Source organism: Vicia villosa, linkage group LG1 (genome assembly GCF_029867415.1).
Source record: "Vicia villosa cultivar HV-30 ecotype Madison, WI linkage group LG1, Vvil1.0, whole genome shotgun sequence".
NCBI classification, from domain to species: Eukaryota; Viridiplantae; Streptophyta; class Magnoliopsida; order Fabales; family Fabaceae; genus Vicia; species Vicia villosa.
In genome coordinates, this window is record NC_081180.1 from 74,821,405 (window position 1) to 74,893,493 (window position 72,089).

The 72,089-nt window shown below is 34.2% G+C and overlaps 4 protein-coding genes across 4 annotated transcripts; all 4 read left to right on the forward strand.

Annotated features, from left to right (window-relative positions):
- Positions 1-18,756: 18,756 nt before the first annotated feature.
- Positions 18,757-19,814, forward strand: LOC131646083 (uncharacterized). The gene is made up of 2 exons (XM_058916242.1): positions 18,757-19,104; positions 19,380-19,814. Exons 1-2 carry the CDS (start codon positions 18,757-18,759, stop codon positions 19,812-19,814), a joined length of 783 nt encoding a protein of 260 aa, XP_058772225.1.
- Positions 19,815-23,572: 3,758 nt separating this feature from the next.
- Positions 23,573-27,461, forward strand: LOC131609779 (cationic amino acid transporter 7, chloroplastic-like). Its single transcript, XM_058881576.1, has 5 exons — positions 23,573-24,090; positions 24,192-24,411; positions 24,514-24,862; positions 25,114-25,342; positions 26,618-27,461. The coding sequence occupies exons 1-5, from the start codon at positions 23,709-23,711 to the stop codon at positions 27,184-27,186; spliced, it is 1,749 nt and encodes a 582-aa protein (XP_058737559.1). The 5' UTR covers positions 23,573-23,708; the 3' UTR covers positions 27,187-27,461.
- Positions 27,462-58,345: 30,884 nt separating this feature from the next.
- Positions 58,346-60,015, forward strand: LOC131609786 (GDSL esterase/lipase At5g45910-like). Its single transcript, XM_058881584.1, has 5 exons — positions 58,346-58,583; positions 58,870-59,088; positions 59,181-59,329; positions 59,437-59,710; positions 59,798-60,015. Exons 1-5 carry the CDS (start codon positions 58,346-58,348, stop codon positions 60,013-60,015), a joined length of 1,098 nt encoding a protein of 365 aa, XP_058737567.1.
- Positions 60,016-62,172: 2,157 nt separating this feature from the next.
- Positions 62,173-64,470, forward strand: LOC131609796 (pentatricopeptide repeat-containing protein At5g04780, mitochondrial-like). Its single transcript, XM_058881593.1, has one exon. The coding sequence runs from the start codon at positions 62,195-62,197 to the stop codon at positions 64,046-64,048; it is 1,854 nt and encodes a 617-aa protein (XP_058737576.1). The 5' UTR covers positions 62,173-62,194; the 3' UTR covers positions 64,049-64,470.
- The last annotated feature ends 7,619 nt before the right edge of the window (positions 64,471-72,089 follow it).

Below are 72,089 nucleotides of genomic sequence, written 5' to 3' on the forward strand. Positions count from 1 at the left end.
ACCATAAATAATCTAAGCCCATTCATGCAATTGATTTTCACAAAAATTGAAGGATTTAACATGTCTCCCCCAATTTTATATGGCACCCCTTCAAATATATGAAGAAAAGATCAAAATATTTAAACTAAAAAATTCATTTTTTCACAAAATTTACAAGAAACTATCAAAAATTTAAAATTTATGGGACGATACCGGAAATTTCACCAAATAGTAAGTATTTTTGGTGTTTTTGTAAAATTTCCGGTAAAAATTCACGGAAATTTCAATAATCTCGGTAATTAGTACCGAAAATTCAAAATTTTCGGTAATTTTTAAAGGATTTTGTACTGGAAATTTTAAAATTTCTGGTAGTTCATATTTTTTTGTAAAAATACCAGAAATTTCAAAATTTTTGATAGTTCATATTTTTTTGAAAATATCGGAAATTTCAAAATGTTCAGTAATTCATTTTTTTACTAACTTTTTGTGCCTTATTTATTTGTTTCAGTGAGGCTAGTGGTAAAGATGGTTCCGTTGTGGGCATACTGATTGATAGGGCAGAGATGGGATGACAACGGGGCGGGTCGGGGACGGTTATTAACTTCCCCAAACCTAAACCCGAATCCCATTCCCCTCCCCAAACCCAAACGGGGATGGAGAATTAAAACCCAAACCCGACCCAAACAGATTCGAATTGGGTTCGGGTATCCCCGCAGTGACACCATTCATTTAGTGAAATCAAATTTTTTAATAGAAATACTTATTTTTTTCAAAATTAAATTACTTTATAAATAATAAAATAAAACAATTTCAAAAAAATTCATATATACATTTCAAATATTTTAAATAATAAATACAAATCAAAATATCAAAACTTTAGCCACGTATTTAATATTCTAAATTATCAAAAATATATAATAATAATATACAATAAAATAAATGGGGCGGGTTCGGGGTGGATACTAGTGTCCCCATTACTCGACCTGTCCCCATATTTTGTAATTGGGGAAAATCCAAACCTACTCAAAGCGAGTTTTCCCCGTCAATTTCGGGGCGGATTCGGGTGGGTACCCGCGGGTACAGGTTTTGTTGCCATGTCTAGGGCAGAGGCTCAGGACCGGAGGGATGAGGCAGAGGCTTCCCAACTACAGGCTAAAAGACATCCTCTGACCAATTCTCTACGAAAATGGTTGGCTGAGCAAACGCAGTACTACATACCCAAATGCCAGACTGCTAGAGTAGTTACCGCTATAGTTGCTACTACAGAGGAGGCACCTGTGGAGGAGCCAGATGTGACTGTGCCTGTGGAGGAGCCAGTTGTGGTTGTACCGATTATGAAAAGAGGTGGCAAAACGGGGCCCCTGCCTTGCCTTAAGCCCATAAAAAAAGAGCGAGACGGGCAAGCCCGCCAAGTGGAAATGGTTATAAAATAAAGCCCGCCCCGCCAAGGTGGCAGATTGGCGGGCGGCGAACTTGCCCGCCTATTTTTTTAATTTTTTTAATAGATTAATAGGCTTTTGTACCTTTCAATTAAATTTTTCACTTATATTTTAGAACATTTTTTTAAAGCATCTTTTTAACAAATTGCACTTACAAAAATGTTGCATATATTCACAAATAAATGTATAAATTAAACCATCAAGAATTGCAATTACTAGAATTAACTAAAAAAGTGTGGGCTTAAGGCGGGATGAACTGAACAAATAGGAGGGGCGGGATTTGGCGGGCGACAGGTTTTGGCGGGGCGAGTATTGGCAGGCGGAAGATTTTTGCGGGGCGGGCTTTACTTGGCGGCGAGCCCAAAATCCCAACCCAACCCGCCATTTTATGGCGGATGTGTGTGCTGCCCGACGGTCCACGGTCTGTTTTGCCACCCATAGTTGTGGAGGATTCAGTTATGGAGGTACCGGTTTTGGAGGAGCTAGTTGTGGTAGTACCAAGGATGGAGGAGCCAGTTGTTGTGGTACGGACTGTGGAGGAGCAGATACCCGCTGTAGAGGTAGTTATTGAGGAGGCTCCTGCAGTGGTTGATGAGGTGTCCATGTCGATACAGACGCCACGACACATGCGCTTATATAGCCATCAATTGATACTGATAGAGCCTATCCAGGAGGACCTACTGACAGATCCGTGCTCACAGGATATGGTGACCATGTCGCATTCCGTATATGGTAGAGTGAGGTATACATGTTATATTTTTGGCATTATTACACCACGCGTCCTTTACGTTATTTTATTGTAACATGTTGGCCCTTTAAGTTTCTTTGTAATAAATTGGTCCTTAAATTTTTTTTTGTTGAATTAGGATCTGAATTTATATTTTTTAGATGCTATTTTATGTATTTAGGATGCTAATATATGCATTTTGTTGCAACTTTATGTATTTTGGGTGATTGGTTTAATGAAAGATTGAAAAAAGGTAAAAAGGGTAATTGTGCACACATTTGTTAACTTAAAGGATCAAGTTGCTATAAAAAAACTTAAGGGACTAACTTGTTACAGTAAAATAACTTAAAGGACCCCTGATATAATTATGTCTATATTTTTTATTGCAAATTATTCATTATTGATTATTTTGGCTGGATTGTCTATTTGAAATATTATTGATTATTTTTTTAGTTTTGTTTCTTACATGAGCGTCCGACACTGAAGGTCGCATCCTATGGCTCGAAGTTGAAGAACTTCCTAGAGGGGGAGATGCTTGGGCAAGTCAGGCGTATTGTTACCGACTTCAGCCTGCTGGATTTCTTCGAGTGCTTACTTACCATGCTCGATGCCTTCCTTCTGTTAGCTTTTATTGGGCGGTGGCACCCTAACACACCAACCTTTCATCTTCCATTTGGGGAGATGACTACCACATTGGGTGATGTCTTATCTTTGTTTGATATTCCCATTGTTGGTACATTCTTTACTGCTCCCCATATTAACTAGGAGATGACGCCGGCACAGGTTGTACATGATTTGGAGGTAGCTGAGGGTGTAGTGCTCGAGGAGTTTTCTGCTAATAGAGGATTGCACCTTAGGATGTCTTATCTGAGGGACAAGTACGAGGAGTGTGTGGCGGCAGAGAGTATGACGTTGTTGCTAGGGCGTACATGCTACATCTTATGGCATGTACTCTCTTTGCGGACAAGTATGGAGTTTATATAGATGTTCGCTACCTTTTGTTGTTCAGTAGCCTAAACACTCTAAATTGGGCTTGTGAGTGGCGGCGTTGACTATGCTATATGTTAAGAAATGTGGTTGAGCCTAACTCAACCTTGCAAAACCAGCTTGTAGGGTGAGGATTGCCCCCACTTATAAAGACATGTTCAGGCCATATATTGTCCGATGTGGGACTCTTAACACACCCCCTCATGCCCAGGACTAGACAACTGGAGAGTGGAAATAAATGGTGGGTGGCCCGATAACGGAAACCATAGAAGGTGGTCCACCGGATTTTAAACGAGGCTCTGATACCATGTTAAGAAATGTGGTTGAGCCTAACTCAACCCCACAAAACTGGCTTGTAGGGTGAGGATTGCCACCACTTATAAAGACATGTTCAGGCCATATATTGTCCGATGTGGGACTCTTAACACTATACACGACACTTGGAGTTGCTTCCCAGCCTAATACTAAACAGCTAGCTGGTTACTTGAGCCTTGTTGAAAGTATTTTGGGTAAATATTTTTTAATATATCATATCCACAGAGACTGAGTAATATTGCTGCCATTCTATAGTCGAATTATAATGAGTTAGTGAAAAGTATTGGTTTTGATTGTTTGTTCTTGAATTGCATATAACAGAATAATAATTGAATAAAAGCTTTAAGATTGAATAACAATGGTGAATGAATATGTTGAGTTCTAGGGTTCATCAACCTATTCATATACAATAATCAATTAATCCATATGTGAACATTATCTAAGTTATTATCTTCATTCATCCTCAAAACTGATATTATGTCTAATGATCAATCTGGAACCACCTCTACCGGTATGATATTCGATCTCTCAGAATAACTATAAAGATAAAGGGAATGAATAACGATGATTTATGAAAACTTCTTCAAAACCTCATCTCTGAGTATTAATCAACAAGTCAATGTAAAAACCTAGGGCGAAAGTATAAACCATATCTCTCGATTGGTAGTTCAACAATGATATAAATTAAAAGCAAGGTTTTTCATTGATAATAAACTTAAACAATTGTTCACAGGAATTAATCAAAGTAATTGTATCTTCATAGGTTAACTACTACCTTAAACTCAACACAATGGGGTTTAGCTCTCCATAGCCATGAAGAACACACAAGATTTCATGGAAGGATTCATCTTCATCAAGGGAATGTCTTCAATTGATGTTAAATTCTCCGTCGGAAGTTGTTGTTGGCTCTGGAATAGGATTGCTCTCTCAATTTCGTTCACCAAAAAATCTCTCCCTTATGAGGATTAGGGCTTCTATTTATAATAATTTGTCCTTGTAATGCAGTCATTGCGGCGCGGCACGGATTGGCGCGGCGCGAACCCAAGTCAGAGGGTTTGGCGCGTCTCGCCCATGATTGGCGCGGCTCGGCCTTTGCTTTATCCCACTTCTTTGTGATTTCTCTTCTTCAGAGCCTCTACGCCTGCGTGTTTCCTTGTCTTTGCTTCTTAACATCAATATCTGCACAAATAACACCCAAAGTGACGCAAGTTGTTCTACAATTAGCATCGAACCACTAAAGTTCAATTCTAACTATAAAATCCTTAAAAAGCACAAAATATGTTCACTTTTAGCTCAAAAGGTAGTAACTTTGACAAATGAAAACACTACTAATTCACTCCTAACAAGCCTATTATAGGTATACTAACATTTCTTTTTTGATTTTTACGCTGCTACTTGAGCCTATTTGTTGGATATCATATCAATCATTTTTTATCTGTTTAGTGCTAGGTATACGAGCATTTCCCCCATATCTGTGATAAGAGATTGCAATGTATCCTAGCGAGTGCTCCATTGGCAAGGAGATGGAAGCCCAGGAAGGCGGTTCATGGTGGTGTTATAGAGTACAGAAGGAGGCTTGATGCGTTGATATTAGATGATATCGCCTGGACACCATACACTGCACACCGTCCCCATCGCCCATTTGACGACTCGACATTATATTCAGGGCATATGAGGTGGGAGAACCACATGGCTAGACACCTGCTTGGGAGGTGTCTGCGACATTTTAGTTTTGTTCTGGGCATCCCTCTTCCAGTACTTGAGGCTCAATCTGGTGGGATTGGCAGATGGTTTCAGATTCACATCATCAACTATGCCCGTGAGATTAGAGCCAACGTAGTTTCGGTATAACATCTTTCAAAGTGTAAGGATGGATACTTAAAATGTTATCGCAATATATCACATCCTCACCTCATACCACAGACTACAGGGTCTCCTAATGTTTCAGGGACTTCTCGTTCTAGGGTTTCTGATGCTGAGATATGGGCTGACGATGTATGGCCACCACCACCTCCACATCCCACGGGGGACTAGGATATCTCCCTCTAGTTGATTTTTGTTCTTGCAAATAACCTCATGGGTTTGGTAAACCCGAACGATGAGGTTTTTACAGGTTTATCTAGGATAGATGACATAGCCCGTGGGGGTCTATGTAGGTGTACTATATTTTGTTTATATTATATGTATATTTTGTGACACCGACTTATTATTACCGTACTTATTCATTGCATAATATTTTTGGGGATTACATGATTCAAAGATGAACACATCATAAAATAGTACAACAAACATAAATTAAAAAATACTAAACATGAAAACCTATGTACTACCAGATGATTCTGGATGTTTCAACATCTTCATTATGTCGTTGACGAATCTTGTTATCTGCGCATCCAACTCGATCAGACCTTTAGTTATCCTACGGAAATATGATTTCCACATGGCCTTGATATCTTCGTCGGCCTTCAACTCAATCAAGTTATATTTCACCCTTCCATTATTATCAATCCAATCTTCATAAAACTCGATCTTTCTCACAGTTCTGTTATCGGTATCCGGCGCCAACTCATTCAACTTGTCTGTCAAGTTGGCGAGGGATGCGGCGCCATCTAGAAGCTTGAAACACGAGGGTTATTTCCAATGAAATACACTTCCGCATTAATAAAAAATTCAAGAAGAGGCATTTTTTGAGATGTATTTCTCTTTAACATATGCCCCTATTTATACAAATGAAGATTGATTATAGATCACACAAATTTGTCGGTGTAATCAAAACCTCCATATATGTCGACAAGATCCTGATCGTTGAAAAAATCCAAATGAGAAAACTACCGGAGATTTTAGTATAACTGAAATTTCTAGTATTCTAAGGTAAATTTGAAATTTCTGGTAGTTTACAAATACCGGAAATTTCAAAAACACTACCAGAAATTTCAACTACCGGAACTTTCAACTACTCTATCAGAATTTTCATCTATTGGAAATTTCAATTACTCTACCAGAAATTTCATTCGGAAATATTGTTCATCCACCCAAAGGCATTTATGAAATAATTAAATATAGGGGGTGCGAGGTATAATTTGGAGGTGGCAGGTTAAATCCTCCTAAAATTTGCTTCTATACTAAAATAACTTAATTTAAAAATAATTAGTGAATTTCTTAATGCACTCCGTAATTTTTCATCGCACCATGCAAAAATATATTTATGTCCCTGGGTTTTGGAGATACATGTCTAGACGCACCAAAATTTAACACATTGCTGGACAAGGCCCTGAATCAAAAAATAATTTACCAGAGATACATCTACGTAAAACTTACTCACTTGCTCATACTCTTTCAAAAACCCATTTCTACAAACACTCACCAACCTCCATTATCTCAAACTCACTCATAACATATTCAATCCTCATCAAGCAACATCAAACTTCATCAAACATCAATATTCAAACATCATTAAGCAACAATAATCAAATTGAAGAGAGAAATTGTAAGTTCTTTTTTGAAGTTTATTGAGTTTATGTAAAATTGTGTAAAAGTTAAGTTTTAGGTTATGAAATAGAAAAAGAAAATTAGTGTTTGAAAGCTTCCAACTACTGAGGAACAATTTAGTTAGGAAATTTAGTGTAAAAGTTTGATGTTTCATGGGTCTCATTCCATCATTGGAGGTGCTTGAAGTTGTTTGATCATTTGGATGTTCCCCCCACTATGAAACATGGAGATATGGATGTCATGTTTGAGGATTATGTTAATCATCTGGTACCAGATGAGACACGAAGTACCATAGCCCCGAACGACTAGAGCTACATGGACGATTACATCCAGTGGTTCTTAACAATGTCACATCCTTATATGGTACAAGATGCTCCTAGAAATCCACTTAGACCAGCTCATCAAGAGATACTAGAGGAGGAGCAGGTTAGGAAAGATCATGCTCGTGATGTCTTGCCTGGGTGTCATCGTATCATGGAGATTGGACAGGCGGGTATTGATGGAGGACTCTTTCTGGATGGCTCTGAGGCGATGGCTCTAAGACGAGGAAGAGGTTGGATCGTAGTCCGTCACACGCAGTAGATTATTGAATTTGTACTTTTGATACATTTTTTATTGTATTGTGTTTATCGACTTCGGTGTAACTTGTGAATTAAATTTGTGTAATATTGACCTATAACTTTATATATGTCATATTATGTATATCATTATTATAGTCGAATATTAGAATATGTTCTAACGTTACTTGATATGAGAATCATTCACAAATTAATTTGTGTTACTATCTGCATAAATTTCAGAGAAAAATCTCCGACTATGTTACAAATATGTATCTCTGAAACAAACTGATGTTAAAACAAAAAAGATGTGTCCGGAGATACATCTTCGAAAATTGAGGGGCTTTTTGAGAATTACATTGGGTGTGTTTTTAGGTATATATAGTGCTTTAAAAAAATTCTGAAACAATTATGCACATCATGTAAACATGTTATGTTAGTTCATAAGAATGTAACCTTTCTAAGTTAAATTTATATATTTTCATCAAATTCTAACTAACTGTGGGTTTTAAGTTCAATATTGAGGAATGATGTATAACCTAATAATATAATTTGTTATTAAGATTTCCATCTCACACCTAAGGATGGCAAATTGGTGTGGTCGTTTCATTTAGGTCAATTTCACAAAAGTCTGCAAAATAAAAGCCGGTAAAATAACAAAAAAAGTGGATGTTATTAAGATTTCAAGCCTAAAATTTTAACCCTCTCTAAAAAATAATAAGGGTGCGGCAAGAAAGGTCTTGAACTCCTAAAGACTAAAAATTATCAAAATTATTATTAATACCCACGCCTACAAAAGTCTGAAAAAATAGAGGCGGTGTAAGTCTAAAACTATGATCCATCTAATTGAAAACTGCGGACAAACAACATGTTGGATTAATTGTAACCCTTTTGCTACCCCTGCCTACACCACATTTCTAAATTTTCTCTAAGACATGGCTAAAATCATTCAACCATCATCTATGACCATCCCTATCCCTAGTATAAATAATGAAAATTATGATTTTTAGAGCCTTAAAATGAAGATTGTTTCTCCTTCTCAAGATTTATGAGACAATGTAGACGATGAATGTACTATTCCTGCATATACTTCAACTCTGAATGAGCTTATTAAAAAAGAGTAGAAGGAAAAACAGAAAAATTAAAAGATATTTAATATTATTATTTTTTTATAACAAGCATTAGAAGACAGTATATATCTATGAACTAATTGCAAGCTTATGAGCAATTGTTGAGTAAATCAATAATTTTTCTAGCATGTTTGTGACAGAATAAATTGAATCTCTTAAGCGTATGAGCAACTGTGGAGTGGTCATAATGAAAAATTAGTTGAAAATTCCTTTCAATAAAAGTACAAACAAATCTCATGGGAAACAACACGGAGGAAAGAAAACTGACGGATAAAATTATGGGAACAGAGACATTTCAAGAAACTACTTAAAAAAAGGAAAAAAAAGAAGTTTTTCTATAAATTTGAAAGTTTGAGGGAAAAATTTAATTGTAATGTTTTAGTATGTTTTCAAACTTGAGTCATAACTAAGTTTTAGTTTTTTCTATTTATATATTTTTTTTGAATAAATCATATATTGATATTTGCTTGTTGCGCTGACTATAACTTGAACCACAAATATCAGATTGACCTGTATGAATATGCGTTGGAAATCTAAGAGAAAAATTAGAAATTACAAATTTTATGTCAATATTTCAAACTAGTCCATAATGCTTATAAGTCGAATATTTAGTTTTCATATCAAACTTGAAGCCTTGCTAATAAAAATCTCACTGTTGGGCATTAGTATATGTTTGCAGTAATACTATCAATCAATTCAAAATTTTCAATATAATACTTTGATAATAAGGATCCACTATGCATCCAACGTATTCTTTGAAGATGGTGTTAAACTATTGTAGAATGTTTCCAACTGTATGCAAAAATGGAATATGGTGGCCTCTTGCCTCAAAATCTCCTTGAACATGTTTTCCGAATATCAACTAACGACTCATCTGAAAAATACTTGCATGGATACAAACATAACAAGTGGCTATACAAACAACCAATCACAATTTTTTATTAATTAAAAAATAAAAATATTTTTTTCTCTCTCCTACTCAATCACAACCACCCCCATGAATCCAATTAAAAAAGAAATTAAATTATAAATAAATTAAAAAATCTCTCTTTTCTTATTGGTTGTTCCTAACACTCATGATTTATGTTTGTATCCATGCAAGTTTTTCTCCGACTCATCTTCCCCTTTTAAAAATGTGATGATTTCATTTCGCATATTGGTATTTTTGACATAAGAGAAGTGGTTTTTTCTCCGGTTTCAGAGTTTTTACATTATGCCCTTGGGTTGTTATTGTATTATTTTTTTCTCTCTATTTTGTTTTTTTTTTCAAATAACTGGTATCAGAGTTTCGCTCGATTCTGGAATATGAGTTCTTAGTATGATTTGTGATTGCAGCTTTGTCTAATCTTCCACATCAGAAAAGAATGATGGTGTGGTGAAAGAGTTGTTCAGTTGCAGTCACAAATCATGTTGTGTAGTTTGGGCTAGAGAAAATTGATTGAAGAATTGTTTTTGACTTGTGGAAAGTTCAAGTCAAAGATGCGTTGATACAATTTAAACGAGGTGTGAGATTATGTCGATAGTTGAAGAGCTTCTTACTAACAAGGAAGTTACACCATAAATTTTCAACTTGATTTTCGACATGTGGAAATTTTTGAAGTGGTTTAACTTCAAGTGAAGTATACTCTTTTCTTTAGGTGGAGTATGATAGTTTTTAAAACTATGATTGTCGGTGAAGACAATGTGAAAATTCTTGAGTGATGTACTTTCAAGTGATTATACTTTTTATAGTAGAGTATGATTGTCGGTGAATACAATGTGTATTATTTTCAATAACATAATATTAATTTCCAATATTTTATCAATGAATGACATGTCACAAAATTGAAAAATGATATTTTGGCTATTCCAGAAATAAGCACGTGGAGAAGTAAAATATGAATTTTAGTAGCTATAGATAAGTCCAAAGTGGAAGTAAGAAGTCAAGTTGTTGTTGAACTTTTAATAAATGACAAAAACGGTAATGACATATACACACAATTCAACTCAAACAAACAATATCTTAAATTTTGTCCGCAAGTTTAGAGGGATGAGAAAACTTTGAGTTAAAATGAATAAAAATAATAATAATTCATCAACTTGAATTGAATAGAGGGTTGTACTGTACATAGTTGCTGCTTCTCTTCACTGTCTTGTACTATAAACACTTATATTACCTTAAAGTTTGATATGACATCTAATTAATTAAATTATCTTTTTTCTTTTTTCATTTAACTTATTCATAGTCAGGCCTTGGTATATATATTGGAATATGTAAATCAATTATTATTATTATTAGTCCGCTTTCTTTGTAGCAAGACAAAATATGCAAATCGACATCTTGGAAGTAACATTACAACTTGTATCATAGGTTTACAAAAGGTCTCAGATATATAATATGGTGTTGTATTTAGCACAAACAAAGAGTGATACTTAGTATAAAATAAATGTGAATAGAAATAAAATATGTATATAGAGAATATCGGGGTATACATTTGAACTAACCTCTTATTCTTTATTGAGTAACAAAAACTCTAACTTTTATCTATCATATAAAAAAAAAATATTTGGGTTAATATCAACATGTCTTTCGTTCAGCTTCTATCAATCTATTTTTCATCTTCTTTCCATTAAGCTTCTATCATACTCGACGAAACATCTTCCTCTTATCAAACCAATTTTCATCTTCTTTCCCATACCCTGTCCAATTTTTATTTTGTGTGTTCCATTTTTTTTCTGTCAACAAAACTTGCTTTCTACATACCATGGTAAGACCATTTGAAAATGTCAAGGACATTAGCGATAGGAAAGAGATTTGAAAGATCGCCGTCAAAGTTCACCAAAAATGGAATGTCATCCCCAACACCATGAAGCACTTCGAGATGATCGTCATTGACAAAAAGGTGACTTCATGAAAGTTATTATTCATCCATTTTCTTCAGATTTTACACTATTTATTAAGTTCCGTTGCATATATTGGTATTGCTCTATTTTTTTTTTTTGTTTGATAAATTTCACAAGCGTATGTTATGTTATTTCTTCATGTTCAAATTGTATGGTTTTGTATTTATCCATTTGTAATATGTGATGTTGTAATGCTATTTCTTCATTTGCAAAATAATATATTTATCACGTTTATACCTTTATGCATACGGTTGTTGTATGATATATTTAAAATTTGTATTTTGGTTTCTTGATACTAAAACTATTCCATATCTTTTTCACAACTTATTTGGTTGAATGTGTTTTATAAGCTTTTGTTCCTTTTTTCTTTTAACTATTTTTATTTATATGTCTCACTTATTTTGTTGAACTTCTTTTTAATGAGTATACGTGAACTTCTTGATTTACTTTCTTTTACAGGGGACTGATATTCATGTGGTTGTTATCAAATTGTGTAGCCAACCTTACGATTCCCACTTAGTTGTTAACGACACTTGCACAATAGCAAATTTCCAGGTTCAACTATATGATGTAGTCTTCAAACCTTCCAACCACAAGTTTCTCTTGAAATTCACTGGAGGAACCACAGTTGGTGATAGAAACAAACATCAGATCCCAGACAAAGTTATTAATTTACTCCATTTTGTGATATTATTACAACAAATGAAAAAAATGCATTGATAGGTATACATCGTGCCACCTCTAGTTTTTATTTTACGTTTTGTATTAAAAGAGGTTGCAACAGATGTTGTATGGGAGATGCTTATCGAATCGTCCATGACTATCAAGAGACTAACATGAAACAAACAGTAATGTTTCAGTAAAAACAAATGAAAATCGTATAAACAAAATGGTCAGTAAACAAACTAACCTAGAAACCCTAAACAAAATGATCAAGAGACTATTTCAGTGAAAAAACGTGATATACAAACTGTTTCAGTAAGAACAAATTGAAATATCTGGTACATGCAAAATATGTTAATACTGATGTTCCAACATTAGAACATGACATCAAGACATATGTTGTGGCATATGCTTCTGATACAGAATAATAGCATCAACCTGTAAATTATGCAGAAAGATAAATCACAAAATGGTAACCAACACAAATCACAAGTTAAGACCAATGTCTCAACACAAACCAATGTGTCAAGATAGATGTCTTGACATCATCTGCTGACAAAACACATATTTACCAAACAGAAAAGCATGCAAAATTCAATTGCAGAATGGTAAATAACACATAGAATTGTTAACCCGGTTAAGTGCAACAACACCTAATTTGAGGAATACCAAGCCAGGAAGGAAATTGACTATTAGCAGTACTAGTTCAAAGCTTAAATAGTCCCAGTTTACAACTTCTCTCCTAATCACTATCCAGTGTAACTTCTACCTAGAAGTTAACATCTATATATGAGTAATCGACATCTCACTCCCAATCACCTCAATGATAAACAAATAGTCCCAATCCCAGTTACTGTTTCAAAACAAGTCACAATCCTAGTGACAAAACTAATCACAGACTAGTGACAAAAGAAGATCACACTTCCAGTACAATATTCTTAGTCTTGCTTCACAGCTTCAACTAAGAACAATACAAGATCTTGGTTAAAATCTCCAATCAAGAACAATTCCCCTAATTTTACAATTGTAAATGTTGTTCTTACATTAGGTCCAGGGTTCTCTTTAAATAGTCTTCAGCATTCAGTGGTCTTCGAAACCTTTACCCAAGTATTACTTGATCCACAAGCTGAGGACTGCAACAAATCTGCAGAAAAATCTCTTTGAATCTTGCAACAAATCTTCAAGTTTCCTAAATTGTCTAATCATCCAATTTTACAAACTTTAATTTGATTATATAGTTCCAAACTAAATCTTCTTGACTTGCGAATATTATTGAGATATATCTAAAAGAAATATCACAAAATCAAATCAAATCAGTCTAGATTTAAAATGGTCTGTACTGATGTTCTGATTCAGAATGTTACAACATTTGTCAGATCATTTGTCTTTAATGTAAACTCAAATTTTGTTGTAACAATATGATCAAGGTGTTACTACATCTTGTTCAACATCTCCTAAGAACCATTTTTTAGCAAAATTGTCATCAATCCTAAAACCATGGAGATAACACAAACCTGTTGCGAAAATGAATATTTGTTGATGAAATGACGTTTGATGAATATTTGTTGGAATAGCTTTGATGAATATCACCTTGAAAATTTCCTAGGATTTTTTTCAAAATTAGAATGACGAAATGACATTTGAGCATTGATAGGTAAATCAAAAGTTAAAAACCAACATGACAATATTAATTAAAAAGTTAAAACGTACAATAGCACCATATTTTGAGAATTCATTTAAAAGATATATCACGCCAATTTTTGACGAAAAAACGAAGGGTTTGAATATATCAAATAAAAAATTAAAATAAGATTTTGAAAATAGTCTTTTAAAATTGTTAATGCAAAATATATTAGCTCTCAGTTGGACCATGTAGCCGAGGTAAATACTAAAAATATATATAAAAAAAATTTACAAAGATAAAAATGGAATTTCGAATGGCGGCAAGTGATAAATACTAATTAAACAATTGAAAAAACCATAACATACAGCAACTAGGTGTCGAAGTGAGTTCCCTTATAGTTATATTCCCTCGCTTTTCTTAAAAACTGAGGGGAAAAGCTTGTTTATTTTTTTAAAAAAATCATGGCGCTTCCAGGACCTATACCCTCATTTTTTATTGTTTGGGGTGTAAGTTTCGTCATAAAACACTTTATTTGTAGTAGTGGAGGAGGCCAGGTAAGGTTTGAAGCTTTGTAACCGAAGTTGGAACTTGAGTCTCTATCGCAGTAATTTGAATAGATATGGCTAACAGTGAAGCCTGAACCAGATTTGGATGGAGCAAAACAAACATTCCAGGATCTACGACATTTTGTAGAGGAGGAAGAGGTGGTTAATTACTTGTTACTAGAGCAACGACAAAATATCTGTGCGCAGCGGAAAATCTGGTATCCTTAGATCCAGATCGAGAATCGTAAGAACTAAAGATCGGGAAATCAAATGAAACAAAATTGATATTATGCTTGGTTGAATCAAGACTTGATGGATCTTCGCGCTTGATCGTGAATGCTTTTGCCTCAATGATTGGAGGAGATTACAAACTGTGAAGTTTGAGAGAGAATGCGAATTTGTGGAAATCATATGAATCAAAATTTGATTTCCACAAACAGCGTCAATGTTGAAGGTAGAGAAAAACACAAGAAAGTGGGGGGTTTTTATTGAGTTTTCAAAACTTTGCCCTTCTTAGAAAAATATTCATTTGAATAAACTTTAGCACATGCAATAAATAGAAAGATGACACATTCAATTATCCAGGTTTCCCTTAGAAAAGGTTAGTCTTGTCCACTGTCAAGGTGATTTTTCCTTAGAAAATGACTTAACCACTAATCATAGAAATGATTACAATTGCACGTGCCAACTGTCGGTGACTAACAAAAAAATATTGATCAACCCTGTTAGTGATCTCTTAAGAATTCTGACCCAACTTGGTCCCTTAAGAGATAGCATAAGAACACCAAAACATAATAGAAGTAGAACTTTGTCTTTCGGAAATAATGACAGAAGCCTTTCTGAAGAGCGACGCAGAACTTCCTAGATCGAATATGTATCTGAAGAGATAACTGATTTGACAGTGGGAGAACACGAGCAATACAAGCTATAGTGTTTAGGTCATTTCATAATAGAACAATGTCTTCAGATAATAGTTCAACAACATATCTGAGGAACACATCTAGATATCTGAACAAGACTCATCAACTAAAACTATATTTCTGACTTGATCCTTTTCAGCTGATCTTTGACTATGTCTTCAGAGCAATGAGCAATAGATTCTTCTGATGAACATATCTTTGACATTTGATCTTGACGTGACAGCCTGCATCTGACATAGACTTTGATTCTGATTCTGGAGCAATAACATCTTGGTAGACTTTGTTTCTTCTAGAGACGCTTGAGACTTCTCAAGAAGAAGCTTGTTGAGAAGTGTTCTAGAGGTTTCTTTTCTAATTCATTCAGCATTCCATAGACAACAGTCTTATGATGATTCTTTAGACAACGGTCTTAAATCATACGGGGCTTAGATCAAGAAATATTAGAAACAAAATTGTTTACATATAAAATATATGTGTTATTGTCATCAAAACTTATAGGTGAGGTGTAGAAACAAATCTTGTTCTAAAAAATGTTCCATTCTGGAACCAGAAATGAGAGGAGAAACAACAGTGATGGTGAACGCTTCTTCTGATGCGGTGGGGTGGAAGGACCTGCAAGATTAACACTCAAACGCTTAAGTCAGTACGTGAGGATTAAGAGTGAAATGAAATTGAATTTGAAACTTGATACCTCAATTTAGCGCCTTCTCTCTATATATAAAAAGAGGAAAATAACGAACTTGATATTTGCTAGCCATAATTTTTGGAGAGTCATTGGATGTATTTGTAGTTGAGATCCTTTGTCATCATTAAGATAATAATCTTCATGTGATGAGAAGGTTTTAAAAGGAATGGTACCCCTTCCTGGTGGTCAGCCCAGAACACAAATAAAGATACATTGTCTATTGTGCATGAATGAATGCCCATCGTGAAGTTAGGACGATGCTATCATAAGATGTCATTGGATTTTCTTCTCAAACCTAAAAAATGAAGATAAACTCTCATCTCTCTAAAACTTACGTCATATATAAGGAAACACTTGAGGGGATAACTAGAGAAAATTCAAGTAGAGGAAGATAGAGCTTTAGATATGAAATAACTAAGGGGCTAACTTAAGTATATGTAACGATTTCATGAGAATCTGAATCCTCTAAATTGGAGTATACAGGGTATTCGCCCATTTCAAACATGGTAAAATCCATCAATGACTTTAAATAAGGGTACTTAATCGTTGTACCCATTATACATGTCCACAAAAAAGAGTGAGTCAGAGGGAAGGACACCCGATTACCCACCCTTTCACTTCGTGTGAAAAGGTTAACTATTGTAACTTTTCAACCATAATGGTCTCTGACAGGAGATGGATAAATTTTTATTCTAAGTCTCTTCTGATTGACTGTTAAGTTACGAGAGGATGGGTTAGATAGAGTGGGATAACTCGTGAAGAGTTAACTCTCTAAGTATAGAAACGCCATAATGGAAGAAACTTTTGTCTCCAAAAACTAAAAATAACATAGCAAACTTAACATTACATAAGATACCATTAGGAAAAACATTTTTTTTTATGTATTTGACGATAAAAAGAGAAATTTAATAATGGTGACGTCCTTGGAGAATCATAGAAATCACAATGATTTGAGAGGGTAAAGAAGATAAAGAGAAAAAATAAATACGAACAAGAAAGTAAAAAAAAATAAAGAAATTAGTTATCCTAATATATACATTTTAGAGTTGACTAAAAAGGTGAAGTGAGAAAAGATACAATAAACAACAATAAGAGATCCACGAGTCCGCATATTTGCCAATACCCGAACGTCACATTATCAAGAGTTACACCACATAAGAATCTTAGCTAACATGATAGTCTTGGTTCCTAGATAATGATGATGACACACCTATTCCTAAGTCATTATCCCGTAAATGGTAGACGAGATGTGGCAGAAGGATGGAACAACAAATATCACTAAAGTCAAATCACATTCTAACTGAGAAAAAAGGAAGAAATTAGAGGCCAAGACGGATTCCACAAGAATCTTTCCATATAAAATTCCAAATTCAAGAACGTGAAATCCACGTCGCATGCAAAAGAATAAGTTGGATTAACAAGCCACAATCTGACTTTGTCAGTCTAGACATGGGAGCTAATCTTTTAAATTGGGTCAAAAATCAATATACAAAGGCCCAACATAAAGACAACCCATAAGAATAAAGGGCTCCAAGTACCTCACGAAAAAGTTAGGTTGTTAAATCCTATTAAACACATTATATACGAACATTTATCCATTGAGACTAGTGTCTGTACAAAGAAGGTTATATGAGTTCAAACCCTAAACCCCACTATAAAACGCGTTAAATATAATCACACAATTCTAAATTTAAAACCTCTTACTTACAGTTGTTAGAGACTTAAGCATATGAGTATTTTCAGGAACCCCTTCGTTGAATCGGAGTTGAAGAATACCATGACCTTCAATAAAATTTGCCATCATATCATAATTCACTCCCATAACATGAACGAGAAAAGTATCTTTTGGATAAGATAATTATAACCATGCATTATGATTTTAACGTTTACAAACAAACTATTAATTCAATATGAAGGTCAATTATGATTGGATAGAGTTATTACCGAATGTCAAGCTCACAAATTTATAACGGCTCATTCAGACCATAGTCCTATATTACTTCAGTGCGATCCGATTTAACGTTTGCGTAACAAGTATTCCTTCAAGTTTGAAAATAGATGGTTAATGGAGAGGAGATTGAAGAGGTGGTTACTAAAGGGTGGTTTCAAAGTGGTAATATTGAATTGACAACAAGGATTTCCTCTCGTGCAGAAGAGTTGTCACGTTGGAACCATGGTAAAGCAAGAAAGAGTAAAGAGAAGCAGCTTGGATGTCTTGAGAAGATGGAAGCATATCTCTCCGATCACGATATGGAAACGAGCTTGCAGTTTCTTGAGGCCCAGATAGAATACAACAACCTAAGGATCCAGCAAGATACATATTGGAAACAACATGCAAAAATGCATTGGTTACGAGACGGTGATTTAAATACCAAGTTCTTCCACAATTCAGCAACTATCAGGAAGAATTATCAGAAAATTGATATGCTGGTGAACAATAACTCTGTTGAAGATCGATCACAGGAAGGTATATGTGCAATATCCAAAAACTATTTTGAAAATATGTTTGCAGTGAAGCATGGTACTTATGAACTTGTCCTCAATCTTATCCAACCATCCATTACAGAGGAAGATAATGTCGCTCTGTCTGTAAATATTTCTAAAGAGGAGTTACATGAAGCACTAGTTGGTATGCCTCCAAACAAATCTCCTGGCCCCGATGGATTTAACCCGGATTTTTATCACCAGTTATGGGGAGTTTGTGGTGATAATATTCTTGAGGCAGATACTACTTGGTTAAATAGAGGTTTTTTCTGCCGTCGCTTATTGACACAAATATCTGCCTAGTTCCTAAGTGTGCAAATCTGCGTAATATGAAGGACCTTCGCCCTATTTCGTTGTGTAACATGGTGTATAAGAAAGTTTCGAAACTCATTGCTAATAGATTGAAAAAGTGTTTGTCCAAATGTGTGTTGGAGGAGCAATCAGCGTTTGTGGAAGGTCGTTCTTTTCTTGATAATGCTATGCTTGCTATCGAAATTATTCACGCCCTCAAAAGGAAGACTAGGGGGAATAAGTCACATCTAGCGCTTAAGATTGATATTAGTAAGGCGTATGACAGGATGGATTGGGGTTTCCTGCAAGGCATACTTGGTAAAATGGGTTTTGCGAGTAAATCGATTCATTGGATTATGATGTGTGTGATTTCGGTTCCTTACTCTGTTCTAGTTAACACGGGTAATGTGGGACCTATTGATCCAGGAAGAGGATTGATACAAGGGGACCCACTATCCCCTACCTCTTTATTCTTATATTAGAAGGACTTTCTTCCCTTATTAAAGGATATGTTGCTCGAGGGGACCTTCATGGTGTCCAAATTTGTCGGGGGGCACCTAATGTGTCCCACTTGCTTTTTGGTGACGATTTTTTGTTTTGTTTTGTAAGGCTAATCTAGCTAAGGCGACAGTTTTGATGGAATTGCTTAAAACTTATTCAGAAGCATCAGTTTCAAGAGATAAATCTGAACAAATCTGAAATGTTCTTCATCCACAACATTAGCAGACCTGCTCAGGAAGACCTCGCCAATCTTATGGGAATGTGTCATGTGTTAGGTACAAGATCATATTCGGGGTTACCATCGTTGATTGGTAGGAGTAAGAAGGGGAAATTCAGTTTTATTAAGGATCGAATTTGGAAGATGATAAACTCTTGGAAAGGAAGATCTCTGTCCAAAGTTGGGAAAGATGTGATGATTAAGTCGGTGTTGCAATCTATTCCTTCTTACATCACAAGTGTTTACATCATTCCTAATGGGGTGGTAAAGGATATTGAAAAGATGCTTAACTCCTTCTGGTGGGGTGGTGGAGGTAATAATAAAGGTATTAGGTGGATGGCTTGGGACAAACTTACGTGTACGAAGATGGAGGTATGAGGTTTAGAGACTTTAAAGCCTTCAATCTGGAAATGGTGGTAAAGCAAGGGTGGAACATCATGGCAAAACCTCATTCTCTGGTCTCCAAAGTCTTTAAGGCAAAGTACTTCCCAAGAACATCATTTCTTAAGTCCTCTCTTGGTTATAACCCTAGTTTTATATGGCGCAACCTTTGGAAGGCTAGAGATGTCTTAACAGTCGGTTGCTGGTGGAGTATTGGGGACGGAAGTGATTTGATGGTGATGAATGAACCTTGGCTTAGAGGTGAAGGTGAAGGTTGGGTTAGTGGCCCTCAAGGTCAAGGTGTGTAAATCTTTCGGTTAAAGACCTTATGATATCTAACCCTAAACAATGGGGAGTGTAGTTAATACACTCTTTGTTTGATCATACAGTGGCTAAGGAAATCCTTATGGTTTGGTTGGTGGAGGATGTTGTTGAAGATATTATGATTTGGCGAGAGGAGCATAATGAGGTTTATAGTGTCAAGTCAGGTTATAGATTATGGAGGAAATTACAGGAAAACCAAGTGAATATGAGAGTGGACGGGAATTGGAGTAACCTCTGGAGTATTATAGCTCCACCTAGAGCCAAACGCTTGTTATGGAGAATTTGTAGAGGCTGCCTCTCATCTCGAGCTAGACTTCGTCAACACCATGTCCAATGTCCCATTACTTGTCATAGTTGCGATACCGATGATGAGGATGATTAGTATGTATTTTTTGGATGCACCTCCATTCTCCATTGTTGGCGGGAAACATGTTTGTCATCTATGATTGAGTCCCGTCTTCAAAATTCTAATGATGTTAACTCCATTATTTTTTACATTTGTAATAGAGAAGATAGAAGAGATGCTGGTAGATTTGCAGTGATGCTTGTTGAAATGTGGAAAAATAGGAATAATGTTGTTTGGAATAATATTTGTGAAGATGCCACTAGCATTGGTATGCAGGTCTATTCCAACTGAAAGGATTGGTATTTAGCTTGTGAGAATAAGGATGTCGCTCAAGGTGCTCCCCTCCTACTGTGTGGAGTCCGCCAATTGAAGGGAACTTGAAATGTAATGTGGATGCAGGGCTTAATAAAGTCTTGAGTTCAACTAATAGAGGGTCGTGTGTGAGAGACAATGTTGGTAGTTTTATTGTTGCAAGTATGGCTTTGGGATTATGGTATCTTATCCACTATTGTTGCGGAAGCCATGGCTCTGAAAGAAGTTATGCAATGCACTATCTTGTTACAATTGTCCAATGTTATATTTGAAAGCGACTCTCAATTAGTAGTTCAAGCTATCATCTCTAAGCACGTGGGGAGATCTGAATTTAGTCTTGTTATTTTATCTATTAAGAATTTGTTGCACATTTTTTCCGAACTTCGAGGTTAAGTTCGTAAAGCGCCAAGCGAATTCGGTTGCCCATACGTTATCTAAGGTGACCGATTCTTGATCTAGGCGTTGCTTAATTAACGAGTTGCCTCCTTGTATTGTTTCTTATTTGATTAATGAAAGTCATTAACTTTTCCTTTGTAAAAAAAAAGAATAGATCAAAGTTGATATGTCAATTTGAATCATAACAAACATCATTACAATATAGAAAATCTAACAACTTCACAGATAGACATCAAATAAAACTCACTTATACGACAAATTAAAAAAATGAAGAAAAAAAATCAAAGATATGTTGAAACTAGAGGTGGTAAATCGAGTATGACTCACTGGATATGCCTATGTTTTTCCTTTGTTTTGCAGAGCAAACCAATAATTTAAGCTCGCCCATTCTAATATGTTCAACCTATTTATTTATGCATATTAACAAATTTTTTTTAATTACAATTTAACCTTTAGAAATGCAAGATCCGCGTATCCGTCGGCCTGACAAACCAAAATTAACAAACCATATTTTTAAATTCGTACCCTCAACTATGTCCAACATTCTCTTCCCATAGTTGAAACAATTTATTCTTACTTGAAATAAAAAATCTCCAAAACCATTCCTATCCGATAAGGTGATATCGTATTTCTCAATACAAACCCAACCTTGCAGCCTTACTAATAATATTTGCATAACGTTAAAGTTGAAACAAACTATGTGCTGATATACGCCAACTTTTAGGTTGGAAGTGTTTGACACCATTAACACTTGTCCTGAATCTCTGCCATGGTTCCGGTCGGTTACGGTTTCATCTTTGAATTTTTCACATGAAACCAACCAACCATTAATATTATTAACCAGCTGGTTTCTCCTCACACCCTTCATTCAACAACCTCTTCTCATAACCATCCATTTCGTGACGTTTCATTTCATATATATATCCTCCGTATTTTTGTCCTCTTCTTTAACTGTTACACATTTTTCTCTTTTTCATGCATTTCTGTACTTTAATATCTCTCTCTTTTGCATCTACTCCAGATTTTATTTAATTGCTTTTGTTTTTTTACATCAGCTTTTTTTACTCTGAAGAGTAAAAGTAAATTTTCTGAATTTTACTTAATTTAGAAAGCTAGCTAGTTTAGAATACTAGAAATGTTGAGAATATACTACTACTACTAGTAGTTTATTTTTGAGTATGTGTACAAAGATCTTTTATTATGTGACGTTTGACAGTGATTTTTTCGTACCTGTGAAACTATGAAAGTGATTTTTAACATTGAAATGGAATCAAAATAATTAAAGAATAACTTGTGAATTAAGTTATTACCGATCTAATACATAGCTAGCGTAGAATGGACAGAAGCTTAATATAGGTATATGAACTTTTATGGATTTTTTTAATATTTGTTTGTAAGAGATGAAAGAAAGGCTTTGAGAATTGAACTAACAATAAGAGTTTTATTAGCTAGCGTAAAAGTAAGTGGCTTTTCATTTCATGGTTACAAATATTTACTTTTGATTTGGAAAAGGTCTCGTAAATATTTTATTTTTGATTTTTAAAATAATTTATTTTGGTAATTTAATTAATAATTTGTAAATAATTTATTCATCTAGATAACTTTATATAATTAAATTGTTTATCAAATAATTTAAAACATGTCAATTGATTTGTTTTTCATAAAAGTTTTTTTTTTCAAAAGAAGTAATTAAAATTTCTGACTTTTAAATGATGGATAAAAACTGAATGAAAGAATAAAAATAGAGGGTAAATTTTTTAATGGATCAAATCTGTATGAAAGAATATAAGTAGAGGATAATTTTTTTAATTAAAACCTAAACTAAAATAGTTGAATTTTTAATATGAAAGTGTAAATTATTAATTTAGAGTTTTATATTTACTTATTTATATTTACGTATCGATATAGAGTTTTGGCTAATATGCATAAGGATTTTCCTTATGCACCATGCATAAGTCTACATAAGCCATTGAATCATGTTTTTAATCCAGTATTGAGTATTGTGTATTGAGTATTTAGTGGTGAGTATTAAGTATTGAGTAATAACAATTGATGTCTATAATTTGATCCAATAATCCAATGGTCCATAATAATTTATATATGGTGCATAGATTTTTATCTATGCACGGTAACTGCACCCTCGATATAGTAAGTTAGTCGTTGATATTTATAAATTAATAAATATATTTATGTATTAAAATATAAGAGTAAAATATATATATTTTAGATAATAATACTGATATAGTAAATTTACTTACATGGTATGGAAGGTAAAATTGAATGAATATCTATATTTATATTTTATATAAAATGTAAAAATATAAATTAATAAACAGCATTATCCTTTTCCTTGATTTGATACTTTAGTTCAGTGAACTGAAACTGAAACTGTTCCCCAGCAATCTTTTTGCACTTTTCATTTCCCTACGCTATAAAACCTCACTTTCAAACCCATCCACAACACACACAAACACCAAAAACTTAAACGAAAAAAAAAACAAACGGCTCACACAATGGCTAGCCACGCCTCATCTTTCTCGAGCCTCCGAGCCTATCTCCGAGCCGTCTCTCAAACACCGTCTCGCTTCGCTCGGCGCGGTTTCTCCGTCTCAACCTCTTATGAAGAAATGAGCCGCGTTCGAGCCAGGTCAGGCACCAGCATGCGGAAGTCTCTCCGATGGTTTGACCTAGTCGGTTTCGGTATCGGCGGAATGGTCGGCGCCGGAGTGTTCGTCACCACCGGTAACGCTACGCATAATTTCGCAGGTCCCGCTGTTGTCCTATCTTTCGCCATTGCCGGTTTCTGCGCTCTTTTATCCGCCTTTTGTTACACTGAGTTCGCCGTTGATATGCCGGTCGCCGGTGGTGCTTTTAGCTACCTCCGCGTCACATTCGGTAACTTGGACTTTCTTGACTTCCTTTTCACTTCACGTCTTTATCGTCATTGATTTCAGCAAATTTTCATTACTCACGTTACGTCATTTTCAATTTTACAGGTGAATTTGCCGCGTTTTTAACCGGAGCGAATCTCGTTATGGACTACGTTATGTCCAATGCCGCCGTCGCTCGAGGCTTCACGGCGTACGTCGGCACCACAATCGGTATCTCCTCCGCTAAATGGAGGATCGTTATTCCTTCTTTTCCGAAAGGTTTCAACGAAATAGATATGGTTGCTGTTGCGGTTGTTTTACTCATCACAATCGTTATCTGTTACAGGTTCATGATCATTGATCCATAATTCATAATCAATTCATTAATTAAGCTTAATTTCTCTTTAATTACTAACGTTTTTTTTTTCTTCTTCTGTCAATTTTTCAGTACGAGGGAGAGCTCAGTGGTGAATATGATATTGACAGCTTTGCACATATTGTTCATAGCATTTGTGATAGTGATAGGTTTTTGGAAAGGGAGTTGGAAGAATTTTACACAACCGGCTAATCCGGAGAATCCTTCTGGTTTTTTTCCCCACGGTGCCGCCGGTGTGTTTAACGGCGCGGCAGCGGTTTATTTAAGCTACATTGGTTATGATGCGGTTTCAACAATGGCAGAAGAGGTTAAAGAGCCTGTGAAAGATATTCCAATAGGTGTTTCTGGATCTGTGATTATCGTGACGGTTCTTTATTGTCTTATGGCAGCTTCTATGTGCATGCTTCTTCCTTACGATATGGTAAATTGAAAATTTGTCTTGTTCTCAATTATATAGTCTATGTATCATCAACACCTCTGATCGTAATCAAATGGTGTTAGTGTCATGTATTTGTGCGCATATGTATCTGGCATATACATAACACTAACACACGTAATTATATTTATTATTAAAATTATAATTGATGTCGATGGATCAATAGTGCCGTGTCTAGTATCTGTGTCTAAGTAGTTTCCAATACGAGGTGATATTGATTTTGATCATGTGTGTAGATTGATCCTGAGGCACCATTTTCAGCTGCTTTTAAATCAGACGGTTGGGGATGGGTGTCAAGAGTGATAGGAGTGGGGGCCAGTTTTGGAATATTAACATCATTGATAGTGGCAATGTTGGGTCAGGCTCGTTATATGTGTGTAATTGGACGTTCTAATGTGGTCCCTGCTTGGTTTGCCAAGGTCCACCCAAAAACATCTACTCCTGTCAACGCCTCTGCTTTTCTTGGTATGTTCCAATGTGCTTTATTTCTCTTGTTATCTATGATAATAGTGATTGATATCAATTCATTGTATAGGCTTTTTCATTTGGTTGTTGTGTTTTTAGTTTCTTGGTAACTTGTGTGGATTGTGTGAAATAATGCTGTGGGGATATCATTAGTGTTTTCTGAATGGTTTTTCACCTTCCTTCCGAAAGGAATGGGACCCACTTCAACAATATAGCTCTGGCTGAGATTTTTTCAGGGGATTTGTGTGGCTTTTCTGTTGGATTGTGATAAGATTTTATGTTTCCTCATTAATGTGTCTTAATTGGCGCACATGAATCACATTGAATGTCATTTTGTATTGACGGTGAGGTTGAGAGAATCACAATGACCTGTATCATGTAGTAAAATTGTTTGACTGAATCATGAATTACATTGAGTGTCATTTTGTATTGACGGTGAGGTTGACAAAATCACGATAACCTATCTAAGGTCGTAAAATTGACATAATCATGATGACCCTGTGAAATTGTCCGAATTGCTGTGAATTATTAATATGTTGTGTACACACCAAATGTGGTGTCTCTTTTTGATAGAAATTTAGTAAAGATTAATTCCTTTCTTTAGACTTAACTATAGTTAGTAGATTGGGGCTTTAACATTTATCAATAAAAGGTGGCTAAAAGAGAATTGCTTTTAAGAGTCAAATAAGCTACTTTTCACATGGATAATTGTGAAAAACTGTAGTTGCCATAGTATAGAATTACTTTTATTGGAAGTGAAACTGGGTAACGCACTTCAAAACAGTGGTCAAGTAGAAAACGTTATCATTTCATATAGTGTCACATGTTTTCTAGTGTGTTTTCCTATTTCTTGTAGTAGTATTATAATATGGTACAGAACCCCCTCCACCTCGGTACAAAAACAACTGTGTTAAGCATGTTGCTGTGAATCATTCACTGATTGTGACACTTTCTTTTTTATCTCATTAGGAGAATAATAATAAACCATTTGAGGTGGAAGATAAAGATATTGGTGCTAGTTTTTAATTTTAAATTGATTCTATACCTTCACTTGATTTATTCCTCTTGATTAGAATCATTGACGAATGATTTTGACCTGACCTTACCTCTTTGATGTACTAGCTACTTAAAGTTACCCTCAATCATGGACTTGAATTTCAATGATTTTATGCTATGTTATGCATTTTGAGTTTTGACTTTTCACATTCTACTGTTATGAGTGGTTGCATTATTGTGCTTTTTTATGATGGTAACATTTTTCTCATATCATTTCAGGGATATTCACTGCAGCAATTGCACTTTTCACTGATCTGGATGTGCTTCTCAACCTTGTATCAATTGGAACACTCTTTGTTTTCTACATGGTTGCAAATGCTGTTGTTTACCGACGCTACGTGGCTGCAGGGACAACGAATCCATGGCCGACCGTGTCGTTTCTCGTATCTTTTTCCTTCACTTCCATTGTGTTTACTCTTATATGGAAAATTGTACCAACAGGAGTAGCAAAAGCCGGGATGTTAGTTGCTTGTGGTGTGTTTGCTATAGCAATATTACAGTTTTTCCATTTCACAGTTCCTCAAGCTCGAAAGCCGGAGTTTTGGGGTGTACCTCTAATGCCATGGATACCAGCTATGTCAATATTTTTGAATTTGTTTTTACTTGGATCACTTGATGGAAAATCGTATATTCGATTCGGAGTGTTTTCGGCTGTTACAGTGCTATTCTATGTCTTATACAGTGTTCATGCTAGCTTTGATGCTGAAGGAGATGGTTCTCTTGATCAAAAGAGTGGTGAAATCCATGTGGAATCAAAAGAAAATGTGGACCAAAGTTTCAAAGTGTAGTTGAATAGAATTATATATAATTTAATAATAATTATTAATTATTATTATATGTTTATGAATTTTAATTCAAATTGACTTGAACCTTTTTGGGTGGTTAATCTTCACTAGGAACAAGTGGGAGGAAGAATTATGTGACATGAATATTAAATTGATTAGAATATTAGCATAGGCTGCAAAGTTTATAGAAGTGGCGAATTGTATAGTTAAAAGGCAGCTTAGGTGATAATCTCTTTTGTAAATTCTTTGGTTTATGTCATCATTCCAAAGAAAAGAAATCTTTGCATATCTTATGAACACTCTGACTGAGATATTAGAATCTTTATAACAGCTTAATTTATAAAAGAAAATGAAAATGAGAATAGAATATCTCCTATACACAAGTCTCTATTTATCCACGATTAAATCGTGGCAAAAAAAAATTAAAATATGATATAGTAGTCTATCTTGCACGCTCTTAAAACTGTTATTTTATTACTATAATAAAATCACAATGCGGCCAGGTTAACTTTGATGGATTTTTTTAAGTGTATCTTGGTTCCACTTTTGAAAAAGTCAAAAGTAATTTTAGAGATTTAGATTGATTTTAACATATTTAATTTTTCTTAAGAAAATTTGATTTTACCTTCTTCAAAATTGCTCTACTTCACATTATAACTTCTAAATGCTAGTTTAAAAGAACAAATGGATTGTGCAATCTATTTGCTCAAAAACAACATTGTGCCACATTGAATGCAAGTTGTCACATAGATTTCTATGGATCTTCTTCACCATGATTAAAGATGTAAATGTTATCTTAATAATCCTAATAGTGGAGAAAAGATTTGTGCCAGATGAACACAAATTGTGATGCTAGATTATGTAATCCTCATTAACATGATTAAGGGTCTAAATGGTATCATATCATTATAATCTCAATAATTGCATTTGGAATTTACATAAAGGACCATTATGCTAGGGTCATGTGGTCTATTTTAAGTTATAAAAAAATTCAATTAATATAACACAAAGTGGACTTGATGTCATTCTTAAAGAAGAAATATATTTAAAGGGATATACTACTATTTAACAATTGATGTATATTCATTCCTCATTAGCAACCTACATTGTGAAAATTGAAATTAAAAGAAGAAATTTTGATAAACATGAATAATGTTTATGACATATTGTGTAGTCACATCTTGTATGTAATGGCAGGCATTCATAAATTATTAGTTATATTAATTATGATTTGTCATATTTTCTTTGATAATTTGAGGATTAACACAAAAAGAAAGAAAATCCCACTAAAATATTTTCATAACTTTTTCTTGTGAAAACTTTATTATTTTAAATAAAATAGAAGCATTTGACATAATAATAGATTAAAGGCAAAAAATGGGAACTTTCTCCATCACTAATGAGATGTGACTCCTTCCATTAGTGTCAAGATTTTTCAATTATATCGATTTGTGCTGTAAACCAGAATCTTGAGAACGAACAGAAAGGAAGTTGAATGAAAATTGCATACATATCATTAACATGATTAGCTATTGGCACTGATTTTTCATTCACCAAATGATCCACTAATCTTTCTGTCCAGTTATTTTACCTAGCATTAAATAAATTGTTAAATATGAATCTATCATCACAAAGGTGAATGATTCTTTCCAATTCAGGATTGGTCAACTTAAATATTGTGTTTACTATTATTGACTTAACGACTAATACATATTTAAATAATTGCTGGAAGAAAATGATGATAATCCGAAATAAATTTTGTAAAATTGTGTTAGACTAAAATGTTATCGGAATATATCTAAGAGTATTTGGATGAGATAAAATTATCTCTTTTAACTTAATCAGAAGTCTTCGGTTTGAATTCAAATATAGACAATCTGCCGGGTTAAACTCCCTTAAAAGAGATCTTTGTCACCCATTATAATTCTCTCCGGTTCAAAAAATTAGTCTATACAATTATACGGAAGAATATTGTTTCGTTAAGTCAACTCAATTAGTATTCTCGTAAGAACATCAAGTTGCACGTAATTTCTAAGAGAATCTACCTAAAATTTGTTATTATACGAAATTTCTAAGAGTAAAAAAATGCTAATAAAGGATTATTAAAATGAAAAAATAAAAGTGTAAATATAACATAAAATCTACAAAATCATGAGCACAAGAGAACCACACCTTATTTAAGTACTAGTTGGTAAGTTGTATGATAGTGTTGTCTAACAAACAAAGTAGGTATAAGGACAAAATAACATGGGCCAATATGTTGGTATCATGTTTTTCTTTTGTATACTAATTGAGAACTCTCTTTGTCTCCTGCACCATTTGTTTTGTCCCTTCCATTTTGTTCTTTTTTTTTTTTTTTATCCTAATTTTACTTTTTCATCTTTCCATGGCCCCATCTTTGGCCGGTGGCATCTTTTATTTTTGAAGCCGCATTCATGTCTGCTATTCCATCACACTGTTACTCCAACCATCAAAAGGAACACATAGGGATAATTCCAAGTTAGGATCATATAATTTAATGGGACTAAACTGTTGCTTGTGGAGTAATCCACATCAATTTTCCATTCATGTTGTGAACTATTGGAAGAGATCAAGAGACTTTTTCTTCTTGATTTGAGAACTATTAGTGTTGGGTTTGTGAGGATATAAAGACTATCATCTTTGTTTCTTTGTTCCTTTTTCTTTTTCAATTGATATGTCAACACTTTTCATTAATCAAAAGTTGTAATTTTAAAGTTTAAATATCACTATTTAGCTCTTTATTAGTTTTACTTCAAATTGAGTAAAATGTAATATATGTTAACATTATTCATATAAAATAGAATTTAACAATAAATTCAAATTAAAAAATTAATGGTAAAAGAACAACGTTGAAATTATTTTTCAATTTATAACTAAAGAGAAAAAAATATTGTTTTTATTTAAGTACATTTAAATTTAAATATGTTAAAATCAATTTTATACGTTGCTCTGAACCGGCAAAACAAAACTCAAATGACCAAGTTCAATCTATCTCAATCCTATTGTACTCGGTCTAAAGTATAAAAAACCGTTCATATGTGAAGAGTGAAATTTTGGCACACAGATATTAGATGTCGAACCAAATGTTACGACACTAAACAAGCCAGAAAGAAAATTTCTTTATAATAGTATTATTTTGAAACCCTAAACAACACTTGTTTACAAGTTTCTCACCAAATCACTACTAATACAATTTTTACTTAGGACACTCCTAGATATGAGAACCATGTCTCACTTCATACCAGTCACAAACCAATGAAAAACTCTCAATAATAACCAAAAGATAAAAGATTCTCTTCCAAGACAAAACTAGTTCTGCTTAAAAGCTTTTGACTGGTGAACAATAGAAAACTTGGCACACAATCCACTCATTCTGATAAGCTCATGAGTGATTGACAATGAACAATAAAAATCAGTCCAACTCAGATTATCAAAGAGATAATTAAGTGGATCACAATGAATAAAGAACACACTAAAACCCTAAACTCTTATCTCATGCACACGGCTTCTCCAAGTATTTTTAGGTCTTGAAAGTCCTTATAAATAGACTATTGCAGTATGGGCTTGGACTCTGCACGCAAATCCAATCTTCCAATTGTAAATCTTCTGCAAAATATTTTCCACAAAAATTGGAACAAATCTTCAAAGTTTCCTAAAAAGTCTACAAGATTCTTTTTATGAAACCAAATCAAATCTGCAATGTTCCTAAAATATCTTTCCTTATTAGTTGTGATTGTATGAGTACTAAAACCATACAAAATCTTTATAATAACAAAACAAATATTCCAATATTTAAAAATATGAACTATCCTGATGTTCTGGTATAACATGTTACGACATCTGTCAGAACATCTATCTTATGAGTTTTCTTACCAACATGTTAAGACATATGTCTCACCATCTTGCTGTGAACCATATTTTAGCAAAATTACTATCAATCATAAAATCAAGAAACTTACAATCTCCCCTTTTAGAAAATTTTGGCCAAAACAACCTTTGGAAGACACGACATTTATAAATTCCATCATGACTTTGGTTCTTGAATTAAAAACTCTATAAGCTATGATTTTTGTAGAGTAACCCCGAAATATCCCTTCATCACTCTTGGGATCCATTTTTCTTTTTTGCTCAGGATCAACCAAGATGTAACACTTAATTCCAAAGACATGAAAGTATTTGACATTAGGCTTCCTTCCTTTCCATAACTCATAGAGTGTAACTGAATTACCAATCTTTAACGTGGCCCTATTATGAATATAATAGGCAGTATTCATAGCTTCAGCCTAAAAATGATATGACAGATGCTTAGCATGAAGCATGATTCTAGTATAGTCATATTCTTGCGCTCAACAACTCCATTTTGCTGAGGGGGTGAAGGTAGAAGAAAATTCATGGCTAATACCTTCTGATGAGCAGAATTTAACAAATTTGTTGTTTTCAAATTCTATACCATGATCACTTCCAATCCTTACAATTACACTTTCCTTCTCTCTTTGAAGTTTTTGACATAACTCTTTGAAGACCTCAAAAACATCTGACTTTTCTTTGATAAAATTCACCCAAGTGAATCTTGAAAAATCATCAATAACAACATAAGCATACCTTTTTCCGCCAAGACTTTCAACTTGCATATGCCCCATTAAGTCCATGTGAAGAAGTTCCATAACTTTTGAGGTGGTCAAATGTTGAATCTTCTAGTGTGACATCTTGGTTTGCTTTCCAATTTGACACTCACCACATATTCTTCCTTCTTAAATTTGAGCTTAGGAATACCTCTGATAGCTTATCTAGCCATAATTTTCTTCATACCTTTCAAGTGTAAGTGACCAAGTTTTTGGTGCCACAGCTTGACTTCATCTTCCTTGGACATCATACATGTGGAGGAACAAATAATTTTCTGAGGTGTCCATAGGTAGAAATTATCCTTAGACCTACCTGCTTTCATCAACACTTCATTCTTCCCATTAGTGACCACTTATTCATACTTAAGTGAAATTAACTTTAAAACCTTGATCGCATAGTTGACTGATACTTATCAGATTAATAGTAAGCTCCTTCATAAAAAGAACATTATCAAGCTTAGGAGATCCCTCACAGGATAGTCTTCTAACTCCTTTGATTTCTCCTTTTGCACAATCTCCAAAAGTGACATAATTTGTGGTATAATTTTGTAAGTACACCAAGTTCTTCACTCCTGTCATATGCCTGGATCAACCACTGTTAAAATACCAATATTCTTTAGATGATAATATAAGAGAGGTATGGGCTATGAGACTAGTAACAACATTATTCACTTTCCATTCCTTTTTAATTTTAATTCTTACATGATTAACCCTAGATTGAGGTGAATGTTTTGGATAGCTACACAATTCATAATAGAATGGCTTTATGTGACTATATTTCCCATACTGATGACATTTCCAAGACTGATGCTTGGTTCTGATCTGAGTTTCCTGATACTTAGCAGGATGTTATAACATATGGTCAGACATTTTGTTCTTATACTTTGCAGAAACAAATTTCATCACAGATTTATTCTTATTCTTCAAAGTTTGATAATTGAACTGTATACCAGTAGATATTCTACATCCTTCCATATCTTGAAGTATTTCATCCAGCACATCATATCCATTGTTCAACATCCTTATGGACTTGGTCATATTCTCAAGTTCAGATGTTAACAAATTCACTTCATCATGTAGATCATAGATATCAGCTAGACAATCCTCTTTTTCAGCTTACAGTTGCGCTATGATCTCCCCTGTTTTTCTTCTAGTTGACAGACTTCTTAACTTTTAATGCATAATTATTTATAAGTAGAATTCAATTCATCATAAGACATTTCTTCAACATAGAAGTCTTCATCAGAATCCTATCTTCCACTAAGAGCAGTCACATACTTAGCAGTCTCAACTTTTATTTCATCTTCCGATTCATCACCATTAGACCAAGACACAGAAAAACCCTTCTTTTTGTTTCTTGAGAAAGGTGGGACATTCAAACTTAATGTGACCAAAGCCTTCCATTCAAAACAATGAATACCTCTATCTTGATTTGACTTTTCTTCAATTCTATTTCTTTCCTGAAAATCACAGTTCTTCCAGATGTTAAGTGAGATGTTCTTGACATCAGGTCTTGCTCTTCTGTCTATTCTCTTCAGCACATTGTTAAATTCCCTCCCAAGTAATACAATGACATTTGACATATCTTCCTCAGTATCAAGGTCATATTGACCCTTTTCATCTTCAATGTTGGAGACAAAAGCTATGCTATTGTTTTTTATTTTCAGATTTGTCACTAATAGTTAATTTAAATGTTTGAACTGACCCAACAAGCTCATCAACTCTCATGCTGCTAATGTGTTGGGCTTCTTCTATGGTTGTCACCTACATGTCAAATATCTTAGATAGAAACCTGAGAATTTTTCTAACCAACTTTTTTTCTGCCATTTTATCTCCCAAGGAACAGGTAGAGTTGGCAATATCAAGAATGCTCATATGGAAGTCATGAATGAATTTGTCATCCTTCATCCGGAGATTATCAAATTGAGTAGTGATAAATTGAAGTCTTGACATTTTAACTTTTGAAGTCACTTCATGAGTGGTTTTGAGATTTTCCCATGCATCTTTAGCCATAGTACAAGTATTTATCAACCTGGACATATTTTTGTCAACACCAATGAATAAGGAATTCAAAACTTTGGAGTTCTCAAGAGCAAGTTCATCTTCTTCTTTTGACCAGCCCTCTTCTGGTTCTAAAGTTTAATTCCCTTCTTTGTCCTTCATAATAGGATGGTTCCAACCTTTTAAGAAAGTTTTCCAAGTTTTGATATCCATAGATTTTAGGAATGCAACCATATGTGCCTTCCAATAGTCATAATTGGTTCCATCTAAGAGTGGTGGTCTGTTGTTTAAACCTCCTTTTTTGTCCATAGTACTAAAAAATGTCTTCCCTGGAGCTCACCCATGACAGAATAGGGTGTTTGCTCTGATGCCAATTAAAATTCTGGCATATACCAGATGTCAAACCAAATGTTATGACACTGGGATCAAATCAGTAACAACAATAAGAATAATTATGCATATTAGATAGATTACTAAAATTAAAATAACATCAGTGATTGTTTACCCAGTTCGGTGCAGCATCACCTACATTTGGGAGCTATCAAGCCAGGAAGGAAATCCATTATAATAGTATTATTTTGAAACCCTAAACAACACTTGCTTACAAGTTTCTCACCTAATCACTATCAATACAATTTCCATCTAGGACACTCCTAGATACGAGAACCCCCTCTCACTTCTTACCAGTCACAAACCAGTGACAAACTCTCAATAATAACAAAAATTTAGAAGACACTCTTCTAAGACAAAATCAATTATACTTAGAAGCTTTTGACTGACGAGCAATAGAACTTAACAAACAATCTACCCTTGCTTAAAAGATCATGAGTGATTAACAATGAACAATAAAAATCACTCTAACTTAGTAACTTTGATTATCAAAGAGATAATCGAGTGGATCACAATGGACAAAGAACACACTAAAACCCTAAACCCTTATCTCATGCACACGACTTCTTCAAGTGTTTTTCGGTCTTGAAAATCCTTATAAATAGACTCTTACAATATGGGCTTGGAATCTTCACACAAATCCAATCTTCCAGTTGTAAATCTTCTGCAAAATATTTTCCACAAAAATAGGAACAAATCTTCAAAGTTTCCTAAAAAGTCTCAAAGACTTTTTTTTAAAACTAAATCAAATCTACAATGTTTCTAAAATATCCTTCTTTAGTTGCGACTGTATGAGTACTAAAACCATACAAAATCTTCACATAACAAAAAAATCTTCCAAGATTTAAGAACCTGAATTGTCATGATATTCTGGTATAACATGTTGCAACATCTAACAAAACATCTGTATTCAGGGATGTCTTACCAACATGTTAAGACATCTGTCAAATCATGTTTTAGAAAAATTGCTGCCAATCATAAAACCAAGGAACTTACAAATAGTACAATACAATCTCTGATATTCAATTTTATCATACTCATCTTGAATCTTGAACTGACTTGGGTGTTGTAGTGCTAACCATCCAAGTCCACCCCGCACCACCGTAAAGAAAATCGGAGCCACAGTTCAAGATCTAAGTTAGTCATCTCTCTTCATTTCCGGTTCCTTCATGAAATTAGAACATTCATTTCTGGTTTCAAATGGAACATTGGTGTTGTTTGTGGGAATTGAATTCTGAATCATATGATTTCCACAATCTCATATCTAATATCTAATTTTCCAACTCGTAAAATACTCAGGTTACTGAATCAAGAAACAAATCAACTTTTGATATCTACGTTTTTGTCTAATCCATATTTGTGTGTTAGTTTCATCGCCCATAGTTCCTTTTGACCTCAAAAGTGAAAACTTTTAGAAGTAAACACATAGATCTACCGCAGTCGGACCACAATCACTCTCAAGCTACTTTCCTAGAATAGCAGACCATCCAACACACAACAATAGACAAATGCAAACACCTTAGACACCATCCAACCAAATGAGGTACTTAGAAGGCAAAGTGCATTCAAACCAGAACACTGGAGAAGGACAATGACGGAAGACTCTAGACCCAGTTCGACTACTCCGAGTTCACTGGCGAAAGTTATATACCTCGCCGGTTCTTTATTTATTTGTAACGAATTCCTTTTATATATATATATATATATATATATATATATATATATATATATATATATATATATATATATATATATATATATATATATATATATATATATATATATATATATATATATATATATATATATATAACATATCAAATGAGAATTACTAAGTTATATGAGAATGTGAGAAATATAAATGAAAACAACAATTCTCATATAAATGAGAATGTGAGAATTTAATAACAACCATTGAATTTAATAACTTAGTAATTCTCATATAACTTAGTGAAAACAACAATTTAATCTCAACCTTTCTTTTTTAAATTCGATGGTTCTTATTCATTCTCACATTTCAATATAACTAGATATTTCCCCTCTCTCTCTCTCTCTCTCTCTCTCTCTCTCTCTCTCTCTCTATATATATATATATATATATATATATATATATATTTATATTTATATATAAGGAGAGATATTCTTACTCCAAGAGTAAGTTATTACAACTTACTCCACATCCTCACAATTAATTCTTTTCAATCTAATGATTAAAACTAATAAGTAATTAAATATGCAAAGAAAAAACTATTACTTATTATTTTAACCATTAGATTGAGAAGAATTAATGGTTAGGATGTGGAGTAAGTTGTAATAACTTACTGTTTGAGTAAGAATATCCCACCTATATGTGTGTGTGTGTGTGTTCTGAAGGATAGAAAAACACTTAGAAAGGGGGGGTTTGAATAAGTGTAGCTTTAAAAACTTGGTAGATAAAAATAAATTGCACAGTTATTTTTATCCTGGTTCGTTGTTAACTAAACTACTCCAGTCCATCCCCGCAGAGATGATTTACCTCAACTGAGGATTTAATCCACTAATCGCACGGATTACAATGGTTTTCCACTTAGTCAGCAACTAAGTCTTCTAGAGTCTTCTGATCACACACTGATCACTCCAGGAACAACTGCTTAGATACCCTCTAAGACTTTCTAGAGTATTCTGATCCACACGATCACTCTAGTTACAACCTGCTTAGATAACCTCTAAGACTTCCTAGAGTATTCTGATCCACACGATCACTCTAGTTCCTTACAACTTAATGTAATCAATTCTAAGAGTATTACAATTGCTTCTTAAAAGCTATAATCACAAACTGAGATATTTCTCTTAACGTTTAAGCTTAATCTCACTAATATATTACAACAGCAATGTAGTGAGCTTTGATGAAGATGAAGATTCTGAGCTTTGAGTTGAACAGTGTTTCAGCAAGTTAATATTCACAGAAATTGTGTAAGTTTTTTTTAACCTTGCTTCTCATCAGAACTTCATATTTATAGGCGTTGGAGAAGATGACCATTGAGTGTATTTAATGCTTTGCGTGTTCCGTACAGCATCGCATTTAATGTTATACGCTTTTGTCAACTACCTCGAGCCTTGTTCACGCTGTGTCTACTGACGTTGCCTTTAATAGCTTCTAACGTTCCTTTTGTCAGTCAGCGTAGCCTGCCACTTGTACTTCCTTCTGATCTGATGTTTGTGAATACAACGTTTGAATATCATCAGAGTCAAACAGCTTGGTGCAAAGCATCTTCTGATCTTCTGACCTTGAAGTGCTTCTGTGCGTGATACCATCAGTACTTCAGTGCTTCTGATCTCATGTTCTTCTGATGCTTCCATAGACCCATGTTCTGATTCTGCTTCGACCATCTTCTGATGTCTTGCCAGACCATGTTCTGATGTTGCATGCTGAACCCTTGAGACAAAGCTTCTGAGCGCTGAATTATGCGTACTCTTTATATATTTCCTGAAAAGGAAATTGCATTGGATTAGAGTACCATATTATCTTAAGCAAAATTCATATTATTGTTATCATCAAAACTAAGATAATTGATCAGAACAATTCTTGTTCTAACAATCTCCCCCTTTTTGATGATGACAAAAACATATATAAATGATATGAATTTGCGATCAGAAAGAGCAGACGGCAAAAGACAAATTACACAGCTATAGCATAAGCATATGAATATGTCTCCCCCTGAGATTAACAATCTCCCCCTGAGATAAATAATCTCCCCCTGAAATAAATACTCGAAGAACTTTAATAAAAGACTTCCCTGATTATTTCGGTAGAGACGATCACATAAGCTTCTGTCTTCAGAGAATTCATAGCTTCTGACTTCTGCTTCCATTGGACAGCTTCAGAACTAGAATTTCTTTAGATCCCTAGAACACTCACAGCTTCTGATTCCTGCTTCCATCTAGGACAGCTTCAGAACTTGAATTTCTTTGATCTTTAGAACATTCACAGCTTCTGATTTCTGCTTCCCTCGGATAGCTTCAGAACTTGAATTTCTTTGATCTTCAGAACATTCACAGCTTCTGATTTCTGCTTCCATTTAGGACAGCTTCAGAACTTGAGTTTTCTGGATCTTTAGAACATTCACAGCTTCTGATTTTTGCTTCCTTCGGATAGCTTCAGAGCTTTGAATTTCTACCAACATCACTTCATGCTAGATTTGTATCAGAACATTGTTGAATGTACCAGAGCATCATCAGAGCATCTCTACATCCTGAAATGTTACAGAACAAAAACTAAACGACAAAAGTCAGCATGAACGAGTCAGAACATAAAATGTATATTAGAACACATGATATGTATCAGAGCCATATAGGCTAAAATAATGTATCAGAGCAAATAGAATTTTGTCAGATCAAATAAACAAATATGGATCAAATTCTATTATCAGTGCTTCTGATTCATTCTTCTTTCTTGCTTCTGATTTCTGAAGCTTGACAGCACTCAGCTTGCTTCAGTTTCCATGAGCTTATTCTTTTTACAGAATAACACTTCTTATGGTTTTGCTTCTTGTGTTTTCTTTGAAGATTCTCTTCACTTCTTTATACCTGCAAAACACTTGAACCATATAGAACTTGCAGTTCTTGTTAGTAAATGTGTGGGAGCTTTACCCAGCAACTGATAGATTAATCAAATCATTTATCATTTATCTTCTCCCCCTTTTTGTCATAACATCAAAAAACAGAAAAGATTCAGAGACAAACAAAAAGAGACACACAGAGGAGAAAGATGAATTCATTTAAGTTCAAACATCAGGTACAGAAGTACATGAGGAGAGATAATAAAGACAAATGAGGTGACTAACACAGTTACCTATGGTCGGCGTCCCTTCAACTGCACGCGCGCTTATCCATGAACAGTAACGACAGGTTTACCATCCCGAGATAAAACGTTACAGCTGTTTTGCTTTAAAAGAGGTTCTGAATCAACTTAGACAATGAAACGTTAGTAATAACCGAATCATAATTTCTAAAAGATTTCAATCAGAACTTCTGATTAAAAAAAAATCCACATTCATTTCAGAAGATACTCATACGTAAGAACTTCTCATCTTCTCATTCTGGGCATAAATCCATACTGATGTTCTTCAAAATGAACTTAAACCTATCTTCAGCCAGGGGTTTTGTAAAGATATCAGCCCATTGATGATCTGTATCCACAAAGTTTAAAGATATAACACCCTTCTGAACATAGTCCCTTATGAAATGATGTTTAATCTCAATATGTTTAGCCTTTGAATGAAGAATAGGATTCTTAGATAAACATATAGCAGAAGTATTATCACAGAATATAGGAATGTTACTCTCATATATCTGATAATCTTCTAACTGACTCTTCATCCAGAGCATCTGTGTACTGCAACCAGTAGCAGCGACATATTCTGCTTCTGTTGTTGATAGAGCAATAGTTGCTTGCTTCTTGCTATACCAGGAGATCAAATGACTTCCAAGAAATTGGCAACTTCCTGAAGTACTTTTTCTTTCAATTCTGTCTCCAGCATAGTCAGCATCGCAGAATCCTACTAAGTTGTATTCTTTAGATTTTATGTAAACTAAGCCAACATTAGTAGTACCTTTCAGATACCTTAGAATTCTCTTAACAGCAGTTAAATGAGATTCTCTAGGATCTGATTGGAATCTAGCACACAAACAAACACTGAACAGAATGTCAGGTCTAGAAGCAGTCAAATATAGAAGAGATCCAATCATACCTCTGTATAACTTCTGATCTACCTTCTTACTTACCTCATCCTTACCTAGGATGCATGTTGGATGCATAGGAGTTTTGGCTTCTTTGCAGTCTAGAAGATTAAACTTCTTCAGAAGTTCCTTCACATACTTGGTTTGGTGAACATACGTTCCTTCTGATGTTTGATTTATTTGTATTCCAAGGAAATACTTGAGTTCTCCCATCATGCTCATTTCAAACTCAGCCTGCATAGATTCAGCAAACTCCTTTCCAAGTGTAGCATTAGAATAATATCATCTACATATATTTGAAAAATTAAAATATCCCTTTTAAAGGTTTTACAAAAGAGAGTAGTGTCCACTTTTCCTCTAGTGAAACCATTATCCAGAAGGAAAGAACTTAAGCGTTCATACCAAGCTCTGGGAGCTTGTTTCAATCCATACAACGATTTCTTTAGTTTAAAAACATGATTAGGAGACATAGAGTCTTCAAAACCTGGAGGTTGATGGACATAAACTTCTTCATCTATATAACCATTTAAGAAGGCACTCTTAACATCCATCTGATAGAGAGTGATGTTATGTTGAGTGGCAAATGAAATTAATAGACGAATAGATTCTAACCTGGCCACTGGTGCAAAGGTTTCTGTATAGTCAATCCCTTCTTGCTGACTATAACCCTGAGCCACCAGTCTGGCTTTGTTTCTTACCACTTCACCTTTCTCACTGAGCTTGTTTCTGAAGACCCATTTTGTACCGATTATATTGAATCCATCTGGTCTAGGAACAAGATCCCAAACATCATTCCTTGTAAACTGATTCAGTTCTTCTTGCATAGCAATTATCCAGTCTGGATCTTCTAGAGCATGATCAACAGAAGTTGGCTCGATCAAAGATACAAGACCTAATTGACAGTCTGCATTGTTCTTAAGGAATGCTCTTGTTCTGATTGGATCATCCTTCTTTCCAAGAATGACATCTTCTGAATGACCAGAGATGAGTCTGGATGATCTTCTGACAGATGGTTCTTCAGAAATGCTTAGATTCTCCAGAGAAGCTGATACGTGATCTTCAGATTCTTTGCTTCTGAGAAGCTCTGCTTCTGATGCGTTGCTTCTTGGCTCAACAACTTCTGATATATCAATATCACAATCTGCAAAATTATCAAACTGCTTTGGTTTTTCAGAACCAAGCTTATCATCAAACCTGATATTGATTGATTCTTCTACAATCAATGTTTCAGTATTGTATACTCTGTAGCCTTTTGAGCGTTCAGAATATCCAAGAAGGAAACATTTTTGTGCTTTGGAATCAAACTTACCAAGATGATCTTTAGTGTTCAGAATAAAGCATACACATCCAAAAGGATGGAAATATGAAATGTTGGGCTTTTTATTCTTCCACAATTCATAAGGAGTCTTATTTAGAATAGGTCTGATAGAGATTCTATTCTGAATATAGCATGCAGTATTTATTGCTTCTGCCCAGAAATGCTTAGCCATATTGGTTTCATTAATCATGGTTCTGGCCATTTCTTGCAGAGTCCTATTCTTTCGTTCTACAACTCCATTTTGCTGTGGAGTTCTAGGACAAGAGAAATCATGGGCAATACCATTTTCTTTGAAGAACCCTTCAAAGAATCTGTTCTCAAATTCACCACCATGATCACTTCTGACCTTTATGATTTTACACTCTTTTTCAGATTGAATCTGAATGCAGAAATCAAAGAACACTGAATGAGACTCATCCTTGTGTTTCAAGAATTTTACCCACGTCCAGCGGCTATAATCATCTACGATGACTAATCCATATTTCTTCCCTCTGACAGATGCTGTTTTGACTGGGCCAAACAGATCAATGTGCAAGAGTTCTAATGGCCTTGAGGTAGAAACAACATTCTTGGATTTGAATGCAGGTTTGGAGAACTTGCCCTTCTGACATGCTTCACAAAGAGCATCTGATTTGAATTTCAGATTAGGGAGTCCTCTAACAAGATCCAGTTTGTTAATCTGAGAAATCTTTCTCAAACTAGCATGACCTAATCTTCTGTGCCAGACCCACTGCTCTTCAGAAACAGACATAAGACAAGTCACCTTCTGACTCATAAGATCTTGCAGATCTGTCTTATAAATGTTGTTCTTCCTCTTGCCTGTAAATAGGATTGAGCCATCCTTCTGATTTACAGCCTTGCAAGACTTTTGATTAAAGATTATATCATAACCATTGTCACTCAATTGACTGATAGATAAGAGGTTATGTGTTAATCCTTCTACAAGAAGTACATTAGAAATGGAAGGAGAGTTACCAGACTTTATAGTTCCAGAGCCAATTATCTTGCCCTTCTGATCTCCTCCAAACTTGACTTGTCCTCCAGACTTAAGCACCAGGTCTTGGAACATAGACCTTCTTCCTGTCATGTGTCGTGAGCATCCAGAGTCCAGGTACCATGACATGTTGTGCTTTGTCCTTTTTGCAGCCAAGGATATCTGCAATAGGAATAATCTTATCCTTAGGTACCCACATTTTCTTGGGTCCTTTCTTGTTAGATTTTCTCAAGTTCTGATTGAACTTGGGTTTAACATTGTAAGCAATAGGAGGAACAGCATGATAATTTTTAATGTGAGTTTCATGATATTTCCTAGGTTGTGTCACATGCTTTTTGGTGTGTGTTATGTGAAAACTTTGAGCATGTGAAGTGTGCCTAATATCATGGGAGTGGCCATACTTGAACTGATCATACAATGGCTTGTATGTGAATTTCATTTTATCAACAGGTTCAAGTTTGTATGGGGTTTCACCCTCAAAACCAATGCCGACTCTTTTGTTTCCAGACACAGCATATATCATAGAAGCTAGCTGACTTCTGCCAATACTTCTAGATAAGAACTTCCTGAAACTTAAATCATATTCTTTCAGAATATGGTTTAGACTGGGAGTGGATTTTTCTGAATCAGAAGGAGATCCAACATTATTGGATAATTTTAAAAGTTTTTCTTTTAATTCAGAATTTTCTAACTCAAGCTTCTTTGTTTCAAATTCAAATAGCTTTTTCAGCTTTTTGTATTTGAGACTAATCTGAGACTTGAATTCCAGAAGTTCAGTTAGACCGGAAACTAACTCATCTCTAGTAAGTTCAGAAAATACCTCTTCAGAATCTGATTCTGATGTAGATTCTGATCCGTCATCTTCTGTCGCCATCAGCGCACAGTTAGCCTGCTCATCTTCAGAGTCTGAATCATCTTCTGACTCATCCCAGGTTGCCATAAGACCTTTCTTCTTATGAAACTTCTTCTTGGGATTTTCCTTCTGAAGTTTTGGACATTCATTCTTGAAGTGTCCAGGCTCATTGCATTCATAGCACATGACCTTCTTCTTGTCAAATCTTCTGTCATCAGAAGATTCTCCACGTTCAAATTTCTTTGAACTTCTGACGCCTCTGAACTTCCTTTGCTTGTTCTTCCAGAGTTGATTTAGCCTTCTGGAGATCAAGGACAGTTCATCTTCTTCTTCAGATTCTGATTCTTCAGGATCTTTTTCTCTAGCCTGAAAAGCGTTAGTGCATTTCTTGATATTGAATTTTAATGCAATAGACTTACCTTTCTTTTGAGGCTCGTTTGCATCCAGTTCAATTTCATGACTCCTCAGGGCACTGATAAGCTCTTCCAGAGAAACTTCATTCAGATTCTTTGCAATCTTGAATGCAGTCACCATAGGACCCCATCTTCTGGGTAAGCTTCTGATGATCTTCTTTACGTGATCAGCCTTGGTGTATCCCTTGTCAAGAACTCTCAATCCAGCAGTAAGAGTTTGAAATCTTGAAAACATCTTTTCAATGTCTTCATCATCCTCCATCTTGAAGGCTTCATACTTCTGGATTAAAGCGAGAGCTTTAGTCTCCTTGACTTGAGCATTTCCTTCATGAGTCATTTTCAAGGACTCATATATGTCATATGCCGTTTCCCTGTTAGATATCTTCTCATACTCAGCATGAGAGATAGCATTCAGCAAAACAGTTCTGCATTTATGATGATTCCTGAAAAGCTTCTTCTGATCATCGTTCATTTCTTGCCTTGTCAGCTTTACGCCACTGGCATTTACTGGATGTTTGTAACCATCCATCAGAAGATCCCATAGATCACCATCTAGACCAAGAAAGTAACTTTCCAGTTTATCTTTCCAGTATTCAAAGTTTTCACCATCAAATACCGGCGGTCTAGTATAACCATTGTTACCGTTGTGTTGCTCAGCAGAGCCAGATGTAGATGCAGGTGTAGACTTTGCAGTTTCATCAGCCATCTTTTACTGAAGCGTTTTTCTCTTCCTGAATCTTTTCTAAACACGGTTAAGTGCTTGCACCTTAGAACCGGCGCTCTGATGCCAATTGAAGGATAGAAAAACACTTAGAAAGGGGGGGTTTGAATAAGTGTAGCTTTAAAAACTTGGCAGATAAAAATAAATTGCACAGTTATTTTTATCCTGGTTCGTTGTTAACTAAACTACTCCAGTCCACCCTCGCAGAGATGATTTACCTCAACTGAGGATTTAATCCACTAATCGCACGGATTACAATGGTTTTCCACTTAGTCAGCAACTAAGTCTTCCAGAGTCTTCTGATCACACACTGATCACTCCAGGAACAACTGCTTAGATACCCTCTAAGACTTTCTAGAGTATTCTGATCCACACGATCACTCTAGTTACAACCTGCTTAGATAACCTCTAAGACTTCCTAGAGTATTCTGATCCACACGATCACTCTAGTTCCTTACAACTTAATGTAATCAATTCTAAGAGTATTACAATTGCTTCTTAAAAGCTATAATCACAAACTGTGATATTTCTCTTAACGTTTAAGCTTAATCTCACTAATATATTACAACAGCAATGTAGTGAGCTTTGATGAAGATGAAGATTCTGAGCTTTGAGTTGAACAGTGTTTCAGCAAGTTAATATTCACAGAAATTGTGTAAGTTTTTTTTAACCTTGCTTCTCATCAGAACTTCATATTTATAGGCGTTGGAGAAGATGACCGTTGAGTGCATTTAATGCTTTGCATGTTCCGTACAGCATCGCATTTAATGTTATACGCTTTTGTCAACTACCTCGAGCCTTGTTCACGCTGTGTCTACTGACGTTGCCTTTAATAGCTTCTAACGTTCCTTTTGTCAGTCAGCGTAGCCTGCCACTTGTACTTCCTTCTGATCTGATGTTTGTGAATACAACGTTTGAATATCATCAGAGTCAAACAGCTTGGTGCAAAGCATCTTCTGATCTTCTGACCTTGAAGTGCTTCTGTGCGTGATACCATCAGTACTTCAGTGCTTCTGATCTCATGTTCTTCTGATGCTTCCATAGACCCATGTTCTGATTCTGCTTCGACCATCTTCTGATGTCTTGCCAGACCATGTTCTGATGTTGCATGCTGAACCCTTGAGACAAAGCTTCTGAGCGCTGAATTATGCGTACTCTTTATATATTTCCTGAAAAGGAAATTGCATTGGATTAGAGTACCATATTATCTTAAGCAAAATTCATATTATTGTTATCATCAAAACTAAGATAATTGATCAGAACAATTCTTGTTCTAACAATCTCCCCCTTTTTGATGATGACAAAAACATATATAAATGATATGAATTTGCGATCAGAAAGAGCAGACGGCAAAAGACAAATTACACAGCTATAGCATAAGCATATGAATATGTCTCCCCCTGAGATTAACAATCTCCCCCTGAGATAAATAATCTCCCCCTGAAATAAATACTCGAAGAACTTTAATAAAAGACTTCCCTGATTATTTCGGTAGAGACGATCACATAAGCTTCTGTCTTCAGAGAATTCATAGCTTCTGACTTCTGCTTCCATTGGACAGCTTCAGAACTAGAATTTCTTTAGATCCCTAGAACACTCACAGCTTCTGATTCCTGCTTCCATCTAGGACAGCTTCAGAACTTGAATTTCTTTGATCTTTAGAACATTCACAGCTTCTGATTTCTGCTTCCCTCGGATAGCTTCAGAACTTGAATTTCTTTGATCTTCAGAACATTCACAGCTTCTGATTTCTGCTTCCATTTAGGACAGCTTCAGAACTTGAGTTTTCTGGATCTTTAGAACATTCACAGCTTCTGATTTCTGCTTCCTTCAGATAGCTTCAGAGCTTTGAATTTCTACCAACATCACTTCATGCTAGATTTGTATCAGAACATTGTTGAATGTACCAGAGCATCATCAGAGCATCTCTACATCCTGAAATGTTACAGAACAAAAACTAAACGACAAAAGTCAGCATGAACGAGTCAGAACATAAAATGTATATTAGAACACATGATATGTATCAGAGCCATATAGGCTAAAATAATGTATCAGAGCAAATAGAATTTTGTCAGATCAAATAAACAAATATGGATCAAATTCTATTATCAGTGCTTCTGATTCATTCTTCTTTCTTGCTTCTGATTTCTGAAGCTTGACAGCACTCAGCTTGCTTCAGTTTCCATGAGCTTATTCTTTTTACAGAATAACACTTCTTATGGTTTTGCTTCTTGTGTTTTCTTTGAAGATTCTCTTCACTTCTTTATACCTGCAAAACACTTGAACCATATAGAACTTGCAGTTCTTGTTAGTAAATGTGTGGGAGCTTTACCCAGCAACTGATAGATTAATCAAATCATTTATCATTTATCTTCTCCCCCTTTTTGTCATAACATCAAAAAACAGAAAAGATTCAGAGACAAACAAAAAGAGACACACAGAGGAGAAAGATGAATTCATTTAAGTTCAAACATCAGGTACAGAAGTACATGAGGAGAGATAATAAAGACAAATGAGGTGACTAACACAGTTACCTATGGTCGGCGTCCCTTCAACTGCACGCGCGCTTATCCATGAACAGTAACGACAGGTTTACCATCCCGAGATAAAACGTTACAGCTGTTTTGCTTTAAAAGAGGTTCTGAATCAACTTAGACAATGAAACGTTAGTAATAACCGAATCATAATTTCTAAAAGATTTCAATCAGAACTTCTGATTAAAAAAAAATCCACATTCATTTCAGAAGATACTCATACGTAAGAACTTCTCATCTTCTCATTCTGGGCATAAATCCATACTGATGTTCTTCAAAATGAACTTAAACCTATCTTCAGCCAGGGGTTTTGTAAAGATATCAGCCCATTGATGATCTGTATCCACAAAGTTTAAAGATATAACACCCTTCTGAACATAGTCCCTTATGAAATGATGTTTAATCTCAATATGTTTAGCCTTTGAATGAAGAATAGGATTCTTAGATAAACATATAGCAGAAGTATTATCACAGAATATAGGAATGTTACTCTCATATATCTGATAATCTTCTAACTGACTCTTCATCCAGAGCATCTGTGTACTGCAACCAGTAGCAGCGACATATTCTGCTTCTGTTGTTGATAGAGCAATAGTTGCTTGCTTCTTGCTATACCAGGAGATCAAATGACTTCCAAGAAATTGGCAACTTCCTGAAGTACTTTTTCTTTCAATTCTGTCTCCAGCATAGTCAGCATCGCAGAATCCTACTAAGTTGTATTCTTTAGATTTTATGTAAACTAAGCCAACATTAGTAGTACCTTTCAGATACCTTAGAATTCTCTTAACAGCAGTTAAATGAGATTCTCTAGGATCTGATTGGAATCTAGCACACAAACAAACACTGAACAGAATGTCAGGTCTAGAAGCAGTCAAATATAGAAGAGATCCAATCATACCTCTGTATAACTTCTGATCTACCTTCTTACTTACCTCATCCTTACCTAGGATGCATGTTGGATGCATAGGAGTTTTGGCTTCTTTGCAGTCTAGAAGATTAAACTTCTTCAGAAGTTCCTTCACATACTTGGTTTGGTGAACATACGTTCCTTCTGATGTTTGATTTATTTGTATTCCAAGGAAATACTTGAGTTCTCCCATCATGCTCATTTCAAACTCAGCCTGCATAGATTCAGCAAACTCCTTTCCAAGTGTAGCATTAGAATAATATCATCTACATATATTTGAAAAATTAAAATATCCCTTTTAAAGGTTTTACAAAAGAGAGTAGTGTCCACTTTTCCTCTAGTGAAACCATTATCCAGAAGGAAAGAACTTAAGCGTTCATACCAAGCTCTGGGAGCTTGTTTCAATCCATACAACGATTTCTTTAGTTTAAAAACATGATTAGGAGACATAGAGTCTTCAAAACCTGGAGGTTGATGGACATAAACTTCTTCATCTATATAACCATTTAAGAAGGCACTCTTAACATCCATCTGATAGAGAGTGATGTTATGTTGAGTGGCAAATGAAATTAATAGACGAATAGATTCTAACCTGGCCACTGGTGCAAAGGTTTCTGTATAGTCAATCCCTTCTTGCTGACTATAACCCTGAGCCACCAGTCTGGCTTTGTTTCTTACCACTTCACCTTTCTCACTGAGCTTGTTTCTGAAGACCCATTTTGTACCGATTATATTGAATCCATCTGGTCTAGGAACAAGATCCCAAACATCATTCCTTGTAAACTGATTCAGTTCTTCTTGCATAGCAATTATCCAGTCTGGATCTTCTAGAGCATGATCAACAGAAGTTGGCTCGATCAAAGATACAAGACCTAATTGACAGTCTGCATTGTTCTTAAGGAATGCTCTTGTTCTGATTGGATCATCCTTCTTTCCAAGAATGACATCTTCTGAATGACCAGAGATGAGTCTGGATGATCTTCTGACAGATGGTTCTTCAGAAATGCTTAGATTCTCCAGAGAAGCTGATACGTGATCTTCAGATTCTTTGCTTCTGAGAAGCTCTGCTTCTGATGCGTTGCTTCTTGGCTCAACAACTTCTGATATATCAATATCACAATCTGCAAAATTATCAAACTGCTTTGGTTTTTCAGAACCAAGCTTATCATCAAACCTGATATTGATTGATTCTTCTACAATCAATGTTTCAGTATTGTATACTCTGTAGCCTTTTGAGCGTTCAGAATATCCAAGAAGGAAACATTTTTGTGCTTTGGAATCAAACTTACCAAGATGATCTTTAGTGTTCAGAATAAAGCATACACATCCAAAAGGATGGAAATATGAAATGTTGGGCTTTTTATTCTTCCACAATTCATAAGGAGTCTTATTTAGAATAGGTCTGATAGAGATTCTATTCTGAATATAGCATGCAGTATTTATTGCTTCTGCCCAGAAATGCTTAGCCATATTGGTTTCATTAATCATGGTTCTGGCCATTTCTTGCAGAGTCCTATTCTTTCGTTCTACAACTCCATTTTGCTGTGGAGTTCTAGGACAAGAGAAATCATGGGCAATACCATTTTCTTTGAAGAACCCTTCAAAGAATCTGTTCTCAAATTCACCACCATGATCACTTCTGACCTTTATGATTTTACACTCTTTTTCAGATTGAATCTGAATGCAGAAATCAAAGAACACTGAATGAGACTCATCCTTGTGTTTCAAGAATTTTACCCACGTCCAGCGGCTATAATCATCTACGATGACTAATCCATATTTCTTCCCTCTGACAGATGCTGTTTTGACTGGGCCAAACAGATCAATGTGCAAGAGTTCTAATGGCCTTGAGGTAGAAACAACATTCTTGGATTTGAATGCAGGTTTGGAGAACTTGCCCTTCTGACATGCTTCACAAAGAGCATCTGATTTGAATTTTAGATTAGGGAGTCCTCTGACAAGATCCAGTTTGTTAATCTGAGAAATCTTTCTCAAACTAGCATGACCTAATCTTCTGTGCCAGACCCACTGCTCTTCAGAAACAGACATAAGACAAGTCACCTTCTGACTCATAAGATCTTGCAGATCTGTCTTATAAATGTTGTTCTTCCTCTTGCCTGTAAATAGGATTGAGCCATCCTTCTGATTTACAGCCTTGCAAGACTTTTGATTAAAGATTATATCATAACCATTGTCACTCAATTGACTGATAGATAAGAGGTTATGTGTTAATCCTTCTACAAGAAGTACATTAGAAATGGAAGGAGAGTTACCAGACTTTATAGTTCCAGAGCCAATTATCTTGCCCTTCTGATCTCCTCCAAACTTGACTTGTCCTCCAGACTTAAGCACCAGGTCTTGGAACATAGACCTTCTTCCTGTCATGTGTCGTGAGCATCCAGAGTCCAGGTACCATGACATGTTGTGCTTTGTCCTTTTTGCAGCCAAGGATATCTGCAATAGGAATAATCTTATCCTTAGGTACCCACATTTTCTTGGGTCCTTTCTTGTTAGATTTTCTCAAGTTCTGATTGAACTTGGGTTTAACATTGTAAGCAATAGGAGGAACAGCATGATAATTTTTAATGTGAGTTTCATGATATTTCCTAGGTTGTGTCACATGCTTTTTGGTGTGTGTTATGTGAAAACTTTGAGCATGTGAAGTGTGCCTAATATCATGGGAGTGGCCATACTTGAACTGATCATACAATGGCTTGTATGTGAATTTCATTTTATCAACAGGTTCAAGTTTGTATGGGGTTTCACCCTCAAAACCAATGCCGACTCTTTTGTTTCCAGACACAGCATATATCATAGAAGCTAGCTGACTTCTGCCAATACTTCTAGATAAGAACTTCCTGAAACTTAAATCATATTCTTTCAGAATATGGTTTAGACTGGGAGTGGATTTTTCTGAATCAGAAGGAGATCCAACATTATTGGATAATTTTAAAAGTTTTTCTTTTAATTCAGAATTTTCTAACTCAAGCTTCTTTGTTTCAAATTCAAATAGCTTTTTCAGCTTTTTGTATTTGAGACTAATCTGAGACTTGAATTCCAGAAGTTCAGTTAGACCGGAAACTAACTCATCTCTAGTAAGTTCAGAAAATACCTCTTCAGAATCTGATTCTGATGTAGATTCTGATCCGTCATCTTCTGTCGCCATCAGCGCACAGTTAGCCTGCTCATCTTCAGAGTCTGAATCATCTTCTGACTCATCCCAGGTTGCCATAAGACCTTTCTTCTTATGAAACTTCTTCTTGGGATTTTCCTTCTGAAGTTTTGGACATTCATTCTTGAAGTGTCCAGGCTCATTGCATTCATAGCACATGACCTTCTTCTTGTCAAATCTTCTGTCATCAGAAGATTCTCCACGTTCAAATTTCTTTGAACTTCTGACGCCTCTGAACTTCCTTTGCTTGTTCTTCCAGAGTTGATTTAGCCTTCTGGAGATCAAGGACAGTTCATCTTCTTCTTCAGATTCTGATTCTTCAGGATCTTTTTCTCTAGCCTGAAAAGCGTTAGTGCATTTCTTGATATTGAATTTTAATGCAATAGACTTACCTTTCTTTTGAGGCTCGTTTGCATCCAGTTCAATTTCATGACTCCTCAGGGCACTGATAAGCTCTTCCAGAGAAACTTCATTCAGATTCTTTGCAATCTTGAATGCAGTCACCATAGGACCCCATCTTCTGGGTAAGCTTCTGATGATCTTCTTTACGTGATCAGCCTTGGTGTATCCCTTGTCAAGAACTCTCAATCCAGCAGTAAGAGTTTGAAATCTTGAAAACATCTTTTCAATGTCTTCATCATCCTCCATCTTGAAGGCTTCATACTTCTGGATTAAAGCGAGAGCTTTAGTCTCCTTGACTTGAGCATTTCCTTCATGAGTCATTTTCAAGGACTCATATATGTCATATGCCGTTTCCCTGTTAGATATCTTCTCATACTCAGCATGAGAGATAGCATTCAGCAAAACAGTTCTGCATTTATGATGATTCCTGAAAAGCTTCTTCTGATCATCGTTCATTTCTTGCCTTGTCAGCTTTACGCCACTGGCATTTACTGGATGTTTGTAACCATCCATCAGAAGATCCCATAGATCACCATCTAGACCAAGAAAGTAACTTTCCAGTTTATCTTTCCAGTATTCAAAGTTTTCACCATCAAATACCGGCGGTCTAGTATAACCATTGTTACCGTTGTGTTGCTCAGCAGAGCCAGATGTAGATGCAGGTGTAGACTTTGCAGTTTCATCAGCCATCTTTTACTGAAGCGTTTTTCTCTTCCTGAATCTTTTCTAAACACGGTTAAGTGCTTGCACCTTAGAACCGGCGCTCTGATGCCAATTGAAGGATAGAAAAACACTTAGAAAGGGGGGGTTTGAATAAGTGTAGCTTTAAAAACTTGGCAGATAAAAATAAATTGCACAGTTATTTTTATCCTGGTTCGTTGTTAACTAAACTACTCCAGTCCACCCCCGCAGAGATGATTTACCTCAACTGAGGATTTAATCCACTAATCGCACGGATTACAATGGTTTTCCACTTAGTCAGCAACTAAGTCTTCCAGAGTCTTCTGATCACACACTGATCACTCCAGGAACAACTGCTTAGATACCCTCTACTTTTATTATTTTAAATAAGTGCTCATTTTAACTCCTTGATAATTTAAGTCATTATTCTTAAGTCATAAAAAATATCATATTTGTGCGATTCTTAAAAACAAGATAAGATGAGTTGGTTTTAATAATAAAACTAATATTATTTACTAAAGTATTCTTATTAGTCATAGTTAATAGAGTAGATGAATAAATTGAATGTTAATAAATATGAATATAATAGTATATAAATAATAATAGATATTACATTGATATTATAAAAAGACAATTATTTTTTTAAAAAAAGTACAAATGAAATGATTTTTATGTTAATAAATATGAGTATAATAGTATATAAATAATAATAAATATTACATTGGTATTATAAAAAGACAATTATTTTTTTTAAAAAAGTACAAATGAAATAATTTTTAACTTTAGAATGTTAAATTTAGTTATTACAACTCCTTAAAAATTAGTTTAAGTGAGTTAATGGTTAAGGCATTAAAGAGTATTTATTCATAAAAAAATTTAAACATAGGAAAATTCGTCGATATATAAATTAATTCCTTACTAATTGTGTCATATAATTTGTTTATTTTTTTTAAATAAGCACAAATTATTTTTTATTTTTATAAAAATAAACGTTTTCACAAATTAAACAAATCCTTATAAAACCTGTTCGTTTTGAAAATTTTCCAAATTTATCATTTAAATTATCACATAAAACCATATTATCTTAAAAAATTAATTGATCCAAACAAACTTTGATTAGGCTGCTTTAGTAATTTCAAGTTCTTTTTTAATTCTTTATCGTACAAGATTTGTTTCACATGCATAATATGAAGACAAAGTTATCAAGTAGTAGGTCCAACTAAAAAGATCTCACCAAGAACAAAACAAAAAAACAAAGTCACCATTGAGATAAAAATAAAAAAATAAATATATATTAATTCTCACGTAGCTATCTATTTATCTTATTATTATTATTTTTGCATTTTAGTAAAGTACATTCCAAAAAATATAGGTATATAAGAAAAAAAGGAAATGAAGTTGAGAGAAAGAGAGTGAATGACTTGTTTGTTTGTTTCAACTTTTAGTTAGTTAAGATATTGTTTGATCATATGAAAAGACTTCAAAGCAACTTGAGTATGACTTGGAAATTAATTAAATAATCGATTTTAAAAATAAGTTGAAGTTGTTCATTTGTCTACTCACCTTTAAAAGATAAGGATGTGATTGTGATTGAAATTGTGGTCCACAGCTCATATACTTCATTTTTGTTTTTGTTTTATTTGTATCTTTTTACATTTTGTCATTTTTTGGGAGTAAAATTATGAAGCTACGTATTATTCATGTCGTATATATGGATCATAGTTATTGGTTTAACATTACTTTATGTCTTTATATTAATACAAAATAGAAGAAAATAAGAAAGTCAATGATGTGCTGGATAAAAAGTTCAATGCAGGTACACCCATATTTTATAATGTTTTTGTTTTTTTATAGTCCATTGTGGTTTGCCATCTAATAAAACTTTCACTATTGAAATTGTTTTCAAAATAAGTTTTAGAATTGTATTGTAAAAGATTTTCAAATTTTATCTTTGTGATTGTTATTTTTCCTTTCTTTTAAAACTGGTATCTAATTTTTTTTTAAAGTATTAAGAAGATTTTAAGTCATACTATTATGTTTTCAAAATAGTTTATATAAAGTGATATCTCTCATCTTAAGAATGAGTCAGACCAAACTTTAATATGTTGTCAGAGCTTCGCAGTTAAAAGTATTGGACGCAAGGGGGTGTATTAAAAAAAAAAAACAAATTCTACATATCGATAATTTGAGCCACTTATCGTTTATATTCATGCACTAAGCCCAATAGTCTTGGGCGTGATAGGGTGTATTAAAAAAATCTCAATTTTCACATTGGTTAAAGATAGAGCCCATAAAGAGTTTATATAGAGTGACACCCCTCACCTTACAAACCGAATGTGTAAGGATAAGTTAGACTAAACTCTAATATGATCGATCGGGCCATAGGCCGCACACCGTTAATATCCACGCACAAGCCCAAGTGAGTGTTGGCCGTGAGGGAGTGTATTAGCTAGGAAGATCCTAAGTCCCACATTGGTTAGACATAGAGCTTGAAAATAGTTTATACAGAGTGGCACCCCTCACCTTACAAGCCGATTTTATAAGGATAAGTTAGGGCAAACTCTATTCTATCATGGTATCACGAGCCACCCACCATTTACATATGTGCGCCAAGCCAAAAAAAAAAGTGTTGGACGCAATGGGGTGTATTGGAAATAAACTTTTGTTTGATTTCCCTTTTGACATGCATCACATAATCTATCTTTGACAAATTTTATCTTGGATAACCCAAAGACAATGTCATGTTTGACTACCTTATTCAAATGCTCCACGTGAATATGTGTTTTCTTTTGTGCCAAAGCGATGCATCATTATTTTTATTTACCATAAGACACTTAAGTTTCAAAGATAAGTCATCCAATGATATCATGAATATATTGTTGATTCTGTTTCCCACAAGCTTTATTTATTGTGAAATTTCACCCTCTATAATGCATTATTCCTTGTTGAAATTGATCTTTAGTCCTTTGTCACATAGTTGACGTATGCTTAGAAGATTATGTTTCATCCCTTCAACATGTAGAAAATCATCAATCGTAGTAATTGGAGGAGTTACAAATTTTCCAATACCAAGGATTTTTCCTTTGTTGTTGTCTGCGTACGTCACAAATCCTTTAGATTTTAGAGTAAGGGATGAAAACTTCGATTTTTCTTCGGTCATGAGCTTATAACACTCACTATCTAGGTACCACATGCTGGTTATGGTCTTCAGACATACCTACAAAACAAGTAAAACTTTGTTAGATACCTAATGTGCTTTGGGTACTTGTTGGTTAGTTCCTTTCGTGACCCACACATATTCACCATTAGGAGCATCAAAGTTTCTTATATAACAAGAATTATGGGTATGATCTTTTGAATTGCAATAAAAATATGTAGGTTTTAATAAATGCTTGTTTTTATAGACATGTGAATTATTCTAACATAGACCTTCATAGCATGAATTACAAATTGAACTTTCTTTGGATCGATATTGTTGAATTTATTTCTAACCTTAACAAAGATAATTTTACTAGTATTGAATTATCAAATTTAGAGTATGCGAGTCCACATTGATCTTTAAAGTACCTTAGTTTGCTTAGCACATTTTATAAACCAAATTGTCCTTTCTCATATTTCTGTAAGACTTTGCTTAATTCACAAAATTTTGATTTGAGTAATTCACATTGATTACATGCTAAAATTTTGACTTTGTCTAATTCCTATTTCATGTCATTAGCCTTACTTTCTAAAGATAAGATTATTTTCTTTTGTTTTGAACATGTTTTAGAAAGAGTTAAACATTATGCATGTAATTCAAGAAAAGCATTTTACAATTCATTATATGATGGTTTACTATTTGTTTCAAAATCACTAACCTCGTTTTCTTCATCATCAAAATGGTGTGAAGCCATCAATGCAAAATTTTCTCTTTCTTTATTTTCTGAATCGGAAGATGAACTTATTTCGTTGTCCTCCCATGCATTGTTGGCTTTCTTTGGTTTGAAGTCATTTTTTCCTTTACAGTTTGAAGAGACACAAAAGAGAAGATGATGGTTCTGACTTGAAAATAGAATATATTGAATATATTCCATTCTTGGTATGAGAGAACATAATTAAAAAAAAAATTGTGAGTTCATAATAATTTTAATATGGGTGCACCCTTTTTTTTTTATTTGAATTTATTTTACTCTTATTTGAGAATGTAACAAGCTTTTCTCTGTTATTTGTTGAAGAATTTAACTAGTTGTCATTTTGGTGATATGCTTTGTGGTTATTAGCTTCTATAAAATGGGCCAGGTGAATTAAACTAGATATGGGCTTGAACTGATTTCAGATTAGATTATACTACATAAACCCGTGGTTTTTTAGTTTTATAAACACATACTTCCCTTCTTCTCTCTAACCAATTTTCAATCTGATTTTTAATGTTTGAAAGTCCATAGTGATTAGCCAGCTCCTAATAAATTTTCCATTATAGCATTATTTGTTTCAAAAAATAACTTTAAATTTTTAATTTAAAGGATTTAAAAAAAAAGTAATTTTTCTCTCTTTCAGAATTATTATCTACTTTTAAAAAAAAACAACTAGTTGTTGATATTCATTTTTTTACATATTCATTTATTTAGTATTGATATCCATTTTATTAATCAAAATTTAAGATTTTTACGAAAAATTAAAATGTGTTTAGATTATGTTTTTGCTTTTCTTACTGTAAAACTCTTGATGTTTTTTATTTATGCATTGTGATTTTGCAGTGAGATGTTAGTTTATAGTCTATTGAATAATGTTAATAGACTCTATATTTTTAAACTTCAAGCAAAACAAGTCTAGGTATTATGTTTCACAATAAAAATAACAAAAATGAGAGAAAGAGACAAGGGGTTAGGATTTCAATTAGAGAACACATTCAATGTGAAAATAATATATATATATATATATATATATATATATATATATATATATATATATATATATATATATATATATATATATATATATATATATATATATATATATATATATATATATATATATATATCTATCGTGTGTCACTCGCATCAAGAACCACATCATACAATCTTGGTTGTGTTCGTTCAATTCTTCTAACCACAAATTAAGATTTTAGAATGACTAATTCAAATCCTATTTTAGAATGATTAATCCAGATCCTTTGATGTAATGAAAAATGTCAATTTTAATTGTCTCTCGACTATGTATTTTAAACATCTCTCAATCAGGAATTATACAATAATAACTACAATACACATCACAACAACGATATTGGTCGCGATCTCAACACCTGCCACAACATTTGTGGCCGCAATCTCAATTTGAAATCATGTGTGACTGCTTAATTGCTATGAACTAAAGGTCATCCCTCAAACCCTTTCCTACTCGAGTCATTATGTACTTAGATGAACTACTCAATTATTTATCAACCCTTATGATTTTCTTTTTGTGAAATAATATTTAAAACATAATCAATTATGTAATTTATCAATGTTGTGTCATCTAGGACAATAAATATAGTTTTTAATAGGATTTGTTTTTCCATCCAAAAGGGAAAGCGGCACAACTTGTTGCTCGTTTACCCGCTATTTCTTTATAATCTTGATAGCGAAATGGTTGACAATTTGATTTCCCGATTATTGTTGTATGAAGATATATATTTTACACGTATTACTGTTCGCACCGACTCGTCTTAATGTTGGCATTTTGTCTTGCCTTCATTGTAACCTCCAACACCTTCATTGTGTAGGATTTGAAGGATGGATTTAGTCCCACATTGCTCAAAGATATGACTTGTTTTGTGCTTATAAGTGGGAACAGTCCTCACTTTACAAGTCGATTTTACAAGGATGAGTTAGGCACAACCATATTTTTTTTTATCAATTTAAGTAAAATAGTAGTTTTTTGGAGGATAAAAAAAGGAAGAGAGAGCTATTTAACAATTTGAAAAAAAAAATAATTTTATATATTTTGTAAGCATATTTAAGACAGACTCCTTAACAAATATTAAATGTAATATTATTTTTTAAGAAATTTATGACAAATTAAAATGTACATTGAAACATGAATACATCATTTATGCGTCTACAAAGAAAATTATTGTAACACATTTTTTTAGTGTACACGTGTTGTAGGTTGAAGTAATGTGCAAGCAACAATTGTCATAGTCATATATAACAATCTAAACAATAACACATAATAGTGCGGAAGTATAAACTAATATTTAAAGGATGCTTATGTGTTAAAAACCATTAGCTAAAACAAAATATAACAACTATAATAGAATCAAAATAGTTATATCCAGATTAGAATGCTAGTTTTATGACAAGATTACTCATTGGCGTGACAATATATATAAAGCCGGACATTCTCATTGTCAATCACACACATCAATATTGATCATTTCTCTGTTTGCAATTAAATCATGAATATTTTCATTCTTTTTAGCATCACATTAACATGTATTTTTCTACAAAATGTAGTTTTAGATGCAAATTCTCTCTCATATGAAGCTTTCTTCAACTTTGGTGATTCTATAAGTGACACTGGAAATGCTGCGACTACATTTCCACCTATGTCTAGCAATAGTTCTTACGGTTCAACTTACTTTAAACATCCATCAGGGCGTTTGTCAAACGGACGTCTTATCATAGATTTCATTGGTATTTTTATATATTTTTCGAGTATTTCAAATAATTTTTCTTCAATAAAAATGCAAAACATACAATCTACAATATCATTATTTTATATATAATGTAATTATTTAATGAAATTGAGTGTATTGCATCACATATGGAGTATGATTTAATGGCTCCGCGTAAAACTTGTATATATATGTTGAAAATGAGGTGTTAGAAAGTTTATTATTCCTATCTTTTAAAACCGGTGAGTCATGATTAATGAATATATGATTGTTGATGCACTAACATGTGATCATTTTAATTATAGCTGAGGCATATGGATTGCCATTTTTGTCACCCTACCTCAATATTAGCAAAGACCAAGATATTAAGAAAGGAGTAAATTTTGCATTTGCTGGTGCCACCGCACTTGATGTTGAATATTATGTCCAAAATGAGCTTCCCGTTCCAGACACAATTAACTCATTGAAAGTTCAACTTGGATGGTTTAAGAAACTTAAACCCACCCTATGTGAAAGCAAAGAAGGTTTCGTTATGATAAATACTTGATTAATTTCTCTATGAAATACATGACACGTTTTTAATATGGCTGACAAATTATATTTTATTCTATTATAGATTGCAATGCCTACTTCAAGAAATCATTGTTTATAGTCGGTGAAATTGGTGGGAACGATGTTTTCAAACACATGGTGAAGCATAAAACTGCTATAGAAATTCGAGAAATAGTTCCCTCTATAGTTGAAGCAATTATTAACACCACAAATGTATGTTTCATCACTTTAACAAATTCAAATTCAAATTAAAATGTCAGGTGATTGGATTGTGTGCATGAATAAATGTGTAAATAACTTTGTTTCCATTTTTGTTTTAGGTGTTAATTGAAGAAGGAGTTGTGGAGTTAGCCGTTCCAGGGAACTTTCCATTGGGGTGTAATGCTGGCGTATTGACATCTATGAATAGTAAAAAGAAAGAAGACTATGATGAATTTTGGTGTTTGATTGCTTACAATAATTTAGTCGAGTATTTTAATGAGCAACTAAAAAATTCTTTAGAAACTCTGAGGCATAAATACCCTGAAGTTAAGATAATATACTTTGACTACTACAATGATGCCAAACGTTTATATCAAAACCCAAAAGAATATGGTGAGTAGTATTTTATATCATTACATTATTGGAACGATTTGATTGTTAACTTTATTATGAACTATTCTTTATTTCATCTATATGTAGGCTTTATTCGTAGTGATATCGTCAAAGTATGTTGTGGTGGAGGAGGAGGAGGACCATGTGGAACACCTACTGCAAGAGTTTGCTCCGACCCTTCAAAACGTATAAATTGGGACGGACCTCATTTAACTGAAGCAGCTTATAAGCTAATAGCAAAAGGACTAGTCGAGGGTCCATTTTCAAATCCATCTCTTAAACCCTCTCTTTTCAAGATAGCTTAGATTCTTCTATTATAAGAGTTTTTTTCATTTAATGTTTCAAACAAATATCATTTTTTTCTATTTTTTAGAAGGATTTTTTTTGTATGTATTGAATATCGTGTGCACATAAAGTTTTTCCGCAAATCTAACACTAATGTATTCACGTAATTTAATTAATTTTACTACTATAAAATATATCATTGTATATAATTCACTTATACTCAAAATAGCATATTTATTTTCATGCATTTTTTTATTATTGTTATAATTTATTGGAGTAATTGTTTTTTGATTTTCACATAATAGAATTAGAGGCAGTAAATGTCATAAAGAAATAAAATTGGGGGTGGAAATGTGATTTTAAAGATTGATATCAAAAAGGTTTTTGATACCCTAGATAGGGATTTTTCTCTTGAAAGTCTTAGAAGCATTTGGCTTCAATGAAACTTTCTAAAATTGGATTAGAGAAATTATATTTTTGATAAAATTGCTTGTTAGGTGGAGATAACAAATCTATGAAAATAACTAGGGATTTCAAAATCCAACTCATGCGGTATATATATGTTATCATGGTATTTTTTCAAAGCACAAAAGGTTTCATAAACATGGTTCTCAAATTGTTCAAAGATTATGGGGTAGCCTTGGGACAAATTATTAATAAGGATAAAAAAAATTCTACTCATGTGCAATGACCTCGTAGAAAATAGGACTCGTTAAAAATTGGTTAGGTTTCAAATAAGGTAAAATTCCTTTCTCATAATTGGGTTTCTCGAATTCTAAAGGAACTCATAAACATATTCATTTTCCAGATATAGCACATTAAATAAGGATCAAACTGGCTTCTTAAAAAGAAGTCATTTTATCAATCATGAGAAGAATGTAATTGATAAAATTTATCATTCATCATATGTTGGTTTATTCATTTCATACACACTTAATGATAAAAAATGTTCTAGATCAATTGGATACTTTGTTCAAAAATTCATTTTGAGTGGGGACTTCATGACTAGAAATATTTGTACGATGGCATGGACATCCGTTTGTATGATGTTGGATGAAGGAGGAGAATTTCTTAGGTCAACTAGGAAGATTAATTAATCCCTAATTTTTTAAGGTTTTGTTTGCGAGATTGGAGGAAGATGGGGGTTTTTGGAAAATAGGAAAAATTGGGTGAAAAGAATAAAAGGATTTTGTATAGGAGGGTTTTTGAGAGTTTGATTTTATTCATAACATCAAAAACCTCATAAAATGAGGAACTAAAAAATTGTATTGAAGGAGAATTTTGGAGGGCTGACATAAATTTTTTAAATATCTTTTAGTTTGTTATACTATTCCAAAAATTAAATATTTAGTAATGATAATGACTCGTTTATCATTCTAAACAAAATCATTTTTTCAAAAAATGTCAAATATTTTTTTATAATTTTTTAAGATTTTGTTTTTCGGAAGCCTTTCCCTCTCCTCCCCTTCAAACTCGCAAATATAGCCCAAATGATTTGGATGTCAATTTCATCTCACGAGGATTAGGAAACGATTTTTAAAGCACAATATATCTACATAAATCAACCCACGAAATGATTTTTAAAGCACAACAACAACAACAACAACAATAATAATAATAATAATAATAATAATAATAATAATAATAATAATATTAATAATAATAGTGATAAAAAAGTTGAATGAAACACTAAACATCAATTATCAAGTGGTGTAGAGGAAAATCGTTATTGTTTAAATGCAAGATGCCTTGGGGACGTAAAAGATATTTTGTCTGATATTTATTTTGTTTTTATTTTTATAAATTATTGTAATTACTAGGCTAAATTATAAATTTGGTCTCCCAATTTTTGTATTTTCACGATTTTAGTTTCACTATTTTGTTTTTAAATATTTTTGGTCCATTATCCCCATTTTGGGGACAAAAAACACTTATGCGTTACTTTTTAAAATACGTAACTCATCCTCAAGTGAGGATGGGAACCAAAAGTGAGGATGAGAGACAAAAAACGTATTTTAAAATGTAACACTTTTAACGAAAGTGTGAATGAGAGATTAAAAGTGTTTAAAAATAAAATATAGGGACTAAAATCGTAAAAACACCAAAATAGGGGACTAAAACTATAATTTACCCTAATTACTAACCAATAATTCTACTCACTCTCACTACACACAAAATTGACAACATACGAAAGCTCACATGAACCCCTTGAAAAGGTTTCAGAAACTATATAATTCAACTTCTTCCATTCCTTTCACAAATTTCTCTGTTCTTTCCCTTCCCAATTCAAACTTTAATTTTGATGTTAATGCCGATTCTACCCATGTATCAAATTTGCAATATCTCTTGCAATTATGTGCTAAAACAAACTCTTCCATGGCTGGAAGAACATGTCATGCTCAAATCATTCGTGTTGGATTCCAAACAGACATATTAACATCAAACATGCTGATTAACATGTACTCTAAATGTTCTTTAGTTAATGATGCTCGTAAAGTATTCGATGAAATGCCGCTTAAAAGCGTTGTTTCATGGAACACAATGATTGGAGCACTTACCAAGATTTCCGAGGAGCAAGAAGCACTCATGCTGTTTATTCAAATGCTAAGAGAGGGAACATTGTTTAATGAGTTTACTATTTCCAGTGTTTTGTGTGAGTGTGCTTTCAAATGTGCTATACTCGAGTGTATGCAGTTGCATGCTTTTTCGATTAAGGTTTCTGTTGATTCAAATTGTTTTGTTGGAACTGCTTTGCTTCATGTTTACGCGAAATGTTGTTTGATAAAAGATGCGAGTAGGATGTTTAAGAGTATGCCTGAGACAAATGCTGTTACGTGGAGTTCGATGCTGGCGGGGTACGTGCAAAATGGGCTTCATGAGGAGGCGTTGTTGCTTTTTCGTGATTATCAGCTGATGGGTTTTGAGCAGGATGTGTTTATGATATCGTCTGCTGTTAGTGCTTGTGGGGGTCTTGCAAATTTGATTGAAGGGAAGCAAGTGCATGCTGTTTCTTGTAAGTCGGGATTTGGTTCGAATGTATATGTTTCTTCATCCTTTATAGACATGTATGCAAAATGTGGTTGTATAAGAGAAGCTTATTTTGTGTTTCAAGGTGTGGAGGTGAGAAGCGTTGTTTTATGGAATGCTATGATTTCTGGGTTTGCTAGACATGCTTGTGCACTAGAGGCTATGATTTTATTCGAAAAAATGCAGCAGAGTGGCTTTGTTCCTGATGATGTAACATATGTATCTGTATTAAATGCATGCAGTCACATGGGTTTGCATGAACAGGGACATAAATATTTTGACCTCATGGTTAGACAGCATAATCTTCAGCCGAGTGTTCTTCACTACTCGTGTATGGTTGACATTTTGGGCCGTGCGGGACTTGTTCACAAAGCTTATGAATTGATAGAGAGAATGCCATTTAAAGCTACTAGTTCTATATGGGGTTCACTCTTAGCTTCTTGTAGAAATCATGGCAATATTGAGTTTGCTGAGATTGCAGCCAAGCATTTGTTTGAAGTGGAACCTGATAATGCTGGAAACCACATCTTGCTAGCAAACATTTATGCAGCAAATGAAAAGTGGGAGGAGGTTGCAAAAGTGAGGAAGCTTCTTAGAGAGAGTGAGTTGAAGAAGGAGAGGGGTACAAGTTGGATTGAAATTAAGAATAAGATTCACTCGTTTACTGTTGGCGAGAGAAATCATCCACAAATCAAGGAGATTTATGCTAAGTTGGATGATTTGATGGAAGAATTGGAGAAGTTGAATTATAAGGTTGATACCAATAATGACCTGCATGATGTAGAAGAGAGCAAAAAACAGATGCTTTTGAGGCACCACAGTGAGAAACTTGCTATCACCTTTGGATTGATGTGTTTGCCGAGTGATATACCTATAAGGATTATGAAAAATCTTAGAATTTGTGGTGATTGCCATAATTTTATGAAACTTGCGAGTCAGTTTACAAGCAGGGAGATTATTGTTCGAGATACAAACCGATTTCATCACTTTAAGTGTGGCTTATGTTCTTGTGGAGATTTTTGGTGAACCTGTGGATTCTGATACGTTTAGTTCTTTCATTTAACTCCAAATAGCGGTAGTTCACATCCATTCCAGCTTTCTTAAACAATGTCGAAGAGATTTTTAGAGGAAGGCTTGACATTGGTAATCATCAATTCATCTGTTGTACATTACATAGAAATTTTATTTTATTTTTTACGCAAATGGCTGCTTTCGGTTTGTTTCAAAGTATAAAAAGTGAAATCTGTCAACTTTGAAGTAAAGTTGGGGAACTGAAGTGAAAAACACCAGGGATCTTGTGGGAAGCAGAATGTCCATGTATAGGATAAAAATAAAATGCATAAAAGAAAGGTTCCATGACTAATGATCTTACTCTTGCACTAATCATAGGACTGAACTTCATTCTAAGGGAATGGATTTCAGTTTTGCCTTTGTTGCATTAAGAAAATTTTCTTCCCATGGGTTTCACCCAAATTTGGACATTTTAGAATAATGTCCAAAAACAATATATTTGCATGGTGGTTCTTTGGTTTTTTTAAGAGTGAAAGTTTTATTCAAAATGAGGGCAAATTCATGTCTTGACTTCTAAATAAAAGTTGTAGATCCATATCTTAAACTTTATCTCCATTGATGCATAAGAAGAAGATAAAAGAATTACAAAGAGAAAGGGAGAGAAAAAACGTAACTAACATTTAATATCAACAAACTTTCACAAATGCTCAATATGTTACAATTGCAACTAACTTTGAGTTTATATACATTAGCTCAAACTCAAATACAAACCAAATGAAATTGAAATTAAACTACTTGAAATTTTAATTATACTTAACATCATTCCTTAATTCATATTCAAGATTAAAAATCAACAACACCAATTACATCCCTCAAATTGATGAAGTGTTCAGTTTTGATTGCCTTGGTCAGCACATCCGCAAGTTGCTTATGAGTGCTAAAGTGAACAACCTCAAACACTTCATTTTAAAGCGCAGAAAATAGTACTTAGTATCTATGTGCTTGCTTCTTCCATGAAGCATTGGGTTCATAGCAAGGCTTATTGCTGACTTGTTGTGAATCATCAGTTTTACTGGTTTACTCACCTTGAACTTCAGTTCATGCAGCAAATTTATCAGTCAAACAACTTGGCAAGCATATAATGCACTAGCTATGTATTATGCCTCACAAGTTGACAGTGCAACCACAGGTTGCTTCTTGGAGCATCATAAAATGGAAGCTCCAAGATACATAAATAGGTACCATGTAGTACTCCTTCTGTCCACTCTATCACCACACCAGTCTGATCCTGATAGCATATCAACTCAGCATCATATGACACTCTAGATGAAAACATAATTCCATACCTTATAATTCCCCTTATATACCTGGGTATCCTGACTACAACTTGGTAATGTGGCCACTTTGGCTTAATCATAAACCTAATTATCATTCAAACTACATAACATATGTCGGGCCTGGTGTTACACAAGTATCTTAGAGAACCAAACAACTATATGAAAGTTGTAGCATCTACTTCCTCACCATCCGCATGAGAATCAAGTTTATGGTTTATCTCTGCAAGTGTAACTGCAGACTTATAATTCATCAGCTCAAATCTCTTCAACAACTCAAGTTCATACTTCTGTTCATGCCCAATGATTCCGCTATCAAAGTGTAAAATCCCCATCCTTAGAAAGTATATCATGTTTCCAAGGTCATTCATATCAAACGCATTCACCAACACCCTTTTGAACTTGTTTATCTCGGAAATACAGCTCCTTGTCAACTGTATATCATCAACATAAAGACATACCAACATCATATTATCATATGGGGTATGTTTCACATAGACACATACTCAAGCTCACACTTATGAAATCCATGTTGCTTGAAAAATGAATCAATCTTCAGATTCCAAGTCCTTGGAGCTTGTTTAAGCATGTACAAGGCTTTATGCAGCTTGTACATAATCCCTTCTTTATTCTTTATCACAAATTCATGTGGTTGTAATTCATAAACTTATTCTTGCAATGGACCACGTAAAAAAGATGATTTTACATCTAAATGTATCATAGGCCAATTCTTACTTGCACCTATTGAAATGATCAATCTTATTGTCTCATGTCTAGCTACATGTGCATACACTTCAAAGTAGTCTAAGCCAGATTTTGTAGAAATCCTCTAGCTACTAACCTTAATTTATGCTTGACAATTGACCATCTGGATTATATTTATTTTGAAAACCCATCTCACATTGATGGTTTTCTTGTTCTTTGTCAAAACAGACAATTTTCACGTCTTATTTCTTTCAAATACCTCAAGTTCTTCCTTCATGGTCTTCATCCGTACTTTCTTCTTGAGTGCCTCACTGACGTTTATAGGTTCAGAGTCCACCATCATGGTACACTGTATGACGTCACCTTCAGATTCAATCTCAGTATCATGCAACAACTCGAAGTCTGCAAGTGTCCTTGGTATCTGTCTAATTCTTTGTGGCCTCTAAAACTACGTATGTTCACCTTCCGAGACAGGTCCACCATCAGAGGCAAGTGTCATATCCCAAATCTTGACCCTAAGATCATACATCATTCACATCTCAATCATCAATCAAGAATTTCATCTTAAAGCTCTGTTGTTGATGTTATGCTCACTTCAAGATCATCGAGCACCAATGTTTATGTATTTTGTATATGTTATACTAACCAAAATACCAAAAATATTGCCTTGTGCTTTTGTATGTTTGTGTTTTGTAGGTACCAAGTAAAAAATATCCATCAAAAATACATTTTTCATCATCTTGCAGCAAGCAATCGATTGCACAAAGAGAGCAATCGATTGCACCAACTTGTTTTGCACCAGATTTGCCTTCTGTCATCTGTGCAATCGATTGCACCAACTGTTTTCGCACCAGATTTGAGCAATGCAATCGATTGCACTAAGGAAGCAATTGATTGCACCAATGCGAAATTGGAAAAATGAAGGCAATTTTCAGCTTTTGAGGAGTGTGTCACCATTTTCATGTGTGGCGTGAAGGTTCTAGATTGCACAATCAATTTCCTACATCATTTTGATCAATCTTATCATGTACCTTCATTTGATGACATAAACACCATTGGGTCATAATTTTGACTCCAAATTCATTTACCAAACCTAATTTCATTTACCAAGCCTAACTCCAAACCACCACTAATCCTAAGCCTAAATCCTATAAATAGAGGCATTCACCTCTTTATTTCACAAGCTTGAAAAGCCAAAGGAACTCTTGCATTTTATTTCCCCATCTCTCCTAAATCATTCAAAGCTCTCTTCTTCCATCAAAAAGTTAGTGAGCTCCACCTTGAACCTTACAAAATTGAGCTAAACCTTCATCTAAACACTATCTCTTCATCAAATGTGAGTAGATTCAAGCTTTGGTGTTGTGTTCTTGAACAAGATTCAAAGTTTTGTGAAGAATTTGGTAAATCTCTAGATCCATTCCATATTCCAAGATGTGTTCCATTGTTGTTTATGTGTGATGCACCTTTGGTGCTACATTGATGCTATTTGATGATTTTTTTGATGGTATTTTCTTGCATGATTTGATCCAAGATCACAAGGTGTTTGGTTTTATGTTTAAACTAGTTTTTTCCCTTTGATTACTGTTTTTTTCAAAAAAATTACATAGTGCAATCGATTGCTCTCTTCATGCAATCGATTGCACAGTTGCAAAAAATGTGAAGTTTTTAAAAATTAAAGAAGGTGCAATCGATTGCTCCCTTAGTGCAATCGATTGCACGCTGACAGAATGTGGTTTTTTGTCTTTTTAACCTTGTTTTTTGTATCTCTTCTTCTCTACTTCATTAATATCATTGGATCTAGGATGTTGATATGTTTGAAATAGTCAAATCTATAATATTAGATGAATGATATTAATGATAGTGTGAGTGATTTTATTTTAATGTCTCTTTATTCTTCTTCTCCTTCTTTTTCTTTTGATCGATGAAGTTTTTCAATATCTTGAGAATTCTTATGGATTCTTGATGAAAACGAGATCGCTACCTATTTTCTTTTCGTGCGGTATTGCTTTCGGAGAACAGTCTATATATTGTTTCTCTCGCATACATTAGCACATAAATTGTTGACCGGCCTCGTTGTAGGGTGACTTCTACATAATTCACTTGGCGATCTGCTTAACATAGCGCAACATTGTCCCTAAATCGGAAAAGATCCAATATGGCAGAGAATTGTATGCGGTTGATTTAAAACTTATGGAAGTTTGTCGTGTAGTCGCTATGATTTTATCAAGCTTCTGATAAACTTCCATTAAATTTAAATTCGATATCATCCTTCACTCACCATCGATCTTCATTACTAACAATTCGATGATATACTTGACAAGTTTCAAGATGGTCATCTTGCTAACATTTAACAATTAACTTTAATTTCCGCATTTTATAATATTGTTCTTTATATTTCTTTCTTTATGCTTTATTTTATCATTCATCATGTTTATGTTTCCGCTATTTTCTCTTTGTCCATTTGGACGTTTGTTTATGTTTCTGCCATTTTCCCTTTGTCCATTTGGACGTTTTGTTTATGTTTCCGCTATTTTCCTTTTGTCCATTTGGACCATACTCTATTTTTGTGCTAAAACATTAATAATGAACTTAAAACGATAAAAAAATATCTAAGCCCCATGGACTATTGGTTGCTATTCCGAGCATTTTGGAGACCTGGACTTGTTGGACTTAGTATCTCTGGACCCTATTATTCTGTTGTTATTATGTCTGTTATTCTGTATGAAATTGGGTTGTTGTCTGTTTATTTGTGCAGGTATTTCCTCAAAAGTCCTTGATGGTTAATTCCAAGGCATTGATATTAGGATTTTGCCTATACACAACCGTTACTCTACCCGATTTTCATCAGAATTTTATGATATATTCCAAAGGCTTCATACAAGTTGTGCTAAATATAATAAGTTCACTTGGATCCCCAAGTGGTAATGCATTGGTTTAGTGTTGGTAGTCTAAAGGATGGGAAATCTACCTTGACTCATAATGTCAAGTGTTGGCTTCTTATTTTGGTTAGACCGTTCTTTTCTTTAGCTTTTATTTTATGCTCTAGGGTAGTCCCTTCATCTCCTCACCTTCTTAGATTTTCAAAATTTTCTCTGTTTTTCCAAAACCTTCTTATGTTTGCAACCTCTTTCAAATATCTTTGTTTAAAAAAATATCTTTTGCCCTTAGTGGCTTTTCTTCAAAAGTTTAGACACGATTAATTGTTATAGTGAGTTGCATACCCCACGATTTTGATATTGATTTATATGATGGAATCTTTTCCACTTGAGAGAGCTAGTGGCATACTTGTTGATTTTATCCAAGTTGGAGCCCTTCTCTCATTTATGATGCAAAGAATCCATTTGTTTCTCATGTTCAAAATTAATGGCTGAGTATTCTCTCCGACGATGATAAAGTATTTATTCCTTTTAAAAATATTCCCGTTTAAATGGAACTACATTAGCTCTGACTTCTCCATTGCACCGAGGAGGTATGTAGGCACAAGATGTAATGTCTTGCCGAGCTTATTTTAAAAATCAAACAAACCTTTTCTTCTCGCACACAATATCTTTTAATAAACACAAATTTTCAAAAAGGTTCCTGTGGAGTACCACTGACATGAGGGGTGCTTAAAACCTTCCCCTTGTATAATCAACACTCGTACCTAAGATCTCTTTTGTTTTAAAAAAAAATGAGTTTTTTTCATTCTTTTCACATTTCCTTTGGAAAAAATAAAGCGTGGTGGCGACTTTATCTGAAATAATGAGTCGAGTCAATCTAATGGCTTTGATCTCAGATTTTCCCCACTACAGCATGATCACCTTTAGAGGTAGGAACATTTTTAGAGACAGTATTTTCTTCAGAGGCATGATCACCTTCAAAGGCAGGACCACCTTCGAAGGTTGGATTATCTTCAGAGTCATGATCACATTCAAAGGCATGTCAACCATCAGAGGTAGGATCCCCTTCAAAGGCAAGTCCTTCAGAGGCGTGCTGAGACTTGTTCCAGCCTCATGTTTTTTATTCTTTCACTATGATATCTCTCTTTACAACGATTATGTTGGTGACTTGACAATAGAGCTTATAAGCACGTGTATAGTTGTAACCTATAAGCAACATGACTTTGCTTCTGTTATCCAATTTCCTTCTAGTAGAATCTGGTACGTGTTAGTAACATACAAAACCAAACACCTTGAAATGTCTCACATATGCCGACGTGGCAATAGTTTCACCATAAAATGTGTAAGGCGTATTTTTTTCTTTCAACATATTTTTGGTCATGTTGAGAAGAGTTATATTCCTTCTCTCAACAAAACCATTGTGTTGTGGAATGTATGTAGTAGTCACCTCATGCTCAATATCATGCTTCTCACAGAACTTCTTGAACTCTGCAGAGTTAAACTCACCTACACCATCGATTCTGAGGATCTTCAACCTTTGTCCATTGTGATCTTTAGCCTTCACTTTGAACTTCTTAAATTCAGAAAATACCTCATGTTTGAAATTTATGAGTGTTATCCATGTCATTCTTGTGAACTCGTCCACAAATGACACAAAGTACTTATTTTCTCAAAGTGAGGGTACTTCAAGTATCCCATATACATCATAATGCATCACACCCAAAGCATGTGTTTATCTTTAAGGCATTTCTGATGAGAATGGCAATCTTGGTTGCTTTCCTTTCATGCATATATCACATGATTTATCTGGTGCCACAATCTTTGGAATTTCACGTACCAGATTCTTTGAGCTCAGATGTCCTTAACTTCTGAAGTTTATATGTCACAATCTCTTGTGCCACAATTGACTTTCCTTTACAACATTAGTTGCATTGAGGCATTGAGTGTATGTTGTTTCAACATTCATCGTGAATGTTTTGTTTCTTCCCAATGCAGAATGCATAATCAACTTCTTGTTACAGTCATACAACTTTAAGAGATTGTCCTTCATGGTTACTGAAAACCTTTTTCATGATGTTGACCTACACTAATCATATTTCTCTCCATGCCAGGAATGTACCATACATCCTTAATCACTAGAATTTTTCCATTCTTCAGTTTTACTTTGACATTTCTCATTCCTTCAGCATTCAGATACTTACCATCAGCACATCGGATCTTGATTTTTCTACTATAGTCAAAATCAATCAGCCATTGCTTGTTTCCAATTAATTGATTTGAGAAGCTAGTGTCCCTATACCACCAGTCCACCATTTTCCCACATTCATTCTCATATGTCATCAATAGCAAAGATTCATCCTTAGAGTCTCCTTTGGCTATGTTGGCTTCTTCACTTCTTTTTCTTTGTTTGACTAGCAATCAGCACCAAAATGACCAAACTTGTTACACTTGTAGCACTGAATCATTCTTTTTTCCCTTTTGAACATTCGTATGTTTCTTCTCATTTGGATTGGAGACTTATGACTTCTGAACACCACCACCATTCTTTTTCTTATTCTCTAGCCATGCTTGCTTCTTGTTCTTCTTCACAAAAGAAGCTTTCGGAGTTTGTTCTGTTTCCTTTTTAGAGTTTCTTTCAGTCAGACGCAATTCTTGTGCCTCTGGAGTTCTTCAATTCTAATGGTGTTTGTGTCTTTCGAATGTTCTATGGCTACAACTATGTAATCAAACAGTGGAGTAAGAGATCTTAGTACTTTTACAATGATTACTTGTTCAGAAAGTGTTTCTCCAAAAGACTTCATCTCATTTGTGACCTCAATCACTTTGGAGATGTAATCAGGCACCTTTTCATTGTTCTTCAAGCTGAGATTCTCACGTTGCTCGCATGGGGATTCCATCTTTACTTTCTTCACTGATGTGTCACTACCATAGCACTGCACAAGTGTATCCCACGCCGCATTCGCCGTCGTCGCGCCTATAATCTTCTCAAACACCATCGTATCCACACACTGATGGATATAGAACAATATTTTTTATCCTTCTTCCTCACTTCAAGTTGCGTATTTCTTTGTGCTTCTGTTGCGCTTTCTACAACTGGTGTTTAATTGTCATTGACGAGATCAAGAACATCTTTAGCGC

Bases quoted from the DNA above. Each gene is read 5' to 3' on its own strand.
- LOC131609796 (XM_058881593.1), top strand. From the start codon at position 62,195: ATGAACCCCTTGAAAAGGTTTCAGAAACTATATAATTCAACTTCTTCC.
- LOC131646083 (XM_058916242.1), top strand. From the start codon at position 18,757: ATGAAGGACCTTCGCCCTATTTCGTTGTGTAACATGGTGTATAAGAAA. The intron at 19,105-19,379 runs GTTCTAGTTAAC...AAACTTATTCAG, and splicing joins TGATTTCGGTTCCTTACTCT to AAGCATCAGTTTCAAGAGAT.
- LOC131609786 (XM_058881584.1), top strand. From the start codon at position 58,346: ATGAATATTTTCATTCTTTTTAGCATCACATTAACATGTATTTTTCTA. The intron at 58,584-58,869 runs GTATTTTTATAT...TTTTAATTATAG, and splicing joins TCTTATCATAGATTTCATTG to CTGAGGCATATGGATTGCCA. The intron at 59,711-59,797 runs GTGAGTAGTATT...ATCTATATGTAG, and splicing joins TCAAAACCCAAAAGAATATG to GCTTTATTCGTAGTGATATC.
- LOC131609779 (XM_058881576.1), top strand. From the start codon at position 23,709: ATGGCTAGCCACGCCTCATCTTTCTCGAGCCTCCGAGCCTATCTCCGA. The intron at 24,091-24,191 runs GTAACTTGGACT...TCAATTTTACAG, and splicing joins CTACCTCCGCGTCACATTCG to GTGAATTTGCCGCGTTTTTA. The intron at 24,412-24,513 runs GTTCATGATCAT...TCAATTTTTCAG, and splicing joins ACAATCGTTATCTGTTACAG to TACGAGGGAGAGCTCAGTGG.